Here is a 72,089-nt window from a genome sequence, read left to right as displayed (position 1 = left end):
ACCTGCCTCCTTATAAAATCAAAACTGACTTGTTTTGTGAACAGAACTGTCCAAGGTCAAGTTTTGTTTAGTTTTGTTTTGCAAGATGGTACCTTTATTTCATCTATGCCATAGAATGTGCCCTGACACAATTGTGTCTTCCCCTAATTGCAAGTGTGTAAGTCTTGTGCTCATTTGTGACTCATTATGTGCCACTACTTTGAAATAAATATTATATTCTAAAGCACTGATAGTTAATTAAAAAAAAAAGAAAAGGAAATGAAAGTGGAGCAATTGGGTGGCTGATAATCCACTCTGACTGGTGTTTTGTGACAAGACTGGGATATGCTCACACAAAGGCCACAGCTGAAGGGTTCCACCTACAAGCATGAGCAAGATCCCAGCCAGTCATTCCTTGCTTTGGGGCTCACACACTCAGAGTGATTAGCTCTTCACCACATTAAGTCACTGCCTCAATGGCAGCCCTAACAGAAAACTATGGGACATTTGTGCCTCAATTGAAAAACCAGATCACTAACTCATGGTTCCATCTCCATCCAATTGGTAGACTTCCATAAGGCTTTCTTTTCTAGCAGGGAAGAAAACAGATTTGAGCTTTAGCTTAAAGTGTGTGTGTGTGTGTGTGTGTGTGTGTGTGTGTGTGTGTGCGTGTCTGTGTATATAAGAGAGACAGAGACATAGGTATACACACACACAGGCATGAGCATGTGGGGGCCAAGGTTAACAAAATATCTTACTTGATCACTTATTCAATCTCCACCTTATTTTTAGAAACAGTTTCTTGCTGGAGCTCATCAATTCTGCCAGGTTAGCAGGCTGGAAAACTCCAGGGATCCTTCTGTCTCTGCTTTCCTGGGGCTGAAGTTACAGATGCATGCTGCCATGGCTCTTTATATGTAGGCATTAGGATTTGAATAGGGGTACTTACAGCTGTGTGGCAGGTACCTTTACCGACTGTGCCATCTCCCCAGCTCCTCCTTCTGAATGTTAAGTGTTTTCTATCACATAAAACCCCACTGACAGGCTTCCAATGGGGTCCTCAACTCCCATTGTCTAGACTGATAGGTCCCCTTCTGATCCTGGTGCCTTCCCATCTCTTTTCAGAACTCTGTGTCTACATTTCCCTACCAGACACAAAGGAAGGTAAAAATCATACATTGGTATGGACAGGTACTTGAAAAAGAGGAACATCATACATGTCAATCATCGCTCCTAATTTTGGTTAATTTAAAAATTACATTTACTCTTCCTTTGAATTGTAATTTCCATCTTATACATTTTAATGAACTAATTTCTTCATTGAATATGTGGCTTTCTTATAGAGTCATTTTATTGTGCTTAGCCATAGTGCACATTATCTTTTGAGGATCAATTTTTTTAAAAAGAAAAATTATGTGGTTGGTGGAAGACTTCAGAACTCCCTCATATGTCTTCTCAGGGTAGCCCTAGACACATTTTAGGCTTCCTTGCTGCCTTCCTTCAGCCATTGCTTCTAACATTTCATCCATCCTTTTAGTCTCCTTTTCAAGACATTGATGCAATTAGTCTCCAAGTGATCTTGATTTCCTTTGAGTCAAAAATTAATCCTGAAGAATGGATGTAGTTGTCCTGTGACTCAGAGGGCTAGAGCATAGGTGATGGAGCAGATTACTCCAGAAACAGAACTGAAAATAACTTTTTCTATAAAGCAGGTAAAGTCCTCAACTGTGTTCTAATACAGTTTTAAAGTTTAATATGGTAGTTTAGTAGTTTAGTATTACATTTACAGTGTAGTTTGGAGTTCACCATTCCAACTGTAGTTGTTTTCTTTTTCTTTTCTTGTCTTCTTATGTCTCAATGAACAATGTAAATTTCTTTTTATTCTTTGTTTTTTTTTATTTTTTGTAAGATTTTTTAAAAATATTTTTAATTAGGTATTTTCCTCAATTACATTTCCAATGCTATTCCAAAAGCCCCCCAGTACCTCCCCCCCACTTCGCTGCCCACCCATTCCCACTTTTTGGACCTGGAATTCCCCTGTACTGGGGCATATAAAGTTTGCCTGTCCAATGGGCCTCTCTTTCCAGTGATAGCGGACTAGGCCATCTTTTGATACATATGCAGCTAGAGTCAAGAGCTCTGGGGTACTGGTTAGTTCATAATGTTGTTGCACCTACAGGGTTGCAGATCTCTTTAGCTCCTTGAATAGTTTCTCAAGCTCCTCCATTGGGGGCCCTGTGATCCATCAAATAGCTGACTGTGAGCATCCACTAATGTGTTTGCTAGGTCCGGGCCTAGTCTCACAAGAGACAGCTATATCAGGGTCCTTTCAGCAAACGCTTGCTAGTGTATGCAATGCTGTCATCGTTTGGAGGCTAATTATGGGATGGATCCCCGGATATGGCAGTCTCTAGATGGTCCATACTTTTGTCTCAGCTCCAAACTTTGTCTCTTTAACTCCTTGCATGGGTGACTGTTTCCAATTCTAAGAAGGGGCAAAGTGTCCACACTTTGGTCTTCATTCTTCTTCAATTTCATGTGTTTTGCAAATTGTATCTTATATCTCAGGTATACTAAGTTTCTGGGATAATATCCACTTATCAGTGAGTACATATCATTTGAGTTCTTTTGTGATTGTGTTACCTCACTCAGGATGATACCCTCCAGGTCCATTTGCCTAGGAATTTCATAAATTAATTCCTTTTAATAGCTGAGTAGTACTCCATTGTGTAAATGTACCACATTTTTTGTATCCATTCCCCTGTTGAGGGGCATCTGGGTTCTTTCCAGCTTCTGGCTATTATAAATAAGGCTGCTATGAACATAGTGGAGCATGTGTCCTTCTTACCGGTTGGGACATCTTCTGGATATATGCCCAAGAGAGGAATTGCTGGATCCTCTGGTAGTACTATGTCCAATTTTCTGAGGAATCGCCAGACTGATTTCCAGAGTGGTTGTACAAGCTTGCAATCCCACCAACAATGGAGGAGTGTTCCTCTTTCTCCACATCCTCACCAGCATCTGCTGTCACCTGAATTTTTGATCTTAGCCATTCTGACTGGTGTGAAGTAGAATCTCAGGGTTGTTTTGATTTGCATTTCCCTGATGATTAAGGATGTTGAACATTTTTTCAGGTGCTTCTCAGCCATTCGGTATTCCTCAGGTGAGAATTTTTTGTTTAGCTCTGAGCCCCATTTTTAATGGGGTTATTTGATTTTCTGGAGTCCACCCTCTTGAGTTCTTTATATATATTGGATATTAGTCCCCTATCTGATTTAGGATAGGTAAAGATCCTTTACCAATCTGTTGGTGGCCTTTTTGTCTTATTGACGGTGTCTTTTGCCTTGCAGAAGCTTTGCAGTTTCATGAGGTCCCATTTGTCAATTCTCGATCTTAGAGCACAAGCCATTGCTGTTCTATTCAGGAATTTTTCCCCTGTGCCCATATCTTCGAGGCCTTTCCCCACTTTCTCCTCTATAAGTTTCAGTGTCTCTGGTTTTATGTGGAGTTCCTTGATCCACTTAGATTTGACCTTAGTACAAGGACGTAGGAATGGATTGATTCCCATTCTTCTACATGATAACCACCAGTTGTGCCAGCACCATTTGTTGAAAATGCTGTCTTTCTTCCACTGGATGGTTTTAGCTTTTGACACTTGTTCTCCTAAGTTCCTTGTATGTATTCTCCCTTAACTGTCAGTGTGTCCACAAGGCACGTGGTCTCTCATATACAGGATACAGACTAGAGTGTAGTGAAATCTGGTAAAACTGAATTTCAAAAGTTTAAGGAAGGCTTAATTTGCCAACCACATGATTTACAGATTTAGAAGCAGAATGACCACTGACTGTACTTTCCCCCTCTTTAGACTTCATTTAACTCACCTGTAATACACTTTTTAAAATGTGTAGATCAAGGTCCTGCCATAGAGTCCTGGGAATCTCTCACCTCCCCGGTCTCTGGTACATTCTGGAGGGTCCCCCCACAACCTCCTATTTCCTGAGGTTTATGTCCTTTTCCCTCACCCAATACCAGATCAGGTTCCACTGCCCCCAACCCTGTCACTTTCCCTCCCAAGTCCCTCCCTCCTTCCCCACTTGTGACTGCTTTCTTCTCTCTCTCAAGTGGGACTAGGGCATCCTCACTTGGGCACTTCAGCTTGTTGAGCCTTTTGAACTCTGTGGAATGTATCTCCTGTATTCTGTGTGGTTTTTTTCTCTTCTCTTCTTTCTTTCTTTCTTTCTTTCTTTCTTTCTTTCTTTCTTTCTTTCTTTCTTTCTTTCCTTCCTTCCTTCCTTCCTTCCTTCCTTCCTTCCTTCCTTCCTTCCTTCCTTCTTTCTTTCTTTCTTTCTTTCTTTTTGTCTAATATCCACTTATTAGTGAGTACATTCCATGCATGTCCTTATGGGTCTGAGATACCTCATTCGGGATGACATTTTCTAGTTCTATCCATTTGCTGCAAAAGTCAGGATGTCCTCGTTCTTAATAGTTGAGTAGCATTCCATTGTGTAAATAAACCACATTTTCTGTATCCATTGAGGGAACTTATAGAGCCACCTCCAGCAGGAAGACAGTACATCAAGTGAGAGATGGGGTTGCCATCACACAGTCACACCTCTGACTCATAATTGTTTCTGTCTGAAAGAATTATAGGGATACAAATGGAGAGACACCTGAGGAAAAGAAGGTCCAGTGACAGGCTCAAAGTAAGATCCAGCTAAAGAGGAGGTCCCAAGTCCTGGCAAGATTAGTCTATGGAATACTCACAGAAAGGGATCTATCATGACTGTTCTCTGAAAGACCTAACAAGCAGCTGAAAGAGTCAGGTGTAGATACACCCAACCAATGTACAGAAGCAGCTGACCCCTGTTGTTGAATTAGGGAAGGCTCAAAGAAGTTGAATAGACAGGCAATTCTGTAGGAGGACCAGCAGTCTTAATTAATCTGGACCCCCAAGATCTTTCAAACACTGGACTACCAAACAGACAGCATATACCAGCTGATATGAGGGCCCCAACACACATAGAGTACAGGACTTCCAAGTCTGTGTTCATTCAGAGATGATGCACCTCACCCTCAAGAGACTGGAGGTCCCAGGGAGTTTAGAGGTCGGGTGGGGCAGGGGATGGGGGCAGCCACGTGGAGACCAGGTGGAGTGAGGAGGAGGTGTGGGATGTGTAGCAGTCAGAGGGCAGATGGTGAGGGACAGGGAATGGAATATGGAGTGTAAAAAATGAATTACAAATAAAATTAAATTTTAAAAAAGTGTAGATAAAACAAGATCAAAAAAAGAAAGGGCTGGTTTTTTTGCAATTTTTTATTAGATATTTTCTTCATTTACATTGCAAATGCTATCCTGAAAGTCCCCTATTACCTCCCCTTGCCCCACCCTGCTCCCCTACCCACTCACTCCCACTTTTTGGCCCTGGCATTGCCCTGTACTGAGCATATAAAGTTTGCAAGACCAAGAGGCCTCTCTTACCAATGATGGCCACCTAGGCCATCTTCTGCTACATATGCAGCTAGAGACATGAGCTCTGGGGGTACTGATTAGTTCATATTGTTGTTCCACCTATAGGGTTGCAAATCCCTTCAGCTCCTTGGATACTTTCGCTCCTCCATTAGGGCTCCTGTGTTCCATACAATAGATGACTGTGAGCATCCACTTCTGTATTTGCCAGGCACTGGCATAGCCTCACACAAGACAGTTATATCAGGGTCCTTTCAGCAAAATCTTGCTGGCATATGCAATAGTGTCTGGGTTTAGTGGCTGATTATGGGATGGATCCCCAGGTGGGGTAGTCTCTGGATGGTCCATCCTTTTGTCTTAGCTCCAAACTTTGTCTCTGTAACTCCTTCCATGGGTGTTTTGTTCCCTATTCTAAGGAGGGATGAAGTATCCACATGTTGGTCTTCCTTCTTCTTGATTTTCTTGTGCTTTGCAAGGCTGAACAAGCAGTGTTAAGGGTATAAGTCTGACATAGAACCTGGCCTCTTACACACAGGCCTTGGGTTTGGTCCACTGCTCCTCAAGCATAAATCTATAAGGAAATAAGTATAACCTAAAATCAAGTGGGATTTGATTTTTAAAGAATTTTCTCAGAATTAGCAAAAAAAAATCCTCTGGTCCTACAAAAACAAGTAATCAGAAACAACAACAACAAAATAACAAGAGTCTTTAGTCAAACTTCTTCCATAAGAATCTGAAAACCTAAAAGTTTGAAGTTGTTTGAAAACATTTTATAAATGTAAACTGGGTACACGTTTTCAGAACTGTATTAAAAATGATGGGTTAGCTGTCTTGTATGAGGCTATGCCAGTGTCTGGCAAATACAGAAGTGGATGCTCACAGTCATCTATTAGATGGAACACAGGGCCCCCAATAGAGAAGCTAGAGAAAGCACCCAAGGAGCTGAAGGAGTCTGCAAACCTATAGGAAGAACAACAATATGAACTAACCAGTACCCCCAGAGCTCATGTCTCTAGCTGCATATGTAGCAGAAGATGACCTAGTCAGCCAACAGTGGAAAGAGAGGCCCCTTGGTATTGCAAACTTTGTATGCCCCAATACAGGGAAATGCCAGGGCCAAGAATCAGGAATGGGTGGGTAGAGGAGCAGGGCGGGACGAGGGTATAGTGAACTTTCGGGATAGCATTTGAAAATTGAAATGTATATAAAGAAAATATCTAATAAAAACAAAACAAAACAAAACAAAACAAAACAAACAAAAAAATGATGGGTTAATCTGGGCTAAAGCTAATAAGCTGGCCAATTCTGTGATGCCCTTAAAGTCTGGGCTTTCTTGAGTTCCAAGTCACTGCTCTGCCAGTGTTTAAGTTATGAAAATAAATTCTATAGACAAAAGAGCAACCATTCACCCATGAGCCAGCCTCTCAGTTTACTCTCCACACCTGTCTGGAAAAGATCCAACCGGAAGATCTCGCTACTGGAGGTAAAGGCCTGTTCACCAAGGACTGTGATGCCATCCACTCAGCCTTTCGACCGTGTAGCTCAGGGCTGCAGTAAGACTGAAACATGGGAGCCTTCCTAGGCTGTTTCATTTATTCCATTTCCCAGGGATGACACTCCAAAGTCTGCACAGAGGTACACCTTTGTTCTTATTCCAACACAACCAAAAAAAGCAAGCTCATGATACAGCAGTCTAATTACTGTATGCAAATTTTTATGCTCCCATTGCCTCTCGTGCTTTCCAGGTCATGCCTTATTTACAGGGAAAGAATAGACAGTTCAGAAAAGCTGGCACAAAGAGGCTGGGTAGGAAAAGACAAAGGAAGCAGTCTGGACTCTCTTTCAGCCACTGTGGCCGGTAGCATGGTAAGGGAGAAAGGGCCACAGAGTCATTATCACAGTCACTGCCATTTAGCTTTGGTTTGTTTATGTCTCTTTGACATGGCTAAAGGGTGAAAAGGACCCATTGAATGATTTCTATAGTCAGTCCTGAAAATATACATACAAGTACCACTGAGTATGTTACATATATATATATATATATACATATATATATATGTGTGTGTGTGTGTGTGTGTGTGTGTCTGTGTGTCTGTGTGTATACATAAATATGTGTGTGTATATATACATGTGAATATATATGTATATATACATATATATATACATATACACAAATTTGCATGTAGTAATGATTTTGAAATAAAAAGCAATGAATTTGGAAGAGAGAGGGAGGCCTATGTGGGATGGTTTGGAGAAATGAAAAGAAAGGAGATATGTCACTATATTATAACCTCTGAAATAAAGTTAAAATATTTGTTCTTAATTTATATATGCTTTCAATATAGGTTTTATGAGATACCTAGTATAATCACTTGCACAACCAGGATGTAGAGTGGTAAAAACAACAGCTATTATTTATGTTCAACTATTCCTGTTCCTCGCACTGAATCCAGGGATGCTCTCAGTCCATCCTTACAGGTTTGCCTTTTCCATAATAACACCAAAAGTCTACTTTCCTTCACCACATAGAATGCATTTTAGATTCATTCAGATGCCATGTGTATCAGTAATTTGTTATTTTTGATGAGACTACTGCATTCTCTATTATGTGAACAAGCTGGGGCTTGTTTGTACATTCTTCAGCTAAAGGGCATTTTGATGTTTCCAGGTTTGGATGATTAGCAACAAAACAGCCCTGAATATTTAGTGCATGTCTTTTGTGACTTACATTTTCTCACCTGGATGAGATTGTTGAATCTCGTGAAGGCAAGGTTTTGACATTATAAGAAGTTGTCCAAGTTTGTTTAAAAGCTGAGGCACCGTTTTGCATTCTTCCCTGCAATGAAAGACTACATGTAGGTCTCCATCCTCAGTAATACTTAATCCTGACTGCTTTCATCCTTGTGGTGATTTATTCTTATTCGAATAAGTGTTACCTCTCATCTCACTGTGGCTTGGAAACACCAAAGCTAAAGAAATCAAGAAGCATAAAGAAGGACAGAAGCTGTACCTGTCTACATCTAGAAGCAACTGCAAGAGCTACTGAGAGAGACATGTTATGGAACCCTGGCGCCTTACAGAGCTTTGTCTCCTCTATTTCATGGAGACAAAAAGATGATTATGACGACCACTTAATGTTTACCTTCAACATCTTAGTTGGGACAAATCCTCCCAATCATGGAGCCAGCTCTTCTTTAAACTTCATGAGAAGATGCATTTATAGCTGTTGAGAGTTGTACCATCTCCAGCCCCTGGAGATTTTGACTCAGAAGGTCAGCACTGGAGCTCCACTATGTCATTCTTATAATCATATAAATTTGAATGCAACTACCCACCTTACCGGAAGCATATCTCTAAGAGATACTTAGTAGAGAATTCCTTAGACATTGCAGAGACCATTTTAGAAAAACAACTAAGGTGTGAACTCCAGGCAGTTTCTAATTTTGCTCATGTCAGCTGGTGCTGCACGGCTTTCGAAATGTAGATCAAAATGCAGATTGCTGGCTCCAGGTCCAGAATTTCTAATTATAAGTGTCCAGGGTCTGACGATTGCATTTCTAAGATGTTCTCAGGTGGAGGAAAGTAGGTAGCATGTTGATGTGGGAACTGCTCATGCTTCAGGAAGTACTGACAGAGAAGCAAAGTGGCCATGGAAGTTCAGTGCATTACAAGTCAGGCCTTAGAAACAATGGCCTCACAATTCCTTTTAAAGAAACAGCTACCCTCTGCCAGCAGCCCACAAAGCTGAAAAGAAAATGTCCTACTAAAAACTGAATGCCTTATAATGCCAAGCCTGAGGTCTATGCCCATGTGCTGGAACATAAAATATGGAGCCCTTGGTGTGATTACCAAATAAAAGCAGCACTTTCTTACCAATCTTAATCAATTATATATTGAATAAGAGGGGTCCATACACAGAGGGGGTGTTTCTACAGTTCAGTCTTGATGGAGTACTGATAAAATCACGTCAAGGAAACTAAAGTAAATCTAGGGTGTGTGTTAGAAAGAGGGCAGATGCTCTACTTGGGAGACTGAACTGAAGGTGACTGTCATATGTAAGGGGAGGAGAATACTGGTTGGACAATATTGACTTTGAGGAGCCAAGTACCTGGAAGCTATTATTAAGTGGGCTTTCAACACCCATAATGGGATGCTTTTTCATGAATCATCTCCCTTAATACACTGAGCTAATAACTGCACATCATTAACATTATTACTTGAAAATTGGGAAAACGGGGGCACAAAAATGTCAAGTGTCTTTTGTTGTAGTCACTCAATGAGTCTCCTGTGGGCCACACCTAAATGTCAGGCTGACATCAGAGACCATGGTGCTACTTGGACATGTTGCCACTTCCTTCTTGTCAGAGTATCTAACTCCCAAAAAGCCCCTGAAAATCAGGATTTCAAACATGTGGACTGGTGATAAAAAGAGAGACTGTATATAAAGGAACCACTTTTGTTCCTTCACTGAGATAGATCCCATTCAGTGAAAAGTTACCTGCCTTTTCACAGATAACTCAAAGACCAGGAGAACTCCAAGCATTGGTGAGTCATGGTAAAGGCTGTAGGAATGAGCATTGATGGGATGCTGGCTGGCCATGCATTATGTATGGAGGGTTCTCAGAGAAGTCAATGCATTGCAGACTTGGTTCCAAACATCACCTTTAGAGGTGGAATTTGGTGAAAATGATTGAATTAGGAGTGCTCTGATTTTATTAATGAATTAGAGCAGTGGTGGACTCATACTTTCATGACAAATATTACTCACTAGGGAGGAAGTTGGGTCCTGATAATGTGCCTTTGAAAGATGTAAATCCTCCCCTCCCTACCTCCTGTCCATCATCTTTTCCTCTCTCCTTCCCATCTTCCTCCTCCTCCTCTACTTTCTTATCTTATCTCCTTTTCTTCTTTCCTTTTCTTCCTGGATTTTATGAAGTGAGGATATCTGACTCATCAGTACTGGCCTTTCTTCAGCAACCATAGATCAAAACCCAGTTAAGCCCATCAATTGTCTCTTTTCTTCTTTCTCTCTTTTTTTTTTTTCTGTTATTGTTGCTGCAATGAGGAATGATCGTTGTGCTAAGCCACAGAAATCTGATAGAAGGAGTTTTTGTCTAGGGCCTTGAATGAATCGTAAACAAAAATTAGTCAGTGGGAAAAACACCAGATTCTGGACCTCTGGCCTAATTTTTTTAAATTCCAGTTCACTCTGTGTCCTTCACTGACTCCATTGCATCCACCTGCCATCCCGCTGCTCTCAGAGCATAATAATCCTCAACTTCTCCAGCCAGACAGAAAGGCTTTTCACTTAACTCCCCACTGTACAGCTGAGGTGAGGCTGGAATTAAAAATAATGAAAATCAATAGGCCTTTTACTAAATGCTGAAGAGCAGAGGCAGGGAAATAAACAGTCCTATAATATCAAAACTTCATCTAAGAGGTTTTCCCTATCCCCATGAGATGTGCATAAAAGGAGGCCATGCCTGATTTCTTGTCCTCTAGGCCCTTGTCTCCCTTAACTTAGCAGTTGCTATTTTTATCCTTGCCTATTATCTGGACGCCCCCAAGTCTAGACAAGCTGATGGGCAATGATTCTCTTTGGATCTGGTGCCTGCCCTCCAAGGTACAGCCTCCTGTGTTAGAACTCGCCCTTTCTCCAAGTAATTGGAAGTGACTGACATTCCCCTATGGGCTACAATTTCTTTATGATCTCTCAGAGAATGTCATGGCTACCTTCTCTGAAATCAGATTTGGATGTTACCATTAATTAATGGCATAAATTTGGTTCAAGCACTAAACCTCTCCGAGTTTCCATTTTACTGTCAGCAAAATTAAGGGTTTGTATCAGCACTAACTCAGCTTGCTTATGCCTTCCCAGGGGGTCTAGGGCCATTCATTCACATGACTCAAGCTGTTCACAGCATATGCTTTGCCTCTGTGACATAATTCATTAAGGGACTTTCTGAACCTGAAAGTCTAGCATAGGAGGGCCACTCACCTTCCTAAGATCAAACATCTCTGCTTTTAAAGAAGCCCAAGTGTGTGGGGTTTGTATTTTATAGCCCATGAGGCATTGCGTTTTACTACATTGGGGATAAGGAGATATATGGGGCCATTCGAGAGCAATCTCAGCTGTGTGTTAAAGCACTGGTATGAAAACAAAGGCCAAGACCCAGAGTGCCCTCAGGCCCCAATATTCAGTCACTGAAGCATCAGAAATGATAAACAGAACTCAAACTAACTCATAACATCAAGCACTTTCCCAGAACCTTCAAATGATTACCTGAGTCATGTGCCACAGAATGAATAGCTTGGACATGGAAGTGACTCTGAGCCAATCCCTGTGTTTAGAGTCCCATCTTACACATATACGGAGGATTTCGTATAAAAACATTGATAAGCCTAAGACTGAAAGGGGAAAGGATCCATGTCACAAAATGCGTATACCACTTGCAAGGGCCTTGTGATTCACTCAACTAATTATCCACATGCTATGCTAGATTTAGCCATACTAGCTTCACATTTTATTCACTTTACAAAATAATGCTTTTTCTACTGCCTAAAGGCATTTTGCCCTAAAGGAAACTTGGCTAAAAGTCTATATTAAATGAAAAGATCTAGAAACTAATCAATGCAAAGGGCCCGGTGTTTCTCTGATGTCAGGGTGAGGATAGACTTACATTTTTCTCACTCCAATGTATCTACCAGGCCAAGACCCTAGAGCCCACCAGACAGATGAGATGTCTGACGATAGATGGCACACCAATAAAAGGGAGACATCAAGGCTTTAACTTGTCAAGCCTAGACTAGGGGAGACAATAAGGACACAATACTACTGACCCAAAGATGGTGATGCTATGCTTACTGACTATGTTACATGTTAAGTCTCAGCTTGTCAATACAGATTCCAAATGCCTCTTGTCACGAGGATAAAAGACATAGTCACAATAGGAGCCAGCATAGAGTTACTTTGACCTGCTAAGAATTCATTTTTGCTTTTTTGTTTTGTTTTGGTTTGGTTTGGTTTTGGTTGCTTTTATGCTTTTTGATTACGAGTCCCAGGAATGATTACTGGAATACAAAGAAAGGTTTCAAAAAATGTCCTGTATGATTACTAAATCCACTAATATTACAGCAAAAATGTTAGCAGAAATTAGCCAGGAGATAGGTAAATTGAAAACCATAATTTTACAAAATAGAGATATTATATATTATTTGTTGCTCAAGTATAATCCTGGCTTAATGTGTCAGATTTCTGTCATACTATCAATGGTCAAATTAATGATCTTCATAAAAAGATCAGCAAAATCTCTCAAGTGACTTTTGAATGGGCATTGTGATTAAGATGTCTATCCTTTTCTTTGGTCTTCTGTTAGATTTTCTTATAATTCTGTTATGCTTGGCTATATTAGTTAGATTATCCTTTCAGGCAATAAATTCAAACTTGGCCTCCATTACAAGAACAATTTTACGTCTAAAAACAAAATAAAATTTGTAGCATAGGAGGGATAGAGGTCTGTGTGCCAACTAACTAGGCCATCTTCTGCTACATATGCAGCTAGAGACACAGCTCTAGGGGGTACTGGCTAGTTCATATTGCTATTCCTCCTATAGGGTTGCAGACCACTTTAGCTCCTTGCGTACTTTCTCTAGCTCCTTCATTAGGGGTCCTGTGTTCCATGCAATAGCTGACTGTGAGCATCCACTTCTGTATTTGCCAGGCACTGGCATAGCCTCACAAGATGAGAGCTATATCAGGGTTCTGTCAGCAAAATCTTTCTGGCAGATGAATAATCTTTTAACCAACTAGAAAGCTGAAGTCAGATGTGGTTGAATAGCTTGGTGAACTCTGCACTACCAGTATGGCCAGAGACCACACGGAACCTCTCCCAGACCTTTATCATAGGCTTGCTTTCCTCAATCGACAGGATCTATCCTTATGAAAGGTGTCACGAGTACTTTTCAAAGAATTTTTAAAAGTCACACCCAATCTTTACTTAATTTGCTTTGTAATTTATTTCACGTGGGATTGAGTTGTTTATCACTAGGAGAGTTTTCACCAAATTGTGCTGTGTTTAAATATGTATAAAATAAACTACTTGGGGTCTGGACTCCCAAAGTTTGAACCCACACCAGCTATTTAGTCATGTTGAACAGCCTTCGTATCTCCTGTACATCATTACTCTGTTGGCCATGGAGGCTGCAAAGCTTCCTCCACTCCCACTGGCATCTGTTAAAGTTCACGCTATTGACCGCAGGCTTTCACCATTTGAGGAACTTAGGATGTGAAGTGTTTCTCCTTGGGCAGAAAGTCTGAGAGAATCAGACCTGAAAGATATAGATTAGAAGCAAGATGGAAATATTTGCTTGTGAGTGCCCAGGGGATCTCCTACTGGGGAAACTTTCATCACAGAGAGTCAAAATTAAGAGGTCAGGAGGAAAGAGAAGCAGATATTCAGATCTGGGTGAGATGGAAAGATCCAAAGGATGGGAAAGGACGAGAGAGCTGGGACCACTGAAGCAGATGGGTGCTCAGACAATTAGTCTGTGGAAGAACCATGGAGCCTCTAAATTGCTCCACTAGTTAATAATATGCAGTAGCATTTTAATACCAGAAGTGCAGGGTACAGGACTCATCACAGCTTCTCAGAGTCAATTCAACCCTCTGCAAAGATACAATAATGTGTTCACTTGGCCTCACAATGTCATAGGCCTTCCAATTAATTTGGTTTCTGCTATTTGGTTACATGCACAGTAGCTACACACTGATGGGGAATAATAGCAGATATTTAGTATATCACAGTTCCTGTGGATCAGGAGCTGAGGCCTGTCTGTGTTTCACCCTCGGCTTCTAAAATCTTCTGAAAGCTGTAGTCCAGGGTGAGCCAGGGCTACAGCCTCCCGTCAAGATATGACTAGAGAACCATTCTCTTACAAGGTCTGTACTTTGTTGTTGTTGGTGGTGGTGGTGGTGGTGGTGTGTTTGTTTTTGTTTTTGCTGCATGCTAATTTTTATAAGATAGCAGGGTGAAGGCCTCAGTTTCTTGCTATCTTCCCTCAGCTCTCAGCCATATGGTCTTATCCTGAAACAAAGCAGCTCCCAACACAGGAGCACTCTTCTTTCTACCTAAAAAGGCAAACCGCTTAGCGATACAATGTTATTATTGTCTGCATTCTAGATGTATGTGTGTCCAATCACATGCATTCCGGTACCTTGTCTATCATATCTTTATTGGTTAGAACCTCATAACAGAGCATGCATTTGCATGCCCAGACACTGAGGTAAGGAACCATGTTAGAGTCTGTCACACACAGAGTTCATGTTGGTGCATGGTGTCAAGAATCCTCTTCAAAAAATAAGTGAAGATTCCACAGCAGCGGCAAGGAACAACATCCTCAAATTAACGACAGGCAGCAAGAGGAGGAGACAATGGGGTGCTCAAAGCACATCCAGTTAATGGGACAGGGCTATTTCTCTTTTCTCTTACACCTAGGTGAATTTCTTTCCCAGAAATCAAAACCTTTCTTTTCCCAAATAGATAGAAACCACAAACAAGATGAAATGAGGTGAGTAATCTAGCAGGGACAAGTGTAAGGATCAAGATGTTGGTGTCTAAATTGACTTCACAAGTTGAGGCAAGGCAAGGTAATAAGGGCTTGTGAATAAGGCTTAAGGGATTTGGCTGACTTGGTGAGTTAGCAGCAGGAGGTGGTTGCCAAGAATAGCAAAGCAATTGTGGGCAGTGTTAGACAAGTATAACTCATTCATCCAGAGGGATGGGGATGCCCCTTCCTCACTGTGCTACTCTGAAGACACCTGGAGGATGGCTCACATCATAGGTTCTCCATTCTAAGAGCAACCAGGGTCAATTAAATCACCTGCAAAGGACCAGGAAACTGAATAGACTGGGATAACAGCATGGCTACAGACTGAGCATAGTCCATCTGCAAAGAAAAAAAAAAATCCTACAGAGGCTATCCATATTTTTGTCCAACCCTAGAGAGCTTTATTCAAGGAGAGCAATTAGATAGCATACTAGCCATTTGTCTCCTTGCTGTGGCCAGGTATCTAAGAAGCAATTAAAGGAAGGAGAGGTTTATTTTGGCTCCTGTTTTAAGAAGGAATAAAGGCTATCAAGGCACAAAAGACATAGCAGTGGGAGTGGTGGTTGTATTCATGCATTAGGCCCATAGGCAGGAAGCAGAGAGAGGTGTATGTTGGTACTCAGCTTGCGTTTTCCTTTGTATTCATCTAGGGCCTCATCTTGTGGGATGGTGCCACATTTAGGGTAAGTGTTCCCTGCTGAGTTATGTCTTTCTGTAAATAACCCCATAAACAAACCCACATAAACCCACAGGTATGTCTTTGTGGAGATTCCAGGTCCTACAAAGTTGGCAATGAGAACTAATCATCACGGATAATTTTATCTAGGCAATGCAACTCAAAGGCCTAGATCAAAATAAGTCCTGCAGGGTCAGCGTTTGCTCAGGGTGGAATCCATTCCAGTAGACATTGGTGTCCTAACAAGAAATCTGTGCTTCTCATTGGAGGCTCTTGGTGAACTATGGACTTATGCCACTGACTGACAAGCATAAGGTATGTCTGGCAGAGTGGACACATTCCCTGTCACCAGGTGTGTCTCTTGAAAAAAACAAACAAATAAATGCTTCAAATAAAAAAAAAATCCTGAAAGTGTTAAGTGTTGAAGTAACCAGCACACCTCAAATCTTACTTGCTTATTTCATGTCCACATCACATGGGGGGGGGGGGGGCGGGGCTAAGGATCATCGCCTGTGGCTCCCTGAGCCTTCTTCTCATCCCTGGAACTGAGCGTAATGAACTGAAGACACAAGAAGAGCAATGAAGCTGGTGGCAGTTTGTGCCTTTAGACTTTTCCTCAGGGATGTTGTTAATCAGATCACTCTACTGGCTGACGAAGGTCACATGGCCAAGGACAGCATGAAGGGCAGAGAAGCAGATTCTTGCTATAGGTGGAAAGGAGAGACCACAACGATCTCACAGATCACACATCAGTGGGCAAGTCAGTCCAACTCTCTACAGAGAAGTGTCCTTGGGAGGACAAATTACTCCTCTCCCTCACAAGTCAGATGTTCTGATGGAAGTGATAGCTCTTTCAAATAACTGTCCAAGAATGTCATTCTTCCCAGTCTTGGGCTAATCATACAGTTTTGGAAACCTCCATTCATATACACAAAGAGTAACAATATGCTTCACTGTGAACATCTATAAATTGGTTAGCTCTGATCTATGTGGAACAGTTTCCTTGCCTGGGAGAGAAATGGAGGATATAAACCACTTGGGACGGGAAATCTACAGAAATTCAAATCTAGTAAATGAAATCCAACAGCTGAGGAGCCACCACTCTGAAGAGCTGAATTAATCTGCGAGTGTGGGGGGAGGGGAACAGATGAAAAGAAAAATAGGAGAAGCTGAACTTAATTAAGGGACCTTAAAAGAAAGTATTAGTAGCTACTCTCCATAAAGAATAATAAATGAAAACAGCCTCGTTGGCAGCACAAGCATAAACTGTGTACCTCTTATGTTTCTCTCCACCAAATTGAACTTATTTATCTGTGGAAAAAATCCCATAGATGGGAGAAGAAAAATCAGGCTGATTAAAGCTTATTTATCTGCTTTTAAGAAATTCTTATTGTCTGGCCACCAGAAGTAAAAGAATCCCCAGTGGTGCAGAGAAGAAAAACTGCTTCTTTTTCATCAGTGTACCCACCATGCCAGAGGAAGCTGGGTGAGACAAAAGAAACACATGGATCAAAATACTCCACTGCTCTTCAGAACATCCTCTAAGTTTTAAAAGATTTAATTTTGGTGTTCAAAGTGTAGTTTTCTGGTTTGATTGTTTTGTGGTTTGGTTTTGTTTTCTTTGGTTGTCCCTCTTTCTCATCTCCTGTAATAAAGGGTAAGAATATAACTCAGTTGGTGGAGCATTAGCCTAACATACATGAAGCTCTAGGTTCAATTCCCCAAGCCATATAAATCAAGGACTGTAATGCGCACTTGCAATCTCAACACACTTCAGGCCAGAAGGTTCAGAAGTTCAAAGCCATCCTCAGCTACACAGTGATTTCAAAGGCATCATGGACTACACGAGACCTTTCCTCAAGTAAAACAAACCAAAAATGAACAAGTCCAAAGCTACCCACACTACACATTACACACTAGCAAAAAGCTGTGTTTCAAAACCAACTTGATATCCTATGAGAAAAACATGTTTTAAAAATTGTCGTGTGCTGGCCAGCTCTGTAGGATTCTCCCTCTAACACGAGCATTAAGGCCCAGGTTAACATGAAGGTAGTGAATGAACTGAACTGCTGAAGACCAAGTCTTGATCAGGCCAGTGGATATTGGAAGGCCTGGATGGGTGCCCGGGTGAGAGCCCTCTAATTTTGGCTAATGCTAAAAGTCATTAAGTACTACTTTATAGTAATATGGCTCTCACGTTTTGCCCGTATTGTTTCATAATGGTATCACATGTATACACATGATTTCTCTGCCTAACTCACAGATATGAAAACGGAGTGAGAGTGATAGTCTCAGACATATAAAAACTTATAGAAATTAATTATTTAAAAATATAATCAGCTTGCCGGGTGTACATCGACATTTAACCCTAGCATTCAAAAAGCAGGGGTCCTCTAGGAATCTAAGGCCAACCTGGTCTAGAAAACACAGTCAACAGTGTCCAAAACTGAAGGGATTGCTGGTGCCCATCCTGAAAAAGGAACGGGACAACACAATGCATGAGACATGAGTAGATAGATCCTGCTTGTTTTGAAGATTTATCAGTCTTTTCCATCAGGCTCGGGTTTATCCTGGGAGAGAGAAGCCTCACTTGAAGGTTTCACCAACATAAGTGTTTGCCACTATCCACCAAAGATTACGTAAGAGTGCTCCAAGAGGCAGAGTTTGTCATCGTACTAACTAACCAGAAACCACAGAAATGCCATCCCCAGAAGGGCAGCTAAGAATACCACTCACATTCGGCCCACAGCATTCAGCATTCAAAAGGAACTGTAGCCATGTGTGAGAACAGGTGAAGGCTGTAAAAAGTGGTGAGCAGGACTGAGGGGCAGAAAGTAAATACATGGTGCCATTTAAAGCAAGGAACTGTTTGCAAAACTCAGACTCACTGAAGACTTTAGGAGAACAGGGAGAGGATGGTGGTGAAGATGATGCCTTCCAGGCCTCTCGGCATGACATCAGTGAGCCACACTTCATCTGAGTGAGAACAGAAAAGCTGTCTATACCTCTGAAACGTTTTTCCTTCATTCTGTTGTAGGAACAGGAGTGAGTGTGTGGATTTAGCTCAATGGTAGAGCATTATCCACGCATACATAATGGCCTGTGTTCAATTGCCAAAACCAAAATAAGTCACAATAATATATGAACAATAATGACTGGAAGTTGATCTATTGCTTGCACTTCATTAGATCTTCTTGTACAAGCATGCAGGGTTTTGAATTTATTGTCTTCTCTAGTAAGTGTTGAAGTAATTGTTTTTTAAATGAAAATTTCTATTCTAATTGTACCTGTGTCTAAGAAATCAGGAAACTAAATAAACAATCAACATTATGTTTACTAAAGCTAGACATGAACTGCTTTAAGTGTTAAAGAATCAACAATGCCGAGGTATGACAGACAGACCAAAGGCTGAGTTTCCCTTTCAGCTGAGCCTTGCTGCTTCCCCAGTCTTTGTCTGTGAGTTGCCTTTGGGTAGTAGAACTACTGCCTTCTTCTTTATTATTTCTAATTTTCCCAATCATCTTTAAGGTTTTAACAGGAGTACATTATAATGAACCAAATACAAAACCAAATCAACCATTGTGTTTAACTATGTCTCAAAAGCAAAGATTTGGGGTTAAAAGGAAGACACGGTGCTGGGTATTACTCTAGTGGCTCCTGCTTCTGTCCCCATGTTAGCTTGCAGTATACTCAGTAGAGAATGGTGACATTTGAACTTCCTCCCTGGACAGTAGGGCCATACTGCATGAGCACCTTTCTCTCATCTCTATCGTGAGGACTACATTCTGTAACCAGACAGAGGGAAGCAGTGCCCTATAAGCCTTACTAGTAAAGGGAGAAGGATCCCGAGTTCATGGGCATCGTTAGCTATATGGAGAAATTCCAGCAGCCTAGCCTACATGCAACCCTGTTTTGAAGAAAAAAAATCTTTTAATTTTTAAGCTATGATGAGTATTTACAGTACTGATACACATTCTTAGGATGCAATAATGCGCATGTCTTGACTGATTAGCTGATTAACTAGCACTCCATTTTTGATACAGTGTGCTACTTATTATTTTACATTCCATTATAATATTATTATCTATTATGCAATGGGAAAGCCATGAGAAAAACTTCTAAAATATGACTCTAAAGATTTCAAGAAATAGTATATTGTAATTTATCGACCTTAAGGGTTTTGCTTTTTAACATTGTAACACTAGAGACAATTGAAATGCCTAATGACTGATGGCAACTTACTCCCAATGCTGGCCAAGTGGTCACTTGGTACTGGTGCCACCATTGCTGTTGGTCCATAGCTGCTCTCCTGTGGAAGGATGCTCTGTCTGGTGGAATAATGTTCCCTTGTGGAAGGATACTCCCCCATAGAAGGATGCTTCCATGTAGAAGGATGCTCCTCTGTGGAAGAATGTTCCCCTGTGGAAGGATACACATTTGTGGGAGGATGCTCTTCCCTAAAAGGATTCTCCCTCATGGACAGATGCCCCCCCCCCATGAAAGGATGCTCCCATGTGGGTAGATGCTACCTTGTGAACCTTGTGAAAGACATCCTCTGCATTGCCTTACAGTGATCCCAATTCTCGGTATTTGTGCTGCTAAGTAACACCCTCAGCATAAGAATTGGCTGGATCTGGCTATTTGTTTCCAAAATCTGAAAATGGCAAATGCCAAAATATGACACTCAACAGATTCCATTATAAAAGACACTATGGCATCACTTTCCATGTGCTCACTCTTTAGTGTCACCTGCTCAGTCATAAGAAGAAAACTACCTTCTATCAAGTGCCCTATAAAGAGAACACAAAGCAAGAAACTGAAGGGAGCCTCTGCAACAGCTGTCAAAGAACTCAGCTCTCATGCTAACAGCCTGTCAAAACTCAGGCAAGTGAATGAACCTGGGCATAAGTCCTCACCCGCAGAGCCTCTGTAGCCACATCATATTTCACACCAAAAGACCAACCTGTGCCACCAAAGACTGTGTACCTACAGACACTATGAGATAATAAACACTTCTAATTTTAGGATAAGAACATAGGAGGTAAGTTGTCATGCAGCAATATCTAACTAGTATGGGTATAATGACATTAACTCAGTTGAGATACTGGCATGGTTTGAAGTATAATTGTGGAATATAAGCACTAGAATATCTTTAAAAATACATGCTAAGAATTGACTTAAGAACACAAAAAAATCTCAGCCTGTATGCAGAAATAAAAAGAAAAGCAGAGATAAAAAATGAAGTACTTCATGTCTTCTGTCCTCAGATATGAGAGTGACCATGAATTCTGTTTTATTTTGCCAAGCCAAAACCAAAGTGCTTTATGTGACTAGACTGCAAAGGTTGCCTGCCCTAACACAGGGCCATAGACAAAATGACCTACACAAGAGACATTTGTTTTCTTACAATTCTAGACTATAGCAAGGGCTTCTAAGATCAAGGTCTGAGCAGGTTGGTTCCTTCTGAGGGCTGAGAAGAAGTCTCCATGCCTCTGCCTTTGACTTGCAGACAGTTCAGATCTGCCTGTGTCATTAAAGTCTCCTCTACTTCTAACTCATATTTGCTCTTTGCAAGGTTGCCATTTTATATCGCATAGGGGCCATGACTGCACGGTGCAGAAAATGGAACCTGGCATCCCTGGTGGGGCTCATGACATCTTCTTAAAATACATTTTGGGGAAGTTCACTTCCCACACTTTTTCTAAATAAAAACAGATACTAAAAGACATGGACTCTGAACACATTGGAACTGTAGTAACTTCAGCAAAGCCATGAGCAATGAAAACAATTAGCCGGATAGTGTTTAAGGGCTGCAAAATGTAGGTGGTAGAAAATGGCATCAGGATCCAGAAATGAACTGATTCACGGAGTTGTGTGAGGGGGTTAGGAGAGCAGAGGAGGGCATAAACAGCCTCAGCCATAGCACCACTCTCCTGTGTTGATGCAGCAAAGACGAAAACAGTTGAGAGCGAAGCACAATCCTTTCCAGTGATGGAGATTAAGTTGGAGAGTACCACAGGGCAGGTAAGAAGCCTGCTAGGTGACCATATACCAGCCTTAATTTGCAGGAAGAAAGGGCTAGGCTACACTAGGCAGATCTTCTTCCTATAGAAAAAAAAAAAAAAAAAAAAAACAATGTCCCTGAGAAGCAGTCAGGGACCCTTGCCAGCTGGCCACTCCCCAAAGACAGTTTGCTCCCTGAAGGAGGAAGGATTGAACTAATAGGAGCTCTGTAATGATTCATTCCACATCTGTCAATAAATGCATCCCTCCCTCCTCTCTGGCAGGCGATACCCCTGCCAACTCCAAGTGACTTCAAGGAAAAGGTGAACCCTGAGGCAGGCCCCATTCAAAGAATGAACAGGAGCTGGAGAAGGGGATTAAATCCTGCAAACAGTGGACCAACACCTCTCTGCTATGTACTTGCATGGGGACAGGGTACCAATGTTCGTTCACCTACGCTATGTACCTCATGGTGTATCACTCTCCATTCCTAACTAAGAAAGAATGGCCTTGACACAGATGCTCACAGAGCATCACATGAAATCAAGGGCCTCAATGAGAGCTAGGGTATGCCTGAGAACTTTAAGACCATAATAGCTTTTCTAGTTAAAGGCTGATTATATGTGGGAAGAGGAACCCAATTACACAGAGAACTGAGCTCTTAAGCCTAGCATTTTCTTTTGTCAATTAGTTTATGCAATGCAATTACAACAATATCATGAATATTGCATTTAAATACTTTATGGATAGTTACATTCCTGGAATGTAAGTACATTTTGAAGGCATGAAGAACTCAAGTCTCTTCATTTGAGGAAATAGGGTAGAATATACTACAGTCCTCTCTGGGTCCATGATGTACTTACACAAGGGAGACAGAATGGTAGATTTGTCTTGGACCAGCTTCTCTAGGCATCATGGCTGTTTGCAGCTGGGGCATACAACATTCAACACTAACTTCTCGGTGTCTCTGTGCAAAATTGAGACATGTACAAAATATATTCAAATCCCCAACATGGAGTTACATAAGTGATTTGTATTTTACTTACATGTTTTTCTTGCTTTGTTTTATATTGTCTAGTTGATTGTTTAAATTCATATGAAATATTTATCTCTAGTTTAAAAATATACTTTATGATGTTATGACAAATTTTGAAAGAAGTTCTTATTTTAAATGTAAAATGACATTATATATATTCATATAGTAACAATCAAAGCATGATGTGAAGAATTTATTAATATCATGAAATGATAGATTGTAGACAAACAGATAAACCTATAGATAAATTATAGACAAGAAAATGGATTGATAATTGATAGAGAGCTACATAAAGGATATGCAGATGTTAGATCAATAGGTGATGATAGAAAGATAACAGGTAAAAAATAGGTGGATAAGAGGAAGATAGATGATAGACAGATAGATAGATAGATAGATAGATAGATAGATAGATAGATAGATAGGTAGATAGATAGATAGATAGATAGATAGATAGATAGATAGATAGATAACAGGCAGATAAATAGAGAGATTGATAATAGAAAGGTAGATAGATATGTAGATGATGGGCAGGTAGATTTATGAAGTGGAGATGATAAATAGATATATAGGTGAATAAGTAGTACACAGATGTATAGAGGATAGGTAGATGATAGACAGATGATAGATCAGTATATAGATGTATAGATTCTAGAGAGATGATAGACAGTAGTACTTTCAAGTGTCACTACAAATTATTGTAATGTAAGAAATTTGTTCCCAAAGAAGGCAGATAGACGTTTTATCAGCTTGAGGTAACTGAGAACCACATGTAGAGAAAGAACTTTAACACGAACCCCAGAGAAGAGAGAGTTGTTGCTGCTTGGAGTTGGGAGTTGAAGGTGAGATGGGAGGGCAGAGAGCTCAGCATTCTTTCTATTAGCCTGGTATCCAAAGGGTCATGAGCTTGGGATGCTCATCTGATTAAACTATAGTTTTCTGTTCATACCATGCACATCTATAAGTTCCTTTAAAAATGGAATTGGATTACATCTTCTCCATAAATCTCTGCCCACACGCCCAGCACAGAGCAGCTGCAAAGGAGGGATCCTGTAAAAGTTAGTTTGGCTGAATGGATGGGCTTATTGGGAGAGGGAAAGGTTTTTATTTTATTTTATTTATTTTCTAAATACAAGGAAGTTTCTGGTGCCTTTGAATAAAGTTCAAAGGAGAAACAACATCAAGACCCTCAGAAGGGCAGCTAACTTTGGTCCCAGAGAATTGAAAATCAAAAGAAGTGGCATGATTTTCTATGGGAATGAGAATATTGCAGTGAAAGCAGAATTGAACAGTGTGAGCAAGGAGACCACTTAGATCCTGCCATCTGGCAATTTCTGTGGCACTAATAGGTGTGGTTTGGGGCAAAGATTGACAGGAGATGACAAATCAAAGCAGTATAATGTTTATAGCTGTTTATCCAACCCAGCAAAGGGACTCTCAGTTACTTGTGTGAAATCCCCTTCAGCAGTCAACCTGATTCTCATCAGCTAAGCACCTAGGCTCTGTGGTATCATCTTCTGCACAGAGCCAATTTGGTTCTTAGCTGTCATTGACTCAGAGACTCTAAGAATTTTATAATTTAAAGAAAAACACATGTAAAGTTAAAAAATACAATTAAACAAAAATAATACAGTTATCCTAATACAATATCATCTTACAAGGACTCCCTTAGACTATACCACCTGTGCTGGATGGCCAAGCAAGGGTGGGGCACTCTAGGTTCACTTAAACTATCAATGGATTGTAAAGGCTGGCTGCTTTTGATTTTTCTGTCATTTTCCCTTTCCTTTCCTTTCCTTTCCTTTCCTTTCCTTTCCTTTCCTTTCCTTTCCTTTCCTTTCCTTTCCTTTCCTTTCCTTTCCTTTCCTTTCCTTTCCTTCAGTGTGTGTGTGTGTGTGTGTGTGTGTGTGTGTGTGTGTGTGTGTGTGTGCTGCATGTGTATATCTGTGTATGGGCGCGGTATGTGCATGAGTGTGTGCAGATCTGCTTGCATGAGCCTGTGTGTGCTCATTTGGAAGCCAGGAAAGGACATTCTACTCCACTGTCTCCGCCTTATGCTTTGACACAAGGACTTTCCCTGAACCTGAAGTTTGCCATTTCTGCTAGACTGGATGAATGGTGAGTCTATCTCTGCCATCTTCCCTGAGTTCCCCAAGCTTGTGTGGGCTTACTGCCTTTATACCCACTCTCAGGAGAATTAATGAGGTGTCTCCAGAGAACCACCTTAACCCCTGGGCTCAATCTCAGAGACTCAAAGACCTTCCCCTAGACCTCATTTATTAAAAACAACTTCCCCGACATGAAGCCACCTTTAGGAATAAGCCTTTAACAATGGTCATTGGCACAGGTGGTGGTGGTGATGGTGGTGGTGGTGGTGGTGGTGGTTGTAATTCCACCTATTTTTAAATCCTAGCAGATGAAAATGAAGAAAATTGTAAGAGTGCCAAGTCCAAACTTAGTCATGTGACCACACAATACAAAAAGAAATCAGGTTATGTTTTCAGAGGAAAGAAAATCATCGCATAGCTTCTTAATCACAGAAGGGTGGGTTGTTTGCACATGAGTGTAGACAGTTTAGGATTCGGGATGGGTTGTAGGGTAGGAATGTGATGGCCAGCTGAGTTGGAAGGACTCCCCAGATTTCATGTTTGTGGACATGACCCTGGCTTCTTTCTACCCAAGCAGACAACTCTGGCTAATTAGCAAATCAAAAGAAACAGAAGCAGCCTTAGACCCCAGCACAATCAAATTAGTGGAGAAATTTGAAGATGCCATTTCACACAGTGTAATCATGCTCCCTTTGTTTGTGGTCAAAAGGAAGGAAAATCATCTCACAACCCCAAAGCCTTCCTTGTAACCAAGGAGCTCAAAGGATGGCTGCATTTCCTATCAGCTCGCTTCAATTTTAGATGATCGTTTTTGATGAAGACAGGAATGCACAATGCACAATTAAGTGATATCCATCAAGCCTCCCGTACAAGGAGAACCTTTTAAAAATACATTTGACTTTTAAGGTGATTCAGCACAGAGAGCCATTAGCACACCATCTAAATCAGGACTTGGAAAGTTTATTAAAATTGGATTTTTAACCTGATCCCAATTTCTACTGCTTGTAAAGAATCCCACTGGACTCCTTAAAATTCATGCTATTAACCTGAAAGACTCAAACATCCATTATGAGGAGAGAGGATATAGGGCAGCCCCTTTAGGCGGGGATTGTAGCTATGATTCCTCAGAGTCAGGACAGAGAGTAACGTGAACCCTGAGTCCTCTGAAGTCGGCTCACTGGGCTCACTCTGATCCTCACACCCTGGCTCCTCTCCTCCTGATCTACTCCTTACTCATCATTCATCTGAAAGAAAAGACAAGCAAACCAACACAAGAAACAGAAGCAAACCATTCAGTTATGGAGAGCACTGAGCTAGGAGCTCAGTTGTAACTGGAAGGGAATCTGTCTAGATGAACCACTTCACCGAGTGCACTAATGAACTCAATTCTTTTCAAAATAGAGAAGGGTTAATCATCTTTGGGAAGGGGTAAGAGAAACTTCTGATTAGTATGTCACCTTAAACAAGCTATCCTCCTTGTAAACTGGGGTGGTTGTGTGTGTGCATGTGTGTGTGTGTGCGCCTGTGTTACTGTGAAAGCAGAAGATGTTTTCTGGGAAGATGACTTGGGAAGTAAAGTGCCTGCTTCCTAAGCTTGGATCCCCAGTGCATCTGTGACTCCAATCTGGGATAGGTAAAGAAAGGCAGATATTTTGTGTATTGTAGGAGGGTAGACTCTGGCCAGTCAGTCTAGGAAAACAATAATTTCCAGCTTTGGTGAGAGATCTTGTCTCAAAAAATAAGGTGGCAAGATATAGAAGACATCCACTCCAATCAACCTTTGACCTCCACATATACTATAAGTTCATATTTATAATACACCACACACACACACACACACACACACACACACTGAGCAGATACAGGGAAGATACAGGGTATATAATTGGTTTTACCCAGCTCCTGACTCATATCTTGGCTCTACCTTAGATGTTGTTACTGCAGGTTATTGACCAAAGCCATAGGTCACCCAGCTTCTGTTTCCTTTGCATGCCTTCAGCTTTGATCTTCTGTGAACAGAGTCTACAATCTAGCCGGAATGAATGAATCCGTAAAGGTGGTTTGTGCATATAAGGCTTACTGCTCCTTGGTGCAAGAGTTTCTGCTGGCAGCAGTGATATCTTAATGTTTCATTTATCTCTCATATCAAGTATCCAGCAATGGCTCTAATAGCTTACATACTAGTGGTGCAGAAGACATCTGTAAATGCACTCATTTTCTAGTTGATGACACTGGCTTGGGTCATAGAACTGAGTGACAGTTGTTTTCTGGTTGATTGCTAGCATGTCTCTTATGAGCCTCAATTCTCACCCTGAACCAAATCAAACCACCCTTAAAATATCAAATGTGTAAACTTACTAAAACTATTTTATTTTAGGTGTAGGTGTGTGAACTCTCTCTTTCTCTCTCTCCTCCCCCCTCTCTGTCTCTCTGTCTCTCTGTCTCTGTCTGTCTCTCTGTCTCTCTGTCTCTCTGTCTCTCTGTCTCTCTGTCTCTCTGTCTCTCTCTCTCTCTCACACACACACACACACACACACACACACACACACATACACACACAAAATCATATGTACACTTATATGTGAGACATGTACCTGCCAGTATAGAAGAGGGTATTAGATTCACCAGAGCTGAACTGACAGGCAATGTGAGCCTTCTCTTCTAGGAAAACTTTGGTCCTCTGTTGGAGCAATGCTGGCATTTCACTGACAAACTTTCTCTATAGCCCCTACAGATTTTTTTTATGTTTTTTGTTTGTTTGTTTGTTGTGAGCTTTGTTGATGTTATTTGGGTTTTATGTTTGTTAGTTTTCAGGGGGGGTGGTCCTTAAGTTATACTGTCAGAGAACCTACAAAAGGTCAGTTGTATGGTTACTCAAAGCCAAGGCTCTTCTAATATACTGGCGAAGACAGAATCCAAACCAGCTCTGTTTAATACAGTATTAGGGCCGATACAGCAGACCAGGTGTCTAGGAGTGAACAGAAGGGAGTCCCAGAAGACATCTAGGAGAGAGATCAATGTCTAAGCAGTCATATACATCCAAACAAAAACAAACAAACAAACAAACAAAAAGACAGCCAGAAAGCTCATTGGTATTTTTATTTACCTAAATTTAAGAACATTGACTATTGATCAATAAATATTTGATAATATTGGTGTGGATGGGCAACTGTAAGGTCAGTGCTCCAATTCCTATCACTTGCTGAATGTGCATGGAGTAGGTTCTGCCAAAGGTGACTAACAGAGACTCTGAACTGGGGCTGGGGTTTTCATTTCTTTTGAGTTTTTTTGTGGCAGGAAATAATGAAAGCTGGTTAACTGGCCTTTGACTTCCAAGGTATGAATAGAAGAATTCTTGCAAATCTCCTTTTGTGTCTCAGGAATGGCTTGTGTACTTCATACCATGTATTGGACATTGAAACACATTTGACCCTTCAGGAAGGAAAAATAACCTCAACCAACTTAGGACATCAACACCCCTCCCACCCTGTGTTGACAGATTCCTCATCTCCACTGTGCTTGGCATCTGGAAGAAGCTTAAGGTGGCCATAACTGAGAGTTGGCAGCCCTTTTAATCTGAACTCTCCATTTGATCACAATAGATATTTGCAGGATTTTACCCAACTTCATAGCATGAGAGAAAAATTATGTATCTAAATCTAAAGTAAATTTTAAATTGACTTTTCCAAATGCAGATTTAAAGTGGCTTTTGTGAATGCACTTTTTTCCCTTTTTTTTTTTTTACCTGAAATGGGCATATCAACTTTACATTTATTCAAAGATTAAGTAGCCAGAATCATTAAATTTTCTAGTAAGTTATCATTGAAAAAGAAGACTTGGCTAAGCTCTCCAAGATGTTGCCTGCTTTATAAGCCACAATATACTGTACTGGGCATCTGTTTGCCTTCTAAGAGGACTGAGGCTAATCTTTGCACCAGCTACGAGGTCAATTTCCCAAAGGAATTTTCCCCCTTAGATAGGAAAATGTTGATTCTAGAAATATAAATGATAAATATTTATATTCTGAGTTTTAAGATATGGAAGATATTAAAGTAGCTAAAAGAAGTTCTTTTGATTTGAATTTGGTTATTTCTTTCTCATTCCTTTCACACACACACACACACACACACACACACACCCTTGCCTGCTCCTCTTTTCTTCTGGTAACCTGCTTTGGAAGGCGACTTGCTCTGGGCTGAAGCAGTCCAGTGTCTCCAAGGAGATTCCAGCTCCTCCGCCCTCCAAATCTTAAACTGAGTCACCGTATTCAGGTTGGCTCTCTCACAAAACCTCTCAGCTTTGGAACGCAGGAAAAACTTGATTAGTTTCAGAGGTGAAATTTGCCAGCCTAGTTACTTTTGCTAAAGGAAAGCTGAATTCTTCGGGCTCGCCTTAAGTCGGTCTTTTTGAGGCGAAACCGAAGGAGATAGGGTTTTGGAGAGAGGGTTTTTCATGGTGACAAGGCACACTCTGAAGCCACCTCTTCAAGTGGCTCCTGTCCCTGCTGCAGCACAAGATGGAGCTACCGGCTCCAGAGACCTCCCGGTCTGTACACCGAGCACAGGCGCCTAAAGCGAGTCACCTGCTGGTAAGGAACACTGGGTGGGAACACACGTGGGTACTGCGAAGGTCTTGGGGACCACTCAGAATTTATGAAAAGGATAATGGACATATGGGCCCAAGGTTCAGACCCAGAGGGGTCAGGGAGCGGACCAGGAGTCCAGGGTTTGCAAGGTGGATAAAGTCACCCAAGCCACACGCCCCACCCTCTAGACTGCGCTGGTCTCTCCCTTTAGACTAAAATCCGAGGAGCCGAGGTACTGAGTGAGCGGAGCCGGCTCCTTCGGGACCCAAAAGCGCAGAAATCCGGTGCTTAACTGGCTTGCTGGAAGTCGGCTCTCAGGGACTCCCTGGGAGGCGGGACTCGAGGCAGTACCAGAGCCAACAAGGCAGCAGTGGGCGCTCGAGATCCTCTTCTGCCCTCCGCGCTCTCCCGGAGCTCCGGCCTCCACTGTCCCCTCCTCCGGCTCCTGCTCCTCCTCCTGCTCCTCCCATCCGTAGAACCGGCACCAAAACGCCTGCCTGTAAGGTCCTCAGTGCGCTGCAGCCCGGAGCTGCGGTCACCGCCGGGTCTCTCTCGGTGAGTGCCTGTGTCCCTTCACCGCTCGCCCGTCCCGGGGTGAGTGTGAATTCGTTCCAAAGGGCGCAGGTACTTGGCGGCGGTGCTGCCCATGGCCCGGCCGGAGAGAGGATTGAGGGCGCCGGACCGGCTGGACGGGTACGCGACTCAGGTGAGCGCGGAGCGCGAGGGGTGAGGGCTGCCTAGGCACCTTCTTCTGGTATTCCGACTTACTCAAGTGCAAAGCCCAAGGTGAGATAAGGCTAAAGCAGGTAGAACACACTCCACTGGAGGCAAGACTCGGGGTTATCTGATCCTCCTGTCTCCTGCTCCGAAACCTCACCTCTAGAATTCGCGAGATGAACTATAAGGTACCAGACTTTCTGACTATTAAAAGACTGGATTTATGTCCCTAGCTGACTCGAGAGGGTCGTCGCTGCCCGTTGCTCAGCGCCACAGCTTCTCTCTAGGACCTTGGGCAACTGCAGCTAGAGTGGAGCGCTGGCGGAGCCCGGGTACCACCTGGGGCGGAGAATTGGGCCAGGGGACAGCTAACAGGAGTCCCTCTGGAATGGGGCATCTCGGGTGCGGAAGCCTTGGTCTAGTTTGCCTTTGCATTTGGTAGCAATAATGGGGAGACTGAGCATCTCCCGGGGTACTCGAAGAAGAAGGTGACAGGCAGGACCGTAAGTATTAAGACAGCCAGTTATATACGGCTATTATTTTTTTTTTTCATGTTACTTTTTTTACTTTTTTCCCACCTCGGCTTCTATTTCGAGTACCACCGATAGAGGAGGCGGATGGGGGAGGGTGGTGGATAATGGATGTCCGTACACGAACCTGGGAAGCCTGTGTTTAGAAAGAGCACAGCTCGCTCGGAGCCTGACCTCTTCAGGTGTGCCATACACACCCGCTTTTAGAGCAGTGGACTCCGCTGTTTTTCTCTGGACCCTGCTATTCCTGGAACTGGAGAGCCAGCTCTCCGAACCTGGGGCTCAAACCAGTAGTAGGATGGAGAAGCCAGTGCTGGAGCCAGATGCCTACCAGGGATTGGAGGGCTGTGCCAGACTTAGCAATTATTTGTGGGTGCCTCCGATTCTTTATGGCACAACCTAAGCTAAGGAGGCACTTTATTTTATTTGCACACACGAGGTTCTCCTCTGGACCAGGAGTAGCACCCTTCCTTGCCAACCCCCACAACACAACGCAGAAGCCCGTGGTATTCTTGCTTTGCCTTGCGCTTTACTCCTCCTCTTCCCTCCGCGTTATCCCGGGGCTATTTTTATCCTTAACTATGCTAAGATGCTTTTGGGGGGGATCCCAAGGAGCCAACTCTGGATCCACAGTCTTGAAGCTGCTTTCCCAGAGGAGGTCTCTTGTTAGCCAGGAGCTGGGGTGAGTAGAGGAGACCGTGAATAAGGGAGAGGAGAGAGTTCGCCCTTGCTTCAGTCTGAGCTCAGTATTCTCAGGAAAGTATCACCAGCACCCAGGCTGCCCCACCTCCCAGCCATTTCCCAAGCGGGGTGGGAGCAGATCTCCAGCACAGTCCCCAGTTGCCCCAGCCCTGGGTATTTGACCAGCTGCTTTGGGGATGGGGGGACACAAGGTACTGTGGTCTCAGCATTGCTCCCAAAGCTCACTGTATTTGTTGAAATTCAATTACCAGCTTCCACCCAGGAGTTTATTCCAGAAATTCCATATTTAACTTTAGTTTTTCACAAAAGGAGATAGAGATGGCTCAACTCTGCACCCCCAACCCCCGCATTTCTGAAGTACTAATTCCTTTTGACACCAGGAATTAGTCTTGCTTCCTACTTTCCCAGCAAAAGTGAGTACAATTAGAATTAGCCCTTCTAAAATTCCAAATGAATGCTTAAGGTACAATGCATTGGACTGCCCTTCCTTATTTTCAACGTGGTTAGACTTTTACATTCACTGAATTGGGAAAATAACATTGATATGGACTGTTGTATTATGTAAGGTTACACACACACACACACACACACACACACACACACCTCCACGGCCATGTATGAGAAGGTGAACTTTTAAAAGAGCCCCTTTGGCCATCAGTTACCCATCTAAGTCTTGTTCGACAGGGATGGACAACTTCCTGACTAAGCACTCTTAAGTCTCTGCAGTTAATTAGCCAGCAGCCAGAGATGTCTTAGTGAGCAGGACTGAGCTATGATTCTGGGCTTCACATCCTCTACCAAGCTGCTGTGCATGCAATATACCATGTCTTAAGACAGAAAGTTTTAGACAGGTGATCTGGTGAGAAAGTGGTGCCTTGATCTTACAAAGGGGATTTTGGACATGTGGAGGGCCCTTGCTGCTAGTGTGTGTGTGTGTGTGTGTGTGTGTTTGTGTGTGTGTGGGGGGGCGCATAACCTTTATCTCTCCAGCAGATTATACCCTTCCTACACCTTGATAAGCAGAGTGAGCTTTTCCTTGCTCAAAGTCGTCTAGATAGCTGGGACTTGTGTTTTCATCCTCAGAAGGAGAAATTCTCAGCCTTGAAAAATCCCAGGGATTCTCGGAAGGGAAAGATTCACAGGAGCTTTTCTTGTCTTAAGTTAAAATTCAGTGGTGATTTCAAAGCAGGTGGGAGAAGGGGAGTGGCTGGGGGGGAGGGGGAGGGATGAGCTGGCTGGTATGTGCTGCTCAGCTTCGTGCTCTGCCTCTTTGAGACCCAACCTGCACTCTGGGTGGCACAGAGCTACCGACAAGACTGAGTCGTGTTCTCTCCTGCGTGGTTAGATTTGGAGGCAAAGATAGTCAAACATGGGATGCCTTAATGGGTCATAACCTATGTCTGCCATGAGTATCTAGACACTAGTTCCAGAGCCTGAGCTGAGGAGTGTAGCACTTTCTTGGCTGCTCTGTGAATTGTCTTCCAAGGTGTTACCGAAGGACAGACAGCACTTTCCATCTGAGGTTAGAAAATACGAACACTGCAGTTCTCCAGTCCCCAACTTAGCCATGGAACCATCTGCTTTCTATCTAGGCTTCCTTTCTGAAACAAGAAATCAAGAGACTGAAGGCTGTGATGAGGCCAGCCTCTGTCCCCATGACCTTAGGCCCACTGTTTCCTCTCTCTACATCTCCTAGTCTTTCCTGTAGATTAGTGACTGGAGAATGATTAAGAGGAAATGATAAAATAAGCATAAAAGACATTTTGCTGACTACAAAACACTTGTAAAATTTTGATTAATTTGCCTTTCTGGCATTTATATTTTATATCTACTTAATGTTCATGTTAATTGTAATTGGGGTGTGCCTGCATCGGAGTTCATCACAGCCACTAAACCTAAAATGAGGGCAGATTTAAATAAGTTTCATCTTATGTGCACTCTCCATGAGTTACGTCATCTCTGAGCCTCACTGTTTCTAAGAATTACAATTTCCAGGATCAGCGTTAACTTTTAGAGTTGTTTTTCTTCTTTGTCTGTTTTCAGACAGGGTCATATATCCTGGGCTGACCTCCAAGTTGCTCTGTAGCTAAAGATGACCTTGGACATCATCTGGCTCTCCTGCTCTTAATTTCAAGTGCTGGGATTATAGACATGAACTATAGCACCCAGTTATTTTGGTGCTGTGGTTCAAACCAGTGTGCTAGGCAAGTACTCTACGAATGGACCTGCATCCCTTGTCTTTTAAAGTTTTTTGCTGTAGTTTTACTTTTAAGTTCAGTGTGTACATGTGTCTTAAGTAGATAAATTTGTAGGGAAGGACAATATCACTTAATCAAAAACAGAGAAAAGTTAGAAGACAGTGACTCAGCTGGGGGAGAGTGAAGCATAACCAGTTTTGTGGGTCTCTCTTGTCTAAGTTGGTCATTTGCACAAAGTGCTTGCCTTTCTGTCTTTCATTTTTCTCTTTTTTTCAGAATTTGTCCCTAGAGCCTAGTTCAGTATCAAACACTTAATGCATTTTCCAAAACGGGTTTGGAAAAGTGAATGAATGATTGAACGGAATCTTCACAGCTATTCAAAAGAGCAGATGGTATCATTTCTATTTTAACAATTGAGAATCTGCAGATTAGGAGACGTTGTCAGTTTTCTGAAGGTACAGAGGATTCCAGATTGAAATTCAGATCTATGTGTTCTCATTACAGACTTCAGTACTGCTTTGGGGGGCCTCTCCCTCCATCACCACTCGAAGTCCCACTAAGTGTCTGGAAGGTACCCAGCAACCAAATATCATTTTTTTCTATATAGAATCTCCACTGTCTTGGTCAGAGAGATGCTCCTAGTAGGAGGTAGAGTTTCTTTTCCTAGTTTGTATCTTGTAGCCCTGAACTCAGTTAAATGAACCCACCAGGGAATTGGAATCTGGAGGGAGCAGTGTAAGGACACAGAAACTGTAGAGTGTTTATCATCAACTTGGGTCATGGATCAAGTGGCTGGCGTCAGCAGCAGCATCCAAGTCTCAGGATGTGCTCCCAGAGGAGCTATTCCTTGGGCACCATCCTGACATGATCCCTGGAGTCTGGTCCCCTTCATTCCTTCTCATTTTCCAAGCCTGGATTTTCGGCATCTCCCTGGATCCTAGAGGCATCACCGAGTCTTCAGACAGTTTCCTTTTTGTGTCTGCGTTAAGCAGCATCTTAAGCAGCTGATGCAAACAGCCTCCACAATCCATCTTCAGGACTGCCTCTGGCATGACGCCTTCTCAGCTCCCTCCACCCACAGGGAATTAAGTCCATAGCTTTTGCAGGCCGTTAGAATAATATTTACTGGGCCATAGTTTGTCAATAGTTATGTGCTACCGGGAGAGGACTAGAAAAATGAATACATTATTCTTCGAAGGAAAGGCTTAAACATAACAGAAATGGATCCCAAAGGACATCTTTCCTAATTTTTTTTTCTTTCCTTCCGCATACTGCCTGCTTTTTGGTAACATTCCAGCAGGGGGCGCAAATGGCAGTGCCTTCAGCAGCCAGACAAGAAGCAGCCTGCATAGGTCTACAGCTCAGATCCAACACTCCGTTGCTAGTGAAACCTGTGACCTAACCTTGCCAGGGTTTGTTTAGTGTTTAATATAAATGACAGGTTAGCAGTTTTATGTAAAATTTACAGACATCGGTTTCTAGCAGCCTATTCAACATATCTAAATAACACACGTGAGTGTGCAGAGCATTTTCCTATAAAGGGGCCTCGGAGCTCTCCCACAGACCTGCAGACTATTGGCTTCTGTGTGCTTGGGATAGACGGAAGCTTTGCTTGGAATGTGACACTCGCGGAAGATCTTACCTGTAAGGCCACAACAGGAATGTGGGGAAAGGGGTATGGATGCTATAGTCACTTCCTTCCTCATGATCTGCTTCAGCCAGTTCGGGATGCCACTGGTCTTTATCTCTGCAAGCAGTTTTAGAATCCCATTTACACCTTTAACTCATTTGCTGAGTTCCAACCCCGCTCTATTGACTGTTCTTCCTGCCAGTGACACAGTGGGGTATGAAACAGATGGAAGCCCTCACCACTGTGCACATCTAGTAGAAGACAAAGCAGGAGAACTAATGAAAATCCCTCCTACTTAGACTGGTATATGCTAAGGATGGAAACAAAAATCAGGGAAGTGTGAGATGAAAGGTCAGGGTTGCTGGTAAGTTGAGGGGCCTAAGGCAGTTAGCCTGGGCTCTAGTTCAGTGTGACCATGTCAAGTTTCATGATCTGACACAAAACGGTTTTCAGTGTGGGAATATGGAGTTTTGATTGGACTCTGCAATTTCAAATTAATCTCTGATATTTCTCTGTAGTTTTAATCGATGGGTAGGCATGCTGAACACAAGCCTTGTACCAGCCCTTGTATTAAGTATAGTGATGGACCACCAAACCAATCAATGATATTACAGACCAAGGTGGAAGGCATCAGTGTCACAAGGGATTGGATCACCAGATCTCTGGAGGGGCTTAGGGAAGATGTTCTTGTGGAGAATCCCTGCTCAGAACACTGGTACCCAGTGCCTTTTTAATTGAACAGTGAATGTGCATACATTTGTGCCAGAAATAGCTTGCCTGTGTACCTTCCCACTTCTTTTCCTTGCCTGGATTCCCTCCTTAGTGACAATTTCTTTGACTGATACTAACTTTTCTTAAAAATTATTATTGCATTGTCTCTTGAGGGCAAAGTATTTAGTTTTAGTTTTTTTTCTTTTTTTTTTTCAAAGTATGAAGGATGATTGTACCCTTAGAGGCCATTTTCCAAATCTACCCAGCTTTTCTTGATAGACAGTTGTCCAGGAGATGAAAAAATATTTTGAGTTCCCGATGAACTTCCAGGCAGTCAGATAAACCAGCAAGGTTGTGTGTCAAAGGTGGGAACTGTTTTTAGCTGTCCTCAGTGGGCTTATCGCAGAGATGAGCCTCGTTCGTCACAGTTCCCTTTTTTTCAAATCTTTCGGTCTTTCTTAAGACAATTGTGTGGCCCCTGAGTGTGCTTAGCTGTCGTCATCCTGCTACTTGACTGACTCACTTGCTTACTATGCTGAACTCCCCCACAAGGAGACAAGGAGATGCGCTCCATGAGAGCGAAGACCTGGAGGTGTGTGTTTGCTTCAGTTTCTAGAACACCGTGTCTGTTCCTAAGTACTACCTCAAAAGAGAAACCCTGAGAGTCTTCATCAGAGGAAATGGGGGGTGGGGAGGGCGAGGGGAAGAAATATTTAAAGAGAGAGGGAGGTATTAGAAAATAAAAGGGATAAGAATAAAGCATAGTCAGAATTGGTGTGGATCCATTTACTGAGAACCCAATAAATTATTTTGGGGTCTACAAAGTATAAATTCAGCTGAGTCCTTTGGCAGGAGCTCATTGTTGAGGCGATCTTAGCCACACAAACCCTCTGACTCAGAAAGAATGTGGTAATGATAAGGTCTGGCTTTGGCAACTGGCAATAATACCAGCTGTCTCCCCCACCCCCCGCCCTCCACCCTACCCCCCCCCCCAGCCTAACCTACCCGTCCACCCTCCGCAGTCCTACAAAGGTGAGAGAGCTTGGCTTCTTGGCTTTCTGTTTAAGTAAAATGAGGCCTCGAAATAAATCGCTTATTTCCATCCCCTGGGTGAAGCTGGTAGATGCTGAACCTGCAGTGAGAATCCTCTACCTGCGCTGAGCAGATAGCTTAAGATTATTCAATCCACCCAGAGGATTGAATGAGTAACCCACACTCTGTTTAAGTGTTAGACTGAAAACGGTTCACGTCTCCTTTCATCCATCCAGAACTTCCACTTCAGCATTTTACGTCTTGTCGTCGCCTTTCCCCTAGAATTCCTGCCGATTCAGGGCTTGTAAGCCCTGCAGTAGGTTGTTTTATGTAAATGTCTTCATTCTTTCATTTAGGAGAGTCAATCAAAGTCCTATATCAGCAGTTAGAATACAGTGAGAGAAAGGTGATTGCAGATGAAGCTGGAATGAAAAGGCATGCTTGCCTTGCTGTGCTCAGAAAAAATAACTGCACCAGAAACAGGGACCCGAGCAGGCTGAAAGTCTCCTAGGTAAAGCTGGTTTGCCCTTGACTCCCACCCCTTCTCCAAACAGACTCTTTCCAGCATAGGGAGGAGAGAGGGACTCCGTGTCAGGGACAGATATCTGAGATTTTATTTTTGAATTATTTTTGGCTTTGCTGGTATTACGTGTTTGTGTTGGCTTTCAATAATGGGTGACTTTTCTGGGCCTTAATTTTTCTCAACATTATTCTGCAGCTATAAAGACATACAAGTGCCTAGTGCCATGCTCAGGAAGTTGCCTTGGGTAAAGTTGATAGGTTTCGCAGATGCAAATATAAGGCTGCTAATTAAATTTCAGAAAAACGATAAGCAGCAGTTTAGGTGTATCCCAGATACTTAAAAATTCATTTACTGTGGACTGAGGATATAGGTCGGGGGGGGGGCTGAGAATATAGGTCAGTGGGAGAGTGTATCCTTAATATTTTTGAGTACTGGGGTCTGTCCATCTGTGGTGATGTTCTCCTGCTATCCTCTACTTACAAAGTCCCACGAGTTTCCTACATCTTGTGAGAAGTTACTTTTCTGAAAACTCCAAACCATGTGAAGGTTAAGGAAAGGGTTACACTGTAATCTCAAAGGTGAAATGGTTTAGCCTATGGGAATGGTCCAAGACAAAACAGAAATGTTGTTTTCCCTAGTGAGCTAAGCAAGGAGCAGCCTAGTCTAAGAGATCTTATTTGCCTGCTAAAAAGAGGGAAGCAGAACCTGATATGTATTTAGTAACTGAAACTCACAGTATCTCTTTAAGACCATGATATCATGAGTCAGGTCTTTCTCAGCCATCTGTGGGAAGAAGGAGTTTTTGACCTGTGAGGCTACCAGAGGAGTACTGGGACTGCTAAGGCAGGGCCTTATTAAATACTAATATCGCTCCAAGATCATCTCTGTAGACCTAGTATTAGAATCTCTAATTCTGTGTGTTTAACTTGCAGTACCTGGAGAAGCCAGAAAACTAAGAAGAGGCCATTGGGAGGATTATGGCATAAAGGAGAGAAGGGTCATAGAACATAGGCAATGAGAAATTAAAGACGGGGATATAGGGCAGACAAGCAAAACGGGGCTGGGGGGTAGGGGAGAAAAGGCAGTATGCAGGAAAGTTAACCAGATGTAGGGATATTAAAAAAAAACATAATGGAAACCTATTATCTTGTAACCAAATTAAAATATATCATTTTTTTTTAACAAACTGTGTGAAAGGAGATGCCCAGCATGGCTGGAGAAAGCTGCCTCTGAAGGCCATGGGTTATTAAAACAACAACTCCATGCCAAGGGCAGGATATGCCCTTATGAGTTGTTGGTCAGGGACCTCCAAAACAACATAAGCTCTTATCATTTTCTTGGTTGCCAGTCCGATAGTAAGACAATGTCGCTAAAGACACCATACCCCATGGGTGCCTAGCGAAGAGAACTCAAGCTGGAATAGAAGAAGAAGTGTCCCCTCTGCAGGCTAGCTTTCACACTCTGAGAAGGTACTTCTGGGGAAGCGTGAAGAGAAGGTGTCAACCCATGCTCTTCATGCAGCCATGAGTCCTACTCTCAAACCAGCCTGCTGGGCAAGATGTATCAGCTCATTTTGTCGGTGGCACTACTGTAAAGTAATCAACTGTTTTTTGGTTGGGTTTGAGACTTGGCCCCACAGGATCCATACCTGGGACCGCAAACCTGCTCAGAAACCCATGGCACAGGAGATAATGGGCCCTGGTGGGACATGAATATTGTTGCTTAGCTAAACTGACATTGTCAAGCTTCCTCCTAAATACTGACATTTATAAACACAGACGTCAAACCAGCAGATCCTGTCTAGTGAACAACAAACAGTGACCGCAGAGACTCGTAGCTGCATCAGGTGCTGAGAATAAGTGCTTAGCTCTCAAACACAATTCATATCCACCCCTCAGAGGCAATGGGAACATCATGGAAGAAAGGGAGGAAAGAATCTAAAAGCCATACCATAGGAGATGGGGCTGTGAAATGTTCTCTCCTAACAAGATACAGCCATTGCAGTGATTCCCTAATCATAGATGAAGACAGGAGCGCTGGGTCTACACAAGTTAAGCATGGCTAGGGGAGGGTCTCAGAGGGCCCTGTCCTTCACTGCTGAGATATTTGATGCTGATAGATTTAGGCAGAGGAGAAAACCATTGTCTGTAGTTACACTCCCACTGGTGACCCCGCCAGGCTCCAATGCATGGTTCCAATCTAGTGACCACAGTGATGGCTCTGGTTAAACCACATAAGTCACCACATCAACCCCATATTCATGAGCCTGGGAAAGGCACTGATGGGAATGGTGGATGGTGTTCTATAGAGATGGAGAGGAGATAAGGGGCAGTGAGCAATTCTAGGACTTTATATACATGCATGGAATGGTCAAATAACAAAATTAGTAATGAAAAAAAAAGGTTAACTGTTCACAGGGCTCCACTGGGACCAGAGTGGAGTAAATGATTTGCAAGCTCCCCCTGTATAACTGCTCTTCCATTAGATAACTGTCAGTCCCGTAGAGGGCCTTTCACATGCACCTTACCTGGTTGGCTGGACTGGGACTAGGAACATCAGTGGAGATCTTAGTTAGAACCTGCTGTGAGGATGGATAAGAGATGTTCGATCTGGCAGCCACTAGATAGGGCATCACATTAGCAAGGAGTTTTGTTGAATGTTTAGTTTCCAAGGCAGTTTTTAATAGTTTCCTCAATGGTAAGATAATTGCTTAAGATAAAATAATCTATTTCTGTTGCTACAGTATTAGTTCCTTGTGCAACATGAGCAGCATCCTAGTAATGTGTTCCTATAGACTATTATCTGGAAAAATATGAGCAGAATTACTTTTAGTTATCCAGCCAGTGAGATCTTGTTGAAGTTTACTATGAATGAACCATACTATAGAAGGTAAGTTGTTTCTCACAGTTAAACTTCAGTCTTCACATCTGGGAAATGGACATGCTTAAATTTATAACATATGGTTGTTTAATGCTCCGTTAAACAAATAAACTATGCCAATAGGTAGATAGTGCCTGACAGATACTGCCACATGAAGCTGACAACAGAAAATGGCAATTGCCCTGAATAGGGAATTGAATAATAATGTATCTCGGGGGCCAAGAACTAAAGCCCCCGTATTATATTAATAGGGGAATGTGTCAGTCATTAGTTTTGGCAACGTTAATTTATCTTATCCATGAGAAACCCCACTGAAGAAATTCTATAGGACAAGGACAGACTACCAAAAGTGCATGTTGTAGGAGACAAGAATGAAGACAGGAAGGGGCAGAGGGAGTAGGGAGAAGAGAGAGGACAACACAACAGGAAAACCAATAGGAGCAGATAAATGGAAGTCAAGGACAGGGACTCCAGTAGCATGTGACAGGACCCTCCACAGCAAATCCCTGCTTATAGCCTCGTGCAGGCACTTAGAACAATGAACCTGCATCCTGTGTTCCACTGCTCAGCAACCCAAAGTAAGGCTCTTGATATGGAAGGAAAGCGATAAAAATCAATTGTCAAACTAGAGAGAAGCTGGGAGAGCCTGGCCCAGTGTAAAATTGCAGATGAAAGACAAGGGCACCAAGTGCCACCTTGTGGAGGGACCAGCCACTGTGTCCTTGCTGGTCTTCTGGTGAGATGCATCTCCTCTTCAGTTGTGCTTTGGACTTCCATTGTTTTCACACCCTCTCTTGGGGAACCCTTTTAGAGTGGCATCCTGTATGCTCTGTCCTTCCTGGAAACAGGTATTCAGGGAGAATTCTCTCCCTCTGCCATTCTGAGCTCCTTGTGTGGAGGATCTCTTTAAGGGGATGCTACATTCATCCTTTCTGCATCCTCCATGGGTGTAAGACCACACATAGGGCTAGAGCACTGTTCTGAGAGTAGTTTGGAGTTTTCTGAGATGGCAAACACAAGAAAATAACCCCGAACAGGAAAGAGGTGTTTTTCCATCTTATTTCACATTTATTTGGGAAGTGATTTTGATTTTTAAAACCTTCATTGTCTTATCTGTAAAATATGTTTTACTAATTGATGGACAATCTTATTTGTAATATATAGAGAACAGTCATTAGGCAACCTGGCACATCATCGGTATCTCTTGTTGGAAAAGCAGATTTTAATTGAAAACCAAGAATACCATCTTGAGTATAGTTCACTGACCCTTTTATGTGTTGGTGCCCCACACTAGTGTAATGAAAGCTCCCAGTGTCCCTCAAACATGTGATGTCAGTACTTTGCTCTAAAGGAGGGGGACATTGACCTGGGGCCTCTCTATTCTTTAAGCAGGAAGAGAATTCTCAAAACCCTTTAGATTTCCCCAATAGTTCCTAGCCATCAAAAATTAGCCCATAGGTAAATAGGTGTGTGTGTGTGTGTGTATAAAAATATAATAGGAAACTGAGGCACAGAGGCATTTGAAACAATGAAAGTAGAAAATTATTTGTCAATGGAAAGCTCAAATCGATCTCTCTTTGAGCAACTATTATAGCGGTGTTTGTACAGGGCAGGCGGTGATTGATCAGGCTGAACTTCATAACTTCTTTTTTATTGCTATCTTCAGCTAAAATACAGATCTTTTATCTGTCTGCTTTCCTCTCTTCCCCTCAGCAGGCTCTATAACATTTGCAACCATTTGCAGTCTTCAATATTTCCCCTTGTTAGTCTTTCCTGATGTCCTGGGCAATCTTTACAAAACTCAGAGATAAACAAACTCCCCTGTCCCCTGGTGCAATGGGAAATCTCAGAAACTGCAGTCTTATATGTTTAGACATAGTTGTGATCTCATACCAGGACATATGCAAGGTACAGATGCCACCTTGGGAACGTAAACCACTTCTCTCTTCCTTGGCTATTCACTCATAATTTCAACTTATACAATTCTCTTTGTGCATTTATTTAATATTAAATCTATTTCAGGAGATGGAGTTATAGAGTATGGGGAATTTGCCAAAAGATGCCCCTATAGCCCAGCAGACTATTGTTGGTACATAATAACTGTTGAATGAAAACACCAGAGAACCTGCTACCCGCCTTTTCAGTCTTCATGATTAAGTGCAATGATGCATTTAATGGTGATTTTAATGACAGTCCATTTAATTAGTTGGAGCATTTAATGCATATAGTAGGTGTGTAAATGTTCTCTCTTCTTGTTCTGTTTTGCCTTTAAAAAGTGAAAGTATTAATGAGCTTCCAAGTTGGGCAGCTGGTGTGTCCACAGAAATGCCTCCCCACTTCATTCTCCGTAGTCTAATAAAGGGAGTCCTGTGATTTTTCCCACATGGATCAGGGGCATGACTATCCCCACATCTAGGGCACACTGCCTCTTGTTCTAGAGCCTCTTTGCCTTTTGTCTTCAACATCACTCTGGGTCATCCTTACGTTCTTTCTGGGTACATCCTTATCCCATGGCAAATCATGTCCTGGGTGGAGACCAGCACAGATCTCTTTTCCAGGTACATAATGGTCCTATGCTTTGGTTCTTAGGGAGGGAGGACCTGTGAATTTAGGAGCCATCTCCTGTTTGCTACATTGGGGTGTGTTTGGTTTCCCTTCAGGCTGCGACCTGATCTGCTTAAAACAGTGGCTGCTGCTCTCTTACAGGATCCCTGAGAGACTTGAGTGTGCAGGGCCCTGTCGTCAGCCTCCATGAAGCAAGCAACTCAAGTCGGAGATCGTGAGAAGTAGGCTGTCACCTCACGCTTAAGTGACTTGAATAAGCAACACACATCTCCTGGACTGGGAAAGCGCTAGCCTTCCAGAGGATGTGGTTATAACCACTGTTGACTTGGCTATGTCCCTGAGGACTTGGGCCCCAGACAACAGGACAACTAATTCTGCATGTTGCTTGGTGCCTTGCCCTAAGTCCTGGTGCAACCGTGCAATAGAGAATGAAATGTTGTAGATGGATTTGCTGAGCGAGGTTCAAGGGACGGATGTGGTCCTTGTAGTTGGGAAGTGAAAGTACTATTATTATGAATTCAAAGTTCACTTATTATAAATAGAAACATCAGCTTTGAGGGCAAGCTCATGTGTGAGTTCAGATGCACAGCTGCCCCTTGTTGTCTAAGGAAGTTAACTCAGCCTGTGTAGGTAGCCCTTCTGTAGTCAAGGTCCTTGCTCCCCATTCTCTGTCTTTGCTGGGAATCCCTCACCAGAACCTTACTGTGAGAGAGCTCTCCTGGGGTTCAAGTCTCTTGCTTCTAGGACAACATTATTTTTGAGTCTTGCAATCTGAGCCCGCTCACACTGATCCCCATTCTCAGTCTCAGCTTTGTCACCTACATCCCAAATGAAGCTATGGAAGAACCTTGGGTTGACAACAGGCCACGTGGTAGGAATCTGGTAGCAGGGCTTACTAGGGTTGGGCCTAACTGGCTTAGACAGGCCAGTGCATGAGGTTTTTGTTACCTGATCTCTTTCCTTACCTGGGTAGATTTTAAGGTCCATTATAAAGACCAGGCTAGGAAACTTTGTGTCTTGTAGTCTGCCTTTTTTCTTCTTTCTGTTATTGTTTCCTCTGTAAGGAAAAATATGCAACATTTTTGTATTGAGGGAGGAACCTTTTACCTCAAGTGTGTTTGGACTGTTGCAATTTCCTATCATTCTTAGGACAGTTATTTAAGGGGACAAATATAGTTCTTTCAAAATCCAGATTATTATTATCATTTTTGTCCAGGTTACAGCAGAGTATATGCCATCAAGTTCCTGTATATGGAAAGTCTTTGCATCAGGAAAGTCAGGGTGGATTTTATAACAGTGCACTGAATTCTTATGTTCTCTCAAGTAGAGCCACAGAGTGGCCTTTCTCCCTCTCTAAATGGAAAACTGACACCCTGAAGGAAAAGTATGGCCTCCAAGGAGACAGACCTGAGGCAGGATTTATTTTCTTTACCTGTTTCTCTACCCCTGTGCTGGGGCATGGACCTCAGTCAAAAGTGCTGACCTCTGTTCTAGTTGTCCGAGGCCACCAAATCATCTTCAGTGTCTTCTGCAAGAAGCACACTGCAAACTTCTTTCAGTTGATCGTGTCATATCAGTTCCAGTCCTTTGCCTCTCGTTGTGGAAGTGACTGTTTCTCTGTCCATAGTTTCCTTGCACAGTGGGCCCTTGGGGAAGAGACATTCTCATCTTACTTCATTCTTGTAATGACTAAACATCCTTTTATAGGCTGTTCTTTAGCCTATTTCATCTACTCCATACCAGATCTTTAGTTCCATTAATATTCATTGAATAAGTATCAACTGTAATCTGAAAACAGTAGATTTCCCTATTAATTGTGATTTCTCTATTAAAAACAGTTCCCTTCCTCCCCCGCTCTTTAAGAATACCTTAGCAACTTGCAAATTTGATATGTGTTGCTGCATTTAACATGTGTGTGTTAGACTGATGGTGAGTGATAAGGGTTTATGGCTAACCCCTTGTCCTGTTTGGAATCTGAGGTAACTACTATGCCACAAGAAAACGTGTCTTAATTTTCTGAATGTTTCTCTTTTAAGATGTCCTAATTAATTCCCTGTTCAAGTGAGAGCTACAATATTCCCAAATCTTGAGCAAGGTCACAAAGAACTCAGAGCACAAAGCTGAACTGGGCCCCGCTTCTTACAGTAGCTTGACATGGATCCATTTCTGTGCACAGATCCTTTCAAGCAAGGGAGTCTTTGTAGGGACCTGTTGTATGTGCCTGGGATTATCTAGGTTAGTTACTTAGACCACCTGAATAGAGCCTTTATCTGCTATAATGGAAGACAGAAGTCAGAGAGTAACAATGGCTGACATTTCGTGAGGTTTTTCTCTATGCCAGTTCGCCTCTTTAGCCCTTTCTACACTAACACTTCCTTTGGTTTCCAGACAATCCTACAAAGTCTGTGCTGTTGCAATCTTCACATCTCAGATAAGACAACGAGGCACACAGATAACAGGATTTGATCTGGGCTACACAAGAGAAGGTCTGTGGAGCTAGGGTTCAAAGCCAAACTCTTAACTCCTCAAACCTTCGGATTGTGAGTGCCGGGATTCATTTGACTGCTGCTAGGAAGTTTCCTGTTGATGCCAAGAGAATTCAAATGCTTTATCTAAGTGAAAACAAATCATATTCTAAAGGTACAAAGCACAAGTCAATCATTTTGTATTCACATTCGGAAAGAAGGCAAGATGAGGATCCTAATGATCTTTCTTGACAGGTGCCATCAGATTTGATCTGAAGATAGTGAAGTTATAGTAAGAAAAAATAAAAGACCTCCACCAGAGTCACGTCAAGGGCAGCATATCTGGATAGATGACACAGCTTTTAGATGAGCAATGTAACGAAACAGGTGTCCCTTATTTGTCGTAGAATCATTATGGATAAATTGAAGTTCAAGTCAGAGAAGATTGAGGCACTAATTCATTTTGTGGCACAGGCTGATAATCATAACAAAGGCACATTGACCTTAAATAGCATTTAAATGTTGTTTTGGTTTGTTTGGTTTTTGTTTTTAAGTATAATTCCCCATGGTTTCTGTGTGTTTATGGATATGTGTATGTGGCAGCAGAGGGCAAAGAATGTTGTTCCATTAAGCATCATAGATATATTCCAAAAAAGATGTGGTCACTCTGATATCGGTGCCTGCTGTGGTGCCAGGCCTTACAATAATTATTTTCACTCCAGCTTTGTTCCTCAGTTTCTCATGGGTGTGGATGTGCCTTAAAATCTCTCTCTCTCTCTCTCTCTCTCTCTCTCTCTCTTTCCTTCTCCCTCTCTCTTTGTGTCTGTCTGTCTGTCTGTGTCTCTTTCTTTCTCTATGTGTACATCTATATCTATGGTATGTATACATATGATGTCTTTATGTGAATCTATGACTATGCTATGTATGGATATGACATCTCTTTGTGTGTACATATATGACTATGCTATATGATTCTGTGTGTATACTATATGATGCTGTATGTATATGATTCTGTGTGTGTGTGTGTGTGTGTGTGCATAGATATGAATGTTGAGGTCAGGGTGCCACTCAAGGTGCACAAGCTCCCCTTCCACCTTGTTTGAGAAAGGATAACTCTTTTGGGGGGGGTTGTTGTTTTACGTATCTTGTCAGCTGGCCTCTGCTTCTGGGAAGTCTCCTATCTCTTCTTCCTATCTCACTGTTGGAACACTAGTATGTAGTCCACTCAGATCCACTTGCATGCCAAGTGTATCATGCACAGAACAATGTCTCCAGCCTGTGGTCGGGTTGTGTATTTGGTGTAGTTCTTTCTCTGGTTTATTCACGGCAGTACAGATAAATTGTGCATAGGACTTTTCAGTCTTACTAAGGCGAGGAAGCAAAGTGCATTCAGCAAAAATTGGACTTTAATTTTAAATTTGGAGTAGCACCTGATCCAACAATGCTTGGCATCGTTTTCTCTTGGGGTGATGCCCTTGCTGCACCTCCAAGTCAGGTGAGGTCACCAGGGAAACTACCAACACACTGGTGCACCTAGCCGCTCAGCGGGGATGTTCCATAGGCTGTACATGTTAAATGTGTTTTCGATTTACAGAGCTATGTCAGGACAACTCCACTGTCAGTGATGAAACATGTCCATGAAAAGCTGCTTTCACGTTATTGTATGTTTTTGAGACAGGATCTCACTACGCAGCTCAGTCCTTCTGCCTTGGCTTCCTAAGCGTTAGGATTTAGGATGCATCGCCATGCCTGGCCAAAATACTTGTTTTTATATGCCTGTGATAAATCAAGCACCCATATATACTAAATCTATGAGTAGAAATTTCCAAGAATTTTCAGTAGCTTTCCCCAAGTAGGAATCTATTTGATGAAGTGGCCTTGCAGGAATTCAAACTCAGAACACTGCTGACACTGACCACTGGGGAAACCGTGGAGCACCCAAGCTCCTGAAAGTTCATCTCTGCCAACTCTCACTAACAGCATGTGATCCACACACAGCTACCCCTGTTTTCTGCTACAGACAACCTAGAATGAATGTCCTGTTGAGGGTTCCACAGAGCAAGCCCTATGTCTCCCCCATGATTGTGGCCAGGCATCACCTGACCTGTGGTCTCCCCCTAGGCACACCCTGCTTCTTCCCAATTCTCTCCCATTGGAGCCTCTTAGTTGCTGGCTCTCTTCATGTTCACTCAGAAATTCTGTTATTAGCTCCTTTATGGGTGTCTTCTACTTGAGTGGGAACTCTTTAAAGACAATGTGTGGATTGTTCACATGTCTCTAGAATTCTATCCAGTCCAGAAACCTTACAGAAGCCACTGTGTAAGTGCTCACCTATAGGCAAAGTGCACATCTTAGGTATCTGAGCTTACAGGTTTGATTTACTCTCCATCTCATTTTTTTCTTACCTTGTTCTTTTTTTTTCTTTTTTTTTTAATTTTTAATATTTTTATTACATATTTTCCTCAATTACATTTCCAATGCTATCCCAAAAGTCCCCCATAGCGCCCCCTACTTCCCTACCCACCCATTCCCATTCTTTTGGCCCTGGCATTCCCTATATTGGGGCATATAAAGTTTGCAAGTCCAATGGGCCTCTCTTTCCATTGATGGCCAACTAGGCCATCTTTCGATACATATGCAGCTAGAGACAAGAGCTCCGGGGTTCTGGTTAGTACATCATGTTGTTCCAACAATAGGGTTGCAGATCCCTTTAGCTCCTTGGGTACTTTCTCTAGCTTCTCCATTGGGAGCCCTGTGATACATCCAATAGCTGACTGTGAACATCCACTCCTGTGTTTGCTAGGCTACCTTGTTCTTATCTGGCAACGAATAACCATGTACTAATTAATAAAACCCAATATCTGCCACTTAAATATTCATAGTAAGATCTGGAAAACCTTGAGTATTAGATCATTCCAGTCCCTGGACTTGGAGGACATCTGCCTGAGTTGACAGCAACTACCTCTTTAGACGGACTATGTGCACAGCTTGCTTGCTACAGCCCCTAACAGTCAACTGACTTGTGTGATGTCATCTGCCTGGATCCAGCAGACAGTCCTGTGCTTATGCAGTGGAAGTGCTTCCAGCAAAGAGCTTAGTTCTGCTGCTTCCCTGAGGGCTATGTGCTGTTGATGCTGCTCTAGCAGATGCTAGAGACAGGTGCTAACTCATTGCTCACTATCCTGGAGGTTGAGATGTCAAGATTAAGTGTTGAGGACTCAGTACTTTATATGGTTTGGTTCCTGGTCTGTGGACAGCTTCCTTCTTCCTTGTCTTCACACATGTTGGACACATAAAGAACTCTTCATTGCCTTTCCTTTAGAAGGATGCCTGTCCTTTCAGATTAGGACCCTGACTGCATGACCTCACCTAAACCAAATTGCTTCTCAAAGATGCTGACCTTCAACTACAATCATATAGGATATCAAAGTATAAATACTGTCGAGACATTCCTTTAAGGCTGGCCTAAGAAATAAAACAAATCCTTTCCTGAGCTTTGTCTAAGTAGACAAAGAATTTGCTTTGCATTACACATATTTCCTTGCACATGTAAACTGTTCTATTCTCCCTTGCCCAACACAGATCCAAAGGGATTTGTGTTAATAGGCATCTGTGTTCATAGGGGTTTGGGTCCGTAGGCATTGGTTTAAGGCATCATGCTACCCTACTCTGCGTAGCATCTTGGTGCACAACTTTGGAGCTCTCTCTCTTTGTCTGTCTCAGTTTCTCTTTCCATGAGTAGGTACCATGACAGGTAAAGATGTTGGTACATGGATTTTGTGGCTATCATACCACGTGTATCTTGGTATTTCTGGGAAAATATACAGAACCCATGAGTGTTGGCCACATGCAGCTTGAGGGCTGACCCTCTGCCCTACCCACGAACTTTCCTGCAGCTAAGAAAGTGCCTGAAAGAACCCTGATATAGCTGTCTCTTGTGAGACTAGGCCGGGGCCTAGCAAACACAGAAGTGGATGCTCACAGTCAGCTATTGGATGGATCACAGGGCCCCCAATGGAGGAGCTAGAGAAAGTATCCAAGGAGCTAAAGAGATCTGCAACCCTGTAGGTGCAACAACATTATGAACTAACCAGTACCCCGGAGCTCTTGACTCTAGCTTCATATGTATCAAAAGATGGCCTAGTCGGTCATCACTGGAAAGAGAGGCCCATTGGACTTGCAAACTTTATATGCCCCAGTACAGGGGAACGCCAGGGCCAAAAAGTGGGAATGAGTGGGTAGGGGAGTAGTGAGGAGGGTATGGGGGACTTTTGGGATAGCATTGGAAATGTAATTGAGAAAAATACGTAATAAAAAAATATTAAAAAAAAAAACAAAAAAACAAACAAAAACAAAAAACAAACAAAAAAAGAAAGTGCCTACCAGAGGTTGAGGCACAGCTGGAGCACCCTTGCTGCTGCATCCAGCTCCAGCCTCCAATGTGCAGGCAGGCTCCATTTCCCCTCAGCTACGTGGTTATATGAGAGGTCCTGTTCGTTCTCCTGTCACAGGGCTCTGCCGTGTGCTGCCTCTGCCGCTGTGTTTCTGTGTCTAATGAAGGATTTATTTAGGTCATTGCTGCCTTCTGTGCCCAACATGAAGCACAAAGAGAAGGAACGCTGCCTCCCTCCCTTCTCCGGAGCTGCAGCAAGAAGCATCTGCTGTTCCACTTCTGTTGGGGGTGGGGGGCTGGCCGGTGTCTTAGCAAGACCCTGTTCTGTGCTGTCCTCAAACAGAGAGCCTAATCCTGTCTGTGTGCCACTGTCCTTTCTTCCTTGAGCTTCTGTCTGGTTGAGTCACTGCAGCAGTTTGGCTCACGAACAAATGCATTTGACTAATTATCATCCCCTAGATCCTATTTATACCACGAAGCATTTTTTTAGGGATAAAATTAGATACCATGATTTGAAGGCATGCCGTATGAACAGTGTCCTAAACGCCCCATACATACTATTTTATTTAATCCTTACAATAAAAAATATATAGAGGGTTAGTGCTCTTGAGAGTTTCAGAGCTTTCCTGCCGGTTTAAATTCCAGAGCTGAGGGAGGAACCTAAGGTTTGGCTGGAAATCCTCTCGCTAATTCCAACTTCTTGTTATCTATCATCTTCCTGGAATAACTCCACCTCTGTGGCCAGACTGATCTCTCTCTCTTTGTTGTGTACCAGGATTGTTGTTAATCCTGGGTTTAAAAACCAGCTAAATCCACCCCAGTGAAAAACAAACAGGGAAACAAAGGACAGCCCCTGCTCAGGCCACCACACTGAGAATCATAGTGGGCACTGAGATTCCAGGCCTGTTCCATGGACCCCGAGGTGTACCTGAGAACTTATGGGCACAAAAATTCACACCTCTCCCCAAACTTTTAGAGTACCCTTTTCCTCTTTAACTAGACCTTGTAAAGTTGGCTTGTCCTCTCCCACTTGGACAGCTGCAGTACTTCAGATAGTGTGTGACGAATAGCCTGGAGGGCTGGAGAAAAAGCTGGAGTCACTTCCTTCTAACACCTCCTCAGGGTCCTTGCATTCTAATCTTGTACCTGAAGGGGTGGATGCTGGGGTGTTGTTTGACCTCCAACTTCCTTATGGCAGGAGATAGGATGCTCTGATTCTGCAGGGGCAGCACGATACCTTCCAGTCCTTGCCAAGCCATGTCCCCCCCCAGCCCCACCCTCACCTGGATCCTATCCAGTAATGTTCATTATCCAGGTAACCTTTTGTGGATTTGGAGCCTTCCCACATTATGGAGGACTCCAGGGAACTCAGAAAGCTTGGAGCATTCCAAGAGTGTGAATCATTTCGAAGGGAACTTGGGCCCATTTTGACTTGTTTAGCTCAGACAGCAAATGTGCTCCAAGAACACGTATTGACGTTATGTGAGCTGTCCTTCATTCCTTCCTACCCTGAACCCTTTCCCATTTCATCCTACCTCTCAGCAATTATCATAACTCCAAACAAAACTGAATGTCAGCGTTGGCTGAGGAGTGTCATGTAGAGGCAATTTCAAGAAAATAAATATTTATGGAGGTCTCGAAATACCCATGTCCTTTCACAGACTGACAGGCACAGACTGAATCTGTTTCCTAGGCCTTGCCTTCCAAGAGGCCCTGCCAAGGATGGAAGTTTGACACCGTGGCAACAGACTCTTAAGTCATTGTGCAAAGATGAAAGTGAAGATGTTTTTGACTTTTCAGGATGAACAAATAACCTGATGCTTCCAATTGCTCAGTTTAGTTTTGTGTGTGTGTGTGTGTGTGTGTGTGTATAAAATGACAGTCCTGACTGCTGTTGTTCAAACTGTCTCTACTCAGGTTTCAGTACATTCCAGAAAATTAAATCACTCATCACCATGGGAGACTTGAAAGAAGCAGTTTTTTGCACAGTAGTTTATTAGAGCCGGTGCCTTCTGCCACCTTCTCTGGCTTTTTCAGCAGTTTATGCCTCTGCCCAGAGTATATTTGTACTGTCCACAGCGAAGCTTCCCTTCCAAGATGGGCGAAGGCAAAGCAAGAGCCTTGGACAAGGACCCTGAAGAATAGTTTTGATGATTCCTGATTCTGTGACCTTGAGGTGGCTAGTTAACCTTAATAACTTACTTTCATAACAATCAGGGGCAAGAACATCAGGACATTGATGTTTGTTGAGAACCTACTGTGTGCTAGACACTCACAGTGTTGCATACTTAGCAAAGATGACCTAATACTGACTGCCCACATATGCAGTAGGCTTAGGTCCATTGTGTAGAGTTTGTATAGGAATGGCCCTGAGGCTGAGGACACTCTCCCTGAAGTTTTCCAGGTCCTGCGCCTAAGAATAAAGAATTGAGCATGGGACAGGAGGATCATGGCCTTTCATCAGTTCTTCTGCCTCTGTCATGTGTGTGTGAGTGTCAGGCTTCTCTTGGATGTGTTCTGCTTATAGTATCTGCCACCAGTCAGGAAGTGTTTCCAGCCCTTTCCTGCCAACTGGTTTCTTTCACATGTTAATCTTAATGTTAATCTCCAGGTCTCTCTTCTGCCATAACATCTACCCCTAAACACACACACACACACACACACACACACACACTCACACCCCTGTGGTTCCATATAACTTCCTGGAGAACAGGGGGCTGATACACTGAATACCTAAGAGGTATTATGCTTACCTGGGATTACTTCCTATAAGAGTTCCCATTTGGATCTTTCCAATTACCAGAGCTTCCTTGCATTGTCACTATTCTCTAATGCCCTGTCAGTGCTTAAAAGTACAAAATAAAATGAAAACAACCATTCTCGCTAGTGGTGATGTTGAAGGTTCTAGAGAAGACCTCCGCTCTTGTGCTTGCTGTCCTCTGCACACAGTGACTGCTCAGCAAATAACCCCTTCCTTTCCACCTCTTCCGTTAGATCGTGGAGCCTTTTACCCTAGAGGAGAAGCATGCTTGAGCTAGCTGTGTGCTCATGGTAGGTGGCAGGACTGTGAAGGTATTTTGAAGACAGATTAGCATGGATGTCACTGTTTCATGAACTATTTTGCATGTGTCCTCTGATAGTGAATATGTTCTACTGGTGAGACTACAAGGGTATATTAGAGTTAATCACATTTGGAGTCTGAGTCATAATGTGAATTATGTAATAAAAAGACTTAAGGAGAAAATTAAAATATTTTGAAGGGTTATTTCATACCTACTCCTCCTTTTTAATTAAGATGTTTTCAGGACTCCTGGGTGAGCTTGTCCAATCACTGAGCAATATGAAGTTTGCCCCCCAAACCCCACTTCAACATCTGGCTGCTTCTTGACTCTCTAGGAATAAGAGAAGCATGGCAATTTGGCAGTCTTTCCAATGAATAGGCTGTTATGTTTCGCCTTTTACTAAATTAAAATCTGTTCCCTGTAACTTATAGCCACTGGCCTTACTGGCCCCTGCATTTGACAAGTTCATAGAGGAAATAGTCTTTGCCCCCTACAGTGAGCCAGGAATAATGCCATTCTCTGGAGTAAGCATCAGGGGGAAAACTAGTCACTGCCAAGAGACTCAGTGGTGTGCAGGCCTGGGTGGAGAGGTGGAGGACAGATGTGATTTGGTACGATGGATGGGGCCTCTAGAACTGGATAATGTAAAGACCATTGAGAGAAAGATCAGAGGTGAAAGAAAATCTGAATAGCAAGAAAGAGACAGCTTCACAAAGCCTGGCATACAGCATTCTGGAAACAAGGATCTACAAGCTGAGATGAACTTGGTGAAGTATGAGGCATGGAGAAACTAGTGTGGTCAGAGCTTGGCAAAGAAAGAAAGTGAAGCCCAAGAGACATTCAGGTCCCACAATGAGGATGTCCCCAGCCTGAGATATTTGGTCTAAATTCAAAGAACAAAGGAGGCCACCCTCTGGGAGAGCCTGTGGACACTTGGTTTTCCATACTTAGTATTCAGTATTGTCATGAGGTGGACACAGGGATGTGGAGAGGGGAGGAGGGGAAAGATACCTGCTGCTTCCAGTTCTTAGGTTGTCACCCTAGCACATCTAAAAACAGTCTTTTTGATTAAAGAAGCAGAGAGGAGAATGGCTTCCCTCTTGGACTTAATAATCTATCCATAAAATATGAGGTTTAATTTTGTCAGGCTAGCCAGTCTGAGTCTTTATAGTCATCCATTTGGGGTTTGGCTACACAACAGAACTTCAACCCAAAAGGCCTAATACACACACACACACACACACACACACACACACACACACACACACACACACATGGTTTGGTTAAGAATCCAACCAAGGAGGCAAGATATATGGCTCAGTGATTAAGAGTATTTCCTTTCTGATCTTTCTGAGCACCCAGGTTTGATTTCCAGCAGCCACACTAACACCAGACACTGGGAAGAAGTGAGAGACACGGCCAGGTTCTGGGTCTACCTGCTCAGACTCTACTTGGGTGTGAGTTTGGCTCACTCTTTCCTGACAAACCTCTGATTCCTTTGAGCACCGCTTTCTCTGAGCAATGCTAGCTGTCCTGAGGGCTCCTTGTCAAGACTGCAGGCATGCTATGTGTGAAGCTGCCAGCCCATAGCCTGGTGCCAGCAGAAGCTGGAGCTGCTGTCTATGTTCTTGCCAGGGTGCCTGGCCTCAGCTCCAGGTACCTGGAATAATCTGTGTCTGTGCCCTTGACAGCTCCAAGCTTTCAGATAGACCTTTGTGTTCAAGGTCACCTGGTTTATTTCCTGTGGGAGAATAATGAAGTTATCAACAGAAAGAATATGAATGTATTTATGTCACCTGCAAGTTCAGGTTTGCCTTCCTTGTCCTTTTCCTGCTCAGGGACTTCTCTGTGAGTTGGGAGGGGACCTCTCTGTGAAGGTGTTAAGAGAAGAATTACAGCTTCCCCAACCTTCTTGCCTTACCCATTTCAGTTGCCCCAGGCAACACAGGGGGGGGGGTGTTGTGGGGGAGTGCCTGCGGGGGTGGGGGGGGACTGCTATTGTCAGAAAGACACACACAGGCTAATCAAGACTTAATGTAAAATACTGAAAAATTGCTCATTAATTTTTTTATTATGATTTTATTCTGGAACAAGGACATTTTGTATACATTGAGTCATATAAAATAAGATTTCTCTCAGATGGTTTCTAAGAAAATTTAAAGTACAAATGTGACTCATTTCTCTTAGGTAAATCTCTCTGGCACACACTTCTTCATTCAAGTTCCAAAGGAATCATTTGGGGTAAATTCTTATTTCACAGATGATCAGACTTAGGCAAAGAGTCAAAGTCAGTTCGTCTAAACTCAAAACCAGAGGCAGGATACCTCGCCTGGTCTTACAGTCTGTATAGATCTTCTTGCTCATCTACTGACTAAAAGCAATAAATGGGTTTAAAATACCATGCCCAATATATACTCTGTGTATATTTGACTTCTAGAATGGGGAGCTAAGGGATTATACCTGACTGTTTTACATTGGCTCTTCCTTTGTGAACATCTATCCCTCACTATCATTGCTATATATCAAGATCACATGCTTGGAAGAGTTGTAATAGCCCTCAGGTCACTAGACTGGACTTCACTGGCCAAAAGTTTCAATTTGGCTATAGCCAAGTCACCGGAGGGTCTCCTCAAGTGTAAAATGAAAGGCAAAAACAAAAGGACTCTCTTCCTTATTGTTTGAAAACCCATTGTCAAGGTCAGGAACCCCAGAGACTGTTTTCAGGTTCATGTGAACTTGCAGATGTTTTTCTTTCCCGTGAGTAAATAATTCTGATTGTATCAATGAGAGCTTGAGTTATCAAAGCACACAAGAAACATAAGATTACTGTGTGAATATATGTTCTATACATAAATGAGTTACTATGTTACCACATATATGCTATGCATTTACACATGTGATATGCACATATACATATGTATACATTTTAGATATGGATGACATTTGTACAGCATATTTAGCTATAAATATGCACACTCTCTGCATGTGTGCATATGCATATGTGTGCATATACATACAGGATTTTCTGTGTGTATGTACATACATGTGCATATATATATATACATGATTTTATGTGTATACATGCATATGTATATACACATACAAAAATGATAACCTCTGTGCTATAATTTTATATTTTTTTTGCGTAAAATAGTTTCCAATAAGAAATGAGATAAAAATCCTATGCAGTGTAGCTCTAGATTTCTAGGTTGAAATGTTTCTCATTCTTCTTATGTATACTGTGTAGTTTGTATTTTGTCATATACACACACATATAAAATGTGTGTGTATGTGTGTGTGTGTGTGTGTGTGTGTGTGTGTAGGGCTGGTCAGCTTTACCTGTATAACACCAATATCTTTATAATGAAAAGGATATAGACATAAATAAATGTATTAGAAAGCAGAAATAAACTGAAAGCTCCTGAGAGAGGGTGAAAAATTACGAAAGTATCTAGACTTGTGTCCGAAATAGACCTTACTAATGGCAGGGAGTAAAAGTTTAACTCACCCCATTGTTCCAGGATGTACTAACCACAAAGTAGAAATTTAACTTGCTCCATTGTTTCAGGAAATGTTCAGACAGAATACTCTAACCGTTCCTTGAACCCATTATGCTTGCCAAATGCTATAGCTCAATGCCAGGAGTTTGCGGTTTCTGTCTTTATAAACCCCTTACCCCTTGAGCTCAGGGTCGACTCCTCTACCCCTGTGTGGGATACAAGTCGTCCCCAGTGCACTGGCCTTTCCCCGATTAAACCTCTTGCTGTTTGCATCATGATTGGTCTCGAGTTCTTGGGCAATGCATCATCCCGGGACTTGAGTGAGGGTTGACACCCCCCACCCCACCCCCGTTTTGGAGGTCTTTCAAAACAAGGGGTTTCTGAATGCCTAAATGTCTGGTTTTAAATTTTCATTTAATTTTTGATATTATTATATAATTACATCATCTTTCCTTTGCATTTTCTCCCTCCAAAACACTCAACATATCCCACATTGCTGTCTTTCAACTTCATGGTCTCTTTTTCCGTTAATTGTTGTTGCATGCATATTTGTATATGTATATATATACACACATATATAATTATAACTAATATGTATATATATTTACGTATCCATAAATATAACCTGTACAGTCTGCACACTGCGTGTATGTTTTCAGGGCTGACCATTTAGTACTGAATAAACAATTGGACTATTTTTCTCTCTCAGCACTCCAGACAAACAATATTTAGCATCTTCTCTGCTGTTTGTTGGTAATTCCCTGTTAGGAAGAGTCTCAGGTGTATTCTGTGGTGACTGATTTACTTCAGAATAAGGCAGAGAAAGCATGAGCAGCCAGATAATACAGATTTCAGTTGTACCTGTGTGTTGGTCATATGAGTGTTGAATCCTGTGACTTGTTGGTTGTTCAGGTCCTGAGTCTAAAGACAGAAATTGACGGCTGTGGCCACCACACACAGTGAGACACTCTAGCATGTCAGAGTTAGTACCACCCATGTCTCACTTGTGGTTCATTCTTTGCTCTTGACCTTTCTGGGCAAACTACCCTCAAATGTGTAGCGGGCAGGTACAGATGGCTCCTTGGCTCCATTCACTTGAACAGTGAAGAAGAAAAAGATCTTTTAGTAAAGCTTCCTGAATCCTTTCTTTGAGGAAAGCAATCTTATCACACTGAGTTCACACCCTTTGCCAACCCAACCCAACCCACACCGCTTAGCCACACCCTCCATAAACACCTTCCCCCAAGGGTGTGCTCACTGACCTCCAGTCCCATTTGCAGAGTTTCTAGTTCATATGTCCACCTTGCTTCATGTTTGCTACTCTCTAGACTTCTGTCTGGCTCAGTGCTCAAGCTCTTGCTTTGGCTTTATCTTAGTTGTTCATTTTGTATGTATGTGATTATTTTGTCTTCATGTATGTATGTAGACCACATGTGTATCTGGTGACTGCTGAGGTCAAAAGAGGCTTCAGATTCCCTGAAAGTGGAGTTACAGCCAATTGTGAGCCACCATGCTGAGCTAAAAGTGAAACTGGCTCCTCTGGAAGAGCAGCGAGTATGTTTGACCACTGAGCCACCCTCCAGCCAGGGCTCATGGTTTTAACATACATTTCGTAAATGACAAATCCTTGTGTCTGAGGACCATAAAGTTGAGGGCCCTGAATTTGTTCTTTATTCATGCATTATGGTCAAGTAAATGATAAGCTTGATATAAAGAAGAAGCAAACATTTCACTGACTGGAGAAACCCTACAATCCCCTTGCTGTGACTTTTCCAACCACTTGCGAATGACCAAAGCAAGCCAGTGCCTCTGCTTCTTTGTTGGAGAATGGCAAACATGGTTCCAGTGTGTCTATTTTTCAGAGCGGCAACCACAGCTTGTTATCTGTGTGAGTCCCTAGATTTAGGCCAACAGTCGATGTCCTGCAAGGACTTTATCACAACAGGTGATGCAGTTTAAAAAAAGCGGAGGAACGAAGGAAGGAAGTTTGCCAGCATACAACTTCTCCATTTAGAACTTTTAAATTGGGCCCTGATTTTTAAATTGAATTATTATGACATTTTTGTGTCCTTATATTTCAGGACCCTAAGCTATATATTGATGGTGATCTTAACCTTTATTTCCGATGTCACCCTGTGTGGCTGTGATGACAATGAACTCTGCCAGTTGTGAGCCACTTTATAAATAGTAAAGCTTTGTGCTCTTCGGATAATGTTGCCTTTTTAATCCCACTAGGCACACTTCAACGTCTTCTGTTATGATGACTTTTCAATGGTTTTAGGCAAATGAGTAAGCATATCTCCATATAATGTTAACCTAACATCTAACTCCAGCCTGTGTCAGTCATCCTGCTGCCTGTTGCCTGCAGTCAGCGTACACACATTTCCCTCTGCCAAACTCAACAAACCATCCCCAAACCCAGCGATCAAACAATAGCCACTGGTTCTTGCTCATGAGCCAGGATCATTTGTCCTTCCTCTCACCCAGATCTGTAGCTGATCAGACCTGTTCTTATTGCAAGGATATAGAGATAGCTGCAGGTATAACGCAATTGTGGCAGAGATGAGTTCCCCTTACTGTCACATCTGTCTGTATACGTTGGCCAGACTCCAAACTGAGAAACACAGTGTCCTGGACAAAGCAGCCACCAGAGTCTGATGCTGGGGGAAACACTAGACTATTCATTCATTCCTTCACATGGGCTTCTGCACCCCATTGGAATAGAAACCCCTGGTGGGAGACAGGGTGTGCAGAAACTAGTCTGCTTCCATATCAGCTGGACCTCCAAATCAGCAGAGGCTGACAGGAGGGAGATAATCTTTAGATGCTTTCTAGAGTTGAAAGTCTGTTGCAGTTAAGAACACATAATGCTATTACAGAGGACCAGAATCCACTTCTTTTTTTTTTTTTTTTTTTTTTTTTTTTTTTTTTTTTTTTAAATATTTTTATTACATAATTTCCTCAATTACATTTCCAATACTATCCCAAAAGTCCCCCATAGCGCCCCCCACTTCCCTACCCACCCATTCCCATTCTTTTGGCCCTGGCATTCCCCTATATTGGGGCATATAAAGTTTGCAAGTCCAATGGGCCTCTCTTTCCATTGATGGCCGACTAGGCCATCTTTCGATACATATGCAGCTAGAGACAAGAGCTCCAGGGTTCCGGTTAGTACATCATGTTGTTCCAACAATAGGGTTGCAGATCCCTTTAGCTCCTTGGGTACTTTCTCTAGCTTCTCCATTGGGAGCCCTGTGATACATCCAATAGCTGACTGTGAACATCCACTCCTGTGTTTGCTAGGCCCCGGCATCGTCTCACAAGAGACAGCTATATTTGGGTCCTTTCAGCAAGATCTTGCTAGTGTATGCAATGGTGTCAGCGTTTAGAAGCTGATTATGGGACGGATCCCTGGATACAGCAGTCTCTAAATGGACCATCCTTTCATCACAGCTACGAACTTTGTCTCTGTAGCTCCTTCCCTGGGTGTTTTGTTCCCAATTCTAAGAAGGTGCACAGTGTCCACACTTTGGTCTTCATTCTTCTTGAGTTTCATGCGTTTAGCAAATTGTATCTTATATCTTGGGTATCCTAAGTTTTGGGCTAATATCCACTTATCAATGAATACATATTGTGTGAGTTCTTTTGTGATTGTGTTACTTCACTCAAGATGATGCCCTCCAGGTCCATCCATTTGGCTAGGAATTTCATAAATTCATTCTTTTTAATAGCTGAGTAGTACTCCATTGTGTAAATGTACCATAATTTCTGTATCCATTCCTCTGTTGAGGTACATCTGGGTTCTTTCCAGCTTCTGGCTATTATAAATAGGGCTGCTATGAACATAGTGGAGCATGTGTCCTTCTTACCGGTTGGGACATCTTCTGGATATATGCCCAGGAGAGGTATTGCTGGATCCTCCGGTAGTACTATGTCCAATTTTCTGAGGAACCGCCAGACTGATTTCCAGAGTGGTTGTACAAGCTTGCAATCCCACCAACAATGGAGGAGTGTTCCTCTTTCTCCACATCCTCGCCAGCATCTGCTGTCACCTGAATTTTTGATCTTAGCCATTCTGACCCACTATAGGAGGGCTCACAAATGCCTCTAACTCCAACTTGGAGGGAATCATAGGCTTCTTGCCTCTGATGCCACCTGCACTCATGAGCAAATATTTGCAAACACACACACGTGTGAGCACACACACACACATACTCACACAATCGAACTAAATCTTAAAATCGAGTGTAATATGTAATACCACATGAGAATTATTTGACATTCAAATTTTTGTGTCCACAAACAAAGTTTTATTGAAACACAGCCACGCCCCTGTCTCTGTCTATTGTCTGTGGCCGCCTCAGATCCAGAAAAGCACAGTTGGAATTGGTGTTGCCATAGAAACTATATGTCCCAAAAGCCAAAAATATTTATTCTCTAGTCCTTTACAGAAAATGTTTGTTATCCCTCTTTTATAGAATAGAGCGTTTGAGGGAGGTGAGGACAGTGCTCACGACTATAGATGTTGGATAACTTCCATGTCTGCTTGGGGCTAAAAGCTTCTTCTTTTCCTCCCTAGTAATTGGCAACTGGAGATGCTCATGTTCCAGTAATCAAGAGGGAGCCTTGCTGCTACTTCATGATCCAGGGGCGTGTGGCCCAGTGAAGTTCCTGAGCTGTACAGCATGACCTTGCTGCTCCTGGGTGCGGTGCTGCTGGTGGCCCAGCCCCAGCTTGTGCATTCCCACCCGGCTGCTCCTGGCCCTGGGCTCAAACAGCAGGAGCTTCTGAGGAAGGTGATTATTCTCCCAGAGGACACCGGAGAAGGCACAGCATCCAATGGTTCCACACAGCAGCTGCCACAGACCATCATCATTGGGGTGCGCAAGGGTGGTACCAGAGCCCTGCTGGAGATGCTCAGCCTGCATCCTGATGTTGCTGCAGCTGAAAACGAGGTCCATTTCTTTGACTGGGAGGAGCATTACAGCCAAGGCCTGGGCTGGTACCTCACCCAGATGCCCTTCTCCTCCCCGCACCAGCTCACAGTGGAGAAGACACCCGCCTATTTCACTTCGCCCAAAGTGCCTGAGAGAATCCACAGCATGAACCCCACCATCCGCCTGCTGCTTATCCTGAGGGACCCATCCGAGCGCGTGCTGTCCGACTACACCCAGGTGTTGTACAACCACCTTCAGAAGCACAAGCCCTACCCACCCATTGAGGACCTCCTAATGAGGGACGGACGGCTGAACCTGGACTACAAGGCTCTCAACCGCAGCCTGTACCATGCACACATGCTGAACTGGCTGCGTTTTTTCCCGTTGGGCCACATCCACATTGTGGATGGCGACCGTCTCATCAGAGACCCTTTCCCTGAAATCCAGAAGGTCGAAAGGTTCCTGAAGCTTTCTCCACAGATCAACGCCTCGAACTTCTACTTTAACAAAACCAAGGGCTTCTACTGCCTGCGGGACAGTGGCAAGGACCGCTGCTTACACGAGTCCAAAGGCCGGGCGCACCCCCAGGTGGATCCCAAACTACTTGATAAACTGCACGAATACTTTCATGAGCCAAATAAGAAATTTTTCAAGCTCGTGGGCAGAACATTCGACTGGCACTAATTTGCCGTCTGCTAGGCTCGGGACTTTTCCTGTTGTTAACTTCTGGTGTACATCTGAAGGGGGGAGGAAAATAATTTTAAAAAGGCATTTAAGCTATAATTTATTTGTAAAACCCACAAATGACTTCTGTACAGTATTAGATTCACAGTTGCCATATATAGTAGTTATATTTTTCTACTTGTTAAATGGAGGGCGTTTTGTATTGTTTTTCATGGTTGTTAACATTGTGTATATGTCTCTATAATATGAAGGAACTTAACTATTGCACTGAAAAAATAAGAGATTTTTTTTTCTGGAGACGTCTTTTTTTGTTGTTGTTGTTGTTTTAAATATAATTAACCTGCCTCCAATCCAAAATAGCTCTTTGTTTTCACCCTCCTTGTCAAATCTATAATCTTTTTCTGCTTAAAAAAAATTTATTGGTATTATGGATCTTTCTCCTCTCTTTTCTGAATTTTTTTTTTTAATGCCTGACTGTTGTCTTCAGATTTAGTTTTTACTTGAAATTTGAATTTCCTCCTCACTGAGAGTATTATTTTTGGAAGTGGCAGTTTTATTCATGTTCAGACAGCCCACATGTGGGTTTAACCCCTGTAGCCTGCATATGGGTTTAACCACTGTCAGCTTGCCTGAGGGCTTAACCCCTGCCGGTCTTCATGTGGGTTTAACCTCTGCCAGCTTGTGTATAGATTTAACACATATGAGTTTTGGGTTTTTTTTTTTTTTTTTTTTTTTGCCCCTTCCCCCACATATGAGTTTTAAGTGAAGAAAATGGCACTGAGACTTAAAAACAGATGAGAACTGGCAAGAGGTTTCTTAAGATCCAAATTAGTCTTAGAGGATATGGGCAAAACTCATAATAAACAAGCTTACACCCTTGGATTTCAGAATGATCTTGGGGCTGTAAACTTTGCCTTTGGGGGCAACTGGCCTCCACAAAGCTACTTACGAGAGAGCAAGAAACATTCAAGTCCTCTTTGTGTGTGTCTGTCCAGCCTAAATCTCGCATGAGGAGCAGAGTAAGTAGTAGTAGCCTTTGCTCACTCTAGAATTTGTCTTCTGAAAGATCAACATGCACTTATGATCTTCTATTTCATACTCATAGAGATATAACTTCAGAACTGGCTCCAACTCTATAGTTTTGAATAGGAAACAAATTAAAACTCCCAAGGACTGAAGTTAAGATGTGAAAAAAAAAAAAAAATCACAACCTAACCCAGTGCACCTGCGCACATAAATGGGAGTTTCCCTTCCCCTTAGAACAGCCACAAAGCAGAGGCTGGTCACAAAAGCCAGTTCTAAGTCTCTGGATTGTCACATATACCTGATAATCAACCTTTTATGATTAACTAGACTAGATCTTTTCCATAGTAATAAGTATGGATAAGATAATAAAGATAATAAACTGTGATCATTACAGTGGGAAAGAATGCAAGAGAGCAGAATAAAACCATTTCCTGACAGTTTGTTCTGAAGGAATGAAACACAAGCAGGCACCCTGGATTGTTTTCTTCATCTTAGAACACTCTGAAACTTCCCTCAAGCAAACTTAAGATGGAGGTATTACTCTGATAAGTTCAAAGAATAGAGAATAGGCCCTGAAACACAGGGCACTTGTCAAAGGTCACACGATCAGGTTTAGAGCCCAGTTGCATCCAAAGCACAACTAACCTTTCTTTCTTTCTTTCTTTCTCTTTCTTTCTTTCTTTCTTTCTTTCTTTCTTTCTTTCTTTCTTTCTTTCTTTCTTTCTTTCTTTCTTTCTTTCTTTCTTTCTTTCCTCCTTTCTGTTTAGCTCTATCTAAACTCTAAAGAAAAGGTCAAACTCAGAGGTGTTGCTTTTCTGACTTGACCTGACATGTTTTTCCTGGTGCCCAAAGTTTTCCACCCAAAGAGCTGCACTTGAGCCAGAGGAAGGGCAAGGGGAAACCAACATTTTTCTCAGCAGCCTTCTCAGGGAAATGAGTCACCTTGGTTGTATTTTAGCAGTCCCAGCCTGATCTGACCTTAACCTGGCCCACACCCCATTCCTGCCTAAGACTAAGAGTAGGAGAGGATGTCCTCCCCTTCAGAACTCATTAGGTTATCCATCAACCACTGTCTCCTCAGAAGGAGAACCAGATATATTTATAGCCAATTTCCATAGACTTTGTGATATGCAGAGTGCTTCCCTCTGCACCATACTTTTTGGTCTTTCATGAGACTTTACCTGAAGAATGAGGGGCTCCAAAAAGATTAAATCAAGTTTCCAAAGCTGCTCAGGGATATTGGGACAGAAAGAAAGCTCAGGTGGTGATCTCTGGTGCCCAAGAAGGTGCTTGTCTGGAGATGGTATGGTTGGAGCCTAGTGTGCTGCACCAACAGTCTGCTGCAATCACTTGTCTGCTAATTAGCAATGAGGAGAGTCAGAACTGGCATCAATACGCCTGAGTTGCTAGAACTGGCATAGCTGATGGCATGGGGGTAACACATTGTAGGTGATCAGTGGTTGTAAATCTAACGCATTGCTTTATTGGGGGAACAGAATACTGACTCAGGGAGTCAAGTCCTGCACATACCACTAGAGAAAATGCAGGGATCCCAGTGATAGCATATATTTATTCATTAATTCTCTCTCTCTCTCTCTCTCTCTCTCTCTTTTCCTTTCTTTCCTTTCTTTTTTGATAATACTCCAGTGATTCATCAGTACATTCTAAGAAGCAAAAACCCTATCATTTCCTACTTTGTTCCAGGTATTTAGATCTCATCCTACCCCTTTTCAGAGGATACTGCAATAGACCCATGGCCATTCCTATTAGAACAAAATGCAGTAAGGCAGGAGTCAAGTGGTATTTGGTCTCTCCTGATCAGGTTGAATGCCAATCTTATTAACAAAGATAGTTCCTTGCTGGAGGTGGAAGTACCTACTGAAGCCCAGGCTACAGCCATTTGAGAGCTCTAGAGAAACAGCTAAGATTTGCTGAGTAAAGCATTATGTACAGGGTTGGGCTCTTGCCTCATTTGCTGTTTCAAAGGAAGAATTGTATCACTATTTCATTTCTCTAGGAACAGGACAGTGTTGAAATCCAGTTGGTATATATAACTGTCAGCTAACAGCCTGGGAATTAGTGAGTTTATGAAAAAAACATGATATACCTCTGAGGTCAGGCTGTCTTTCTCTTTCTATCCTCCACAGAGGAGAAATGGAGGGTTGAAATAGCCAATGTCCATCCTGTCTGTTGCTTACAGTTGTGGAGGCAAAGTCCACTGTAGTCATTAAAATGATCTTTTTTTCTTTAGATCCTATGATATAGCGAATGTAGTATTAATTCTTCAAGAATATAAAAAGAAAAGTTACTGGAGTTAAGTATTTTGGGTTTTAAGAAGAAGCAAAGAAGTGCCAAGAAAGCAAGAGAAATGGCATTGAGTTGTGTACATTAAATAGGGCAATATGTTCCATAATTTAGCATTAATTCAGCCACATCCCTAGAAGGAGTCAACCAGCTGGTAGAAAGAAGATGAATGAAGAATGAGGTATGCTATTTTCCTGATTGCCAATCGTTTTTTATAACAAAGAAAAAATATTACCAAAAAGTTGCAATAGAGCTATGACCAAAGCCACTTAATTCAAGGGTCACAGAGGCCCTGTCCTTTTGGAACAAGGCATTGTGGAAAAATTGCCCTGGAGCCAGAAAACGAAAGTCATTGATGTTACCAAAGGAATACATCCTGTGTAAAGGCATGTCTTGAATCAGAAAGTGGTGATGGGGGAGGGAAGGGATATAGGAGAAGTACAGAGAAAAGTCTTGTCTAGCAAGTATGTAGCTTGGATTAAACACACTAAGCAGCCAAGATGTAGCTTTGCAGCCACTTGTAGTCTTGTCAGGAGGTTTCTAAGATGGAGGTAGTCCCCCATGTGTCTGAATCTTGCACAGGTTTGTCAATTGCACAAAAATAACCATCATTATTACACACTATCTATGTGCTTCATATCTTATATTCATTGCTTCCAACATAACTTAAAAAAAAACTATGAGAGTTAAGAAATAGTACCCTAGTTTCAGTCAAGAAGAAACTTAAGAACAGAGATTAAAATGTTGACTTCTGATGACACAGAAAGTTATTTGTTTCATATGAGAATTTTTCTAGTGTCCTGAATTTATGCAATTTCCATCCATCCCATAGTGAGTCAAGGGGAGAAGAAACACATAGGCCTTGTCGAGAGGGCAGCATCTATCAAGAAACTTACAGGATGAGAGATTGGACAAAAGAAGACTGAAAAGTCAGAGTCCATAGGACCACACAGGAAGGATGCCCTAAAGGGTGCTACAACAGGCAGAAGTTAAAAGAAGGATGCATCACCAAGCATGAGAGAAATGCCAGGGCAAGGATTCCCCAGTAGCATGGAAGAAACAAGGGAACCATAGCCCATCAGCTCATCCAGTTGCTTGACTCCCTCTTGTAAGGAGCAGCCCTGCATCTTCAGCTCCCACTGATGTCAAGGTTACTACACTTTTCTCAAATTCCACAGTTGAGAAAGAAAACACAATTATAATCAGGAGATTTGGGCATTAACCCAATTTGACCATGCAGCCTTCAGTAAAAATTCTCAGACCCTTACTTTCCTTTTTGGTAAAAATGGCCTGATATTCAACTCACTTTGGAAGGAAAGTTAATGAGATGAATGGTAAAGGCCAGCAAACTGTGCACACATAGAGCTTAGCTGAGAATAGGTTTAGAGGTTCAAGAGACAGACAGGAACTGATTGTAAAGTGGTCAGCAAAACCTCACTGTCTTTGTTCTGTCCCCCACTCCCCAGCTATGAGACTAGTCATTGTTGTTACTGGCCCAGACAGATCTTATTTCCCATGGCTTCTCCATCTTTTATAGCCCTGAAAGGCAGAGTACTAACAGCTCCACAGAAATGTGTTCTTGAAGTTTTATCTTAACAAAATCCACATTACCTAGAGAAAGCTGCAAGATGATGCCCCCTTTCTTGGGGGGAGAACAAATAACTAATGTTTGACTGTTCAAGTCCCTTGCCTTTGCCCAGGCTACTTCATAGTGCAATTTCTGCTCATAGATCCCCTTGACATTAGCCTGGGTTCAGAATTCTAAAAAATATGTCTGGTTATTTCTTCCCATACTTTCTCCCCTCTTCCACTCATTTAGGTTTTTGATGTTGTTGTTGTTTGCTTGTTTGTTTGTTTTGTTTTATTTTGAAACCCCATTCTCAGTAAATGAATCAATCAGCTCAGCTCTTGCTTCTAGGACACCAGATGTCAGATAATAAACCTGCATTTATGTCTTGTTCTATGGAAATAATATAGATAGTATGACTGAACTATAGATACCACTTTTAATAAAATAATGAGTAGAAAGCAAGTGTGGGTTATTGGCTTTTACATTGAAGGCTTATAGATGATGGTATATGACATTGTTACCAAGTAAGTACTTTTCCTTGGATTATTAGACTCTCATCTAAATCCTATCCATGAAGCCAGGCATGCTGGCACACACCTAGGATCCCAGAACTGGTGAACTGAGACAAGAGGAGCACGAGTCCGAAGTCAGCATGAGCTACACAGGGAGAACCCACTTCAGAAAAAATAATAATTTCAAGGCATTAATGTAAAACTTGAGATTCTGGTTCATGAAATATTTCTGGGTCCCACAGATAAAATTGCATTGCTTTAATTCATTTCTGCTCCACAGTACAGTGTTTCTATTCATTTTCAATGTTCCTTTCAGGGTCAGTACAAGGGGGAGTCTTCCTCTTAACTGCAACCTTGGTGGCACTTTGCCTAAGTAGGAGGTAGATAGAAAGCACTTGTTTATGGATGATAAATCTTGTCTAGTTGTCAATCTAATGTGAAAATTCTCTCCATCACATCCCAGCCTCACAGTGTGGCCTCCTCCTGGGAGTCCTTTCTTTGGTCCATGAACTGCTAGGCACTTAACAATATGGTGTTTTATTCAGTCCTTGAAAGCCCCTAGGGAAATAACCAAACCAAGTTTCACATGTTTGCTTATTAACGCAGAGCCAGCAAATAGTACTATACTTGACGTTGGAATTACAAATGTTTATTAACTAAACAAATCTTCCTGATGCCCAGCTTCCTTCCACTCCCCTACACTCTGCAGCCTCTTCTGGAATACTCAAATATTCCAGTGTTCTCCTAGGCACACCATTATGTCTTCAAACTGACAATTGAGATTCATACTTCTTGGACCTCTGTTCTAGGTTCTGCCCATGAATCCAAGAATGAATATTTCTTGTGCACCCTTGTTTATAGCTATGTGAACTTTGACAAATATCTTAATTTCTAGGACTTTCTAGTAGGGGATATAATGCCTTTCCCACAGTTGTTATAAGCAATACATGGATAATGGACAATTGAACAATCTTGAAGTCATAATTCCATAAACAGTAGGTGAGTTATACTTTAGTCTTCACAGTAACCTATGGGCCTTTGTTACCATTAACCTTGTTTATGCATGAGGAAACTAAAGGACAATGATAGCATTTTCCCAGAGTCTGGTCACCCCAGGGGGGGGGGTCACTAGTATTATTGGCCTCCATCATTATCCCCTGGGTATTGTCTACTACATCAGGCCTCCAGAATTCTCCTGAGGTTAGTCTCTAACACACTTGACTGCCAGAAATCTCTCCTGAGTGGTAGATAGCACACTTGGCCTCCTGGCTACTCTCCATTTCAAAGAGGAAGAGAGCTCTTTCCCAGTGGCAAGGGTGAGTGCAAAGAGGTCAAAGACAACTCAGACTGAAACTCAGGACCAACATCACCTAAAAGTCTCTGGCAGAAAGAATTTTAGAGTGGTCCCAAGATACCCGCCCTTTGATGTATATATCTTGTTTAGTGACCTCCCCTCACATCTGAGCAGCATTTGAAAATACTATGGGTCATTTGTTACCTTAATTAGGTTAATCTGTATGGCAAAGAAAATAGCTTTAAATTTAGTAGATCAGTTCAGAAAGAGATGGGAATGAAGATAAAGGAGGGGGAGACATGTCCTCCTGGCTTTGCTTGCTATGGATAACAGGACTCTGAGAAGATGATATACCAAAGAACTGTTGTGGCTAGTACAATTTAAGGGTATTTCTAGAAACATTCAGCATGGATGTTTGCAAATATCTCATTTTTTTCCCAACACTAGTGAGCAAAGAAGAAGATACTGATTAGAAAATGTCCTGTCTGAAACCTTGTTTTTATCTTAGGAAACTCTCCCATGGCAGGCTTGGTCTCCTGAGTCACCTACACTGAGTTAATAGATGTGTATTGACTTAACCTGCTGTGATCTAGTAATGTGCTTGCCTTTATGTTAATACAAAGACTTGAGTCAATTTTTTCTAGTCCATTCAAATGGCTTGTGCTTACTTTTCAATGTCTGCTTTCAAAACAAACAAAATCCTTGGGTTTTGTTGTTGTTGTTGTTACCAAATAAATACAAGTACATTATATAATAACCAGAGCCTGCATTTTGAGTTCCAAGAAACAATTATAATTGCCAATGTTTGTGTTCATATCCTTCTACTTCTTTTAAGCCTGGAAGCCATACTATCCTGCTATGTATCTATAGATTTTTGATTTTATCACTCACCAACTAGAAAAGGCCTGTGGCTCCCTATACTGCCAAAGAAGCCAGTATCGCATCTATGTTTCTACATTAAAGTATAAGTTCAGCTATCAGTTTCCAGTTAAAGCTATGCTTTTTGGTGAGAAGTGTTTGGGAATTAAAAAGTCAGTTAGTCCTGGATCACTTATTATACACATCCTTGTAACAAACTATACCAGCATTACTGGTTCCCAGACAAATCTATAATCTCATAGACCCTGGAGGTTAGATAAGCATAGTTAGGCAAGTCTGAAATGGCAGAGCCTTATGTGGAATCATATGTCGGCTATAAAAGAAAACACTTGGAGGGCTGAACTGGATGACTATCCAATATGATGTCTTGAATCACATGTTTGAATCCTAAGTTGAAAGGAATGCACCACTATCCTCTCCCCCAACTCTCTTTCCCTCCCTTATCCCTTTTTCCATATTGCTAACTTGAATTGTTCATAGCACAACAGAGCTAGGATAGTAGATACACATTTTATACGATTGGCTTGCTCTCAGACTTTCAAAAGAGAAATCAAAAGTTATCAGGTAATAAAGAGGGTGGCCTCATTCTATTGTTCCATAAATACCAGCTGGGATTCCTTATGGGAAAGGACCACATAAGGGACAAATAATAGGAGGTATGATTCATGGGGGTCGATTTGTAGAGACTAGCTATTTATCAGCTTACTATATATTCCTTTACAATAAAATGGACAGCACACTTGTGTAATGGATCACTGGCCATACTTTAAGGGGGAGATTAATATAGGTTTAAGCTTTCATGATATGAAAGTCCATTATACTAATGCATGTTATTATAAGTCCTTGTGCCTCCTATGTAATTTCAGCTACTTTTGCCTCAGTCATTTGACTCCTTTCAAACTAATTCTTTGATGATGTCGATGGAAATTAAGTCATTTTTTACATAAATCCATTCATGCCATAAGTAAAATGCAGGTTTGTTTGTTGTGTTGTTTCTTCTGAATGTTATTGTGTGATTCTATCAAGCCATTTGAAGAAATGCTTTAAGACACACCTAAAGCAAATTGTAGATTGAGATTCACTTGGGAAACTGTGCTCTATGGAAGCACAGAGCCTGCCAGACCTCCACACCTCTTAGACAATTTGTCAAACACTGAAGAGTGTTGCTGAGACTTTTAACACTGGGTATTAAAAGCTGTCTATGGTATTCAAAAGAGAATGCACTGAGGGTTCTATTTCCAGCATCCCAATTTGAAAGTTCTATTTTCGTAGCAATTTACATTTCCACACAATTAAAGACTACCTAATTCTGATTTGCACTTCAAGTATCCAATTTACCTGTAATTTACATCTTTTCTTTTATTTTTTGTTAGTCTCTTCAGAAACAAACAACCACACACACACACACACACACACACACACACACACACCCTAGGTTTTAAATGTTGGCATCATGACAAGATCTGTGTGATACTAAAAAGTTGAACTAAGCATTTCAGAGAGTCAGTCTGTTGAGTGGGAATTAGGAATGGCTAAAGCCCTTTAAGCCTATGAACAAATTCAGCCACACAAAGACATCCAACATCTATACATTTATTTTTATATAAATATTCTTTCCATGGTAACATTCAAATTGTTTTTAAGCAGGAATTTACCGTTAACAATACAATACTCTTTTAGTCATCATTGCAACACCCTAAACATCAACAGCAGCTGACTTAAATTCTCATTTTTAAAATGTTCTGTGCCTTTAAGTATGAATGTTCACATAAAAAGAATCAAGGTCCTGATAAAGTCAGAAAATAATACTGTATTTTGGTCTCATCTCCTTCTTGACCAATGGCTTCTAAACTCTTGGCTTTCCTAAGTATTAAGAAAATTAAAGAAGTCTTTGGTGGCTCATAACAAGTCATACTTTATTATGTGTTAATGAAGAGACTTTTCACGAGACGATGACAGGATGGTATGAAGTTGCCAGAGGAGCCAGCCTTGCTGTTTTGAATTTCTTCCTATTACCACTCCCTTGATCTAGCATGCAGACTGCAGGGGATGAAGGTTGAATTATAGCCCAAGTTCTGCTACTTAGTTAACTGAGCCACCTGAGCAGAAATTCTGTAATCCAAATGACCCTAACAGACAGGTGATGATGTGGAGGCTCTGGGAAAGACTGGTTGGAAGTACAATGGACATTTCCTGGTCTATATACCATTTCTTTCTTTGCCTGTTCCCTAATTGTAACCTTTTAAAAATGAACTGTTAATCAAATGAGGAAACTATTTTTTTCAAATTACATTGGCTATTCCAAAAAATTATAGAAGCCAAGGAGAACATCTAAGAACATTTAAATTGCAGCCAATGAGTCAGAAATGCAGTGGGCAACATGAGTGTTCAGGTACAGCTCACATGGGGATGGATTTGTGGAACACAAGCAGTTCCTTACCTCTGAGACAAGTAGGTATCTCAGGAGATTGTCAGAATGAAAATCAATATGAAGACACCCATGTGGTGTGTCTTC

The 72,089-nt window shown here is 42.2% G+C and overlaps 1 protein-coding gene across 2 annotated transcripts; it reads left to right on the top strand.

Annotated features, from left to right (window-relative positions):
- Nucleotides 1-29,945: 29,945 nt before the first annotated feature.
- Hs3st1 (heparan sulfate-glucosamine 3-sulfotransferase 1) lies at nt 29,946-62,661 on the top strand. 2 transcript variants are annotated; one of them, XM_085836660.1, is made up of 2 exons: nt 29,946-30,153; nt 60,948-62,661. In XM_085836660.1, exon 2 carries the CDS (start codon nt 61,054-61,056, stop codon nt 61,987-61,989), a length of 936 nt encoding a protein of 311 aa, XP_085692786.1. In that variant the 5' UTR covers nt 29,946-30,153; nt 60,948-61,053; the 3' UTR covers nt 61,990-62,661. The 2 variants fall into 2 exon arrangements, with proteins under 2 accessions (XP_085692786.1, XP_021019571.1); XM_021163912.3 differs by having other exon boundaries at nt 29,946-30,166.
- Nucleotides 62,662-72,089: the final 9,428 nt, after the last annotated feature.

This window comes from Mus caroli, unplaced genomic scaffold (genome assembly GCF_978045245.1).
Source record: "Mus caroli unplaced genomic scaffold, Mus_caroli_1 scaffold_4, whole genome shotgun sequence".
In the NCBI taxonomy this organism is placed as follows: domain Eukaryota; kingdom Metazoa; phylum Chordata; class Mammalia; order Rodentia; family Muridae; genus Mus; species Mus caroli.
The sequence above is the reverse complement of the archived record's forward strand: the minus strand, read 5'-3'. Positions and strand labels throughout refer to the sequence as shown.

Excerpts from the sequence above, each read along its gene's own strand:
- Hs3st1 (XM_085836660.1), top strand. The coding sequence starts at position 61,054 with ATGACCTTGCTGCTCCTGGGTGCGGTGCTGCTGGTGGCCCAGCCCCAG.